The 60,948-nt window shown below is 55.5% G+C and overlaps 6 long non-coding RNA genes across 6 annotated transcripts; all 6 read right to left on the reverse strand.

The window, feature by feature from the left end:
* Positions 1 to 962: 962 nt before the first annotated feature.
* LOC137457553 (uncharacterized) lies at positions 963 to 12,287 on the reverse strand. Its single transcript, XR_010991313.1, has 6 exons — positions 12,062 to 12,287; positions 11,890 to 11,968; positions 3,191 to 3,352; positions 3,019 to 3,097; positions 1,633 to 2,003; positions 963 to 1,032 (listed from the first exon to the last, which is right to left on the reverse strand). It is a non-coding gene; the product is annotated as an uncharacterized lncRNA (long non-coding RNA).
* Positions 12,288 to 15,975: 3,688 nt separating this feature from the next.
* Positions 15,976 to 20,128, reverse strand: LOC137457554 (uncharacterized). Its single transcript, XR_010991314.1, has 3 exons — positions 19,606 to 20,128; positions 18,905 to 19,006; positions 15,976 to 16,675 (listed from the first exon to the last, which is right to left on the reverse strand). It is a non-coding gene; the product is annotated as an uncharacterized lncRNA (long non-coding RNA).
* A 12,488-nt stretch (positions 20,129 to 32,616) lies between these two features.
* On the reverse strand, positions 32,617 to 38,087 carry LOC137457559 (uncharacterized). Its single transcript, XR_010991317.1, has 4 exons — positions 38,006 to 38,087; positions 35,718 to 35,879; positions 35,546 to 35,624; positions 32,617 to 33,316 (listed from the first exon to the last, which is right to left on the reverse strand). It is a non-coding gene; the product is annotated as an uncharacterized lncRNA (long non-coding RNA).
* Positions 38,088 to 39,754: 1,667 nt separating this feature from the next.
* Positions 39,755 to 42,114, reverse strand: LOC137457556 (uncharacterized). Its single transcript, XR_010991316.1, has 3 exons — positions 41,944 to 42,114; positions 41,540 to 41,699; positions 39,755 to 40,077 (listed from the first exon to the last, which is right to left on the reverse strand). It is a non-coding gene; the product is annotated as an uncharacterized lncRNA (long non-coding RNA).
* Positions 42,115 to 42,662: 548 nt separating this feature from the next.
* On the reverse strand, positions 42,663 to 44,499 carry LOC137457555 (uncharacterized). Its single transcript, XR_010991315.1, has 3 exons — positions 44,344 to 44,499; positions 44,172 to 44,250; positions 42,663 to 43,166 (listed from the first exon to the last, which is right to left on the reverse strand). It is a non-coding gene; the product is annotated as an uncharacterized lncRNA (long non-coding RNA).
* Positions 44,500 to 47,157: 2,658 nt separating this feature from the next.
* LOC137457567 (uncharacterized) lies at positions 47,158 to 52,811 on the reverse strand. Its single transcript, XR_010991319.1, has 3 exons — positions 52,782 to 52,811; positions 51,476 to 51,554; positions 47,158 to 47,383 (listed from the first exon to the last, which is right to left on the reverse strand). It is a non-coding gene; the product is annotated as an uncharacterized lncRNA (long non-coding RNA).
* Positions 52,812 to 60,948: the final 8,137 nt, after the last annotated feature.

The following is a 60,948-nucleotide window of genomic DNA, read 5'->3' on the forward strand; positions in this document are numbered from 1 at the left end:
TATTTCTTTAAAACTGTCTTAGAAGTGTCACTGTCCTTCCCTCTCCCTCTCTCTAGATACTGGCCTCCTGAGCCCATGGCAGACTTGCACAGAGCTACTGCGAGCACCACTCTGCACGGCCTCTGGGGGGCTTTCAAGCACAGGCACCCCTGGAGAATCCAAACCTAACCTTGCAGCTGGCCTTAGAGCTCCTCTTTGGAAAACTGTCGCTGCCAGGGCCCACAAACCCAACATCCTCTGTCAGCAACCTGGATGTAAGAGCTGAAAAGTGTCAACAGAAATTGTACTTGGACAGCTCAGGAAGATCCTTCAATGAAAGAGCTGGCTCCTCCTGAAGGGCAAGTATGAATGGAGCTCTCAAAGTACCACACTTCAGAGCCTCCTGCTTGCTAGCACTAAGACAATTGTTCATGTAGAACGACTGGCCACTCACTTCAACAAACCCCACAGAACTGGCTCCTATCAACTCTCCAGAAGACACTGCTGCACTAGCTTGGCTGCCTGACCGGCTCAGTTCAGGTGGCTTAGGATCTCACAGAGGGTACCACAAGAACTGAGGGGACTGCAGTCTTTGCAGCTTCAGCTTTCCTTCTCTGCTACTTCTTTTTTCAGATGGATTTTTTTTCAAAGGGACTGCTGGACAGCAGAACAGGATGGATGGCCAGGCCCCAAGAGCGGTGGGGAACAGAGTTAAACCCAGCCGGTGGCCGGCCGGGCACAAGTGGTGTTCCCCAGGACACCCCTTGTGAGAGAGTGAGTCCAGAGAAGGGCCACAAAGCTGGTGAGGGGTCTGGATAACAAGTCTTATGAGGAGTGGCTGAGGGAACTGGGACTGTTTAATCTGCAGAAGAGGAAGCTGAGGGAATTATGGTGTGGTCTGGCTTCAGCTCTCAACTAGTTCCACGTTGAACAAGGACAGCTTGTACTCACAGAAGGCACTGGCTGCTTGGGTTCAAGGTTCCTGTAGAGCTCAGGTCTCTGAGACTTCTGAACAGCTGTGCTTAGCCCAAAATCAGACAGTTTCACATCACCCTGGGAAAAAAAAAATCCAAGAAAAGAATTCAGAAAGATTGTGCTTGAGCAAAAGAAAAGGTTTAACCGCTGCACAGCCTCCTGAGCCCATGGCAGGCTTGCAGAGCTACTGTGAGCACCACTCTGCGCGGCCTCTGGGGGGTTTCAAGCACAGGCACTCCAGGAGACTGCAGGCACTCCACAGAGACTCCAAAACCTCACTGAGAACCCCCCAACTCCTTCAGGACCCCCACAGATTCCCCAACTTAGATGCCCACAAAACCCCTTTGGAGGCACCCAAACCCCCCATCTGATACGCCCAGCTCCGTTTTAGGTACCCCCAGACGCTTCTAATGTCCCCAGACCCGCTGGTGGACCAGCCCAGAACCCCCTGACACTATCCCAGACCCTTTCAGGGGGCTCCACACCCCTTCTAGATGCCCACAAAACCCCTTCACACGCCAAAAGAAACCTTTACCTGCCTCCAAACCCCATTTGGGGCCCACTCAGACCCCTTAGCAGCGGGTGGCAGCAACCAAGTCTGTTGCTCTCACCAATTAAACCCTTTGGTGCTCTCAGCTCTCTGACCCTGTGTCAGTGCAAGTCCTTGTCAGCCGGTACCTTTGTCCTGATCCAGGCGGAGAGAGAACTGCCAGGAACACAGCTTCGCCGCTCCGCTTGCGGCACGCCTGCTGCCGAGGGCAGCCTCGTCCGCAGCCTGCCCGAGAGGAACACGGCCCCCGGGGCCGGGGGACAAACAAAAGCCTTCCACAAAGGAAACAAGGGAAGTCTCTTGGCCACTCTTCACGTGCCGAGTGCGATTGTCATGTGGAACACACCGCGGCATCTGGAATGAGTTTAAGTCCAGGTCTATGGCAGCACAGAGGTTCCTGGAATATCCCGGTACATCGATCCGCAGGAGGTTGTCTTTCGGTCCCCAGTCTGATGCTTTGCAGCACAGCCATCACATCATTTCTCTCGAGTGCTTTGAACTGACAATTCATACAGGAGAATAAACCCAAACAGGAGTAAGCAGGTTGGAAAAGAACTTTGATCATCACCGGGCCCAGCAAGAGGACACAGTCTCAGGCTGCACCAGGGGAGGTTTAGGCTAGAGGTTAGGAAGAGGTTCTGCACAGAGAGAGTGATGGCCCATTGGAATGGGCTGCCCAGGGAGGTGGTGGAGTCACCATCTTTGGAGGTGTTCAGGAGGAGATTGGATAGGGTGCTTGGTTGCATGGTTTAGTTGATTAGGTGGTGTTGGATGATAGGTTGGACACGATGATCTTGAAGGTCTCTTCCAACTCGGTCTGGTCTATTCTTTTCTATTCCGTTCCATTCCATACCATTCCATTCCAACACCATCTAATCAACTAAACCATGGCACTGAGTGCCTCATCCAGTCTCTTTCTAAACACTTCCAGTGATGGTGACTCCCTGGGCACCACCTCACTGAGCAGCACATTCCAAAGGCCAATCTCTCTTTCAACCTGCTCTATTCTATTCTATGAAGACCTTCTTCCTAACATCCAGCCTAAACCTCCCCTGGCACAGCTTGAGACTGTGTCCTCTTGCTCTGGTGCTGCTTGCCTGGGAGAAGAGACCAACCCCCACCTGGCTACAACCAGAACTGAGGGGACTGCAGTCTTTGCAGCTTCAGCTTTCCTTCTCTGCTACTTCTTTTTTCAGATGGATTTTTTTTCAAAGGGACTGCTGGACAGCAGAACAGGATGGATGGCCAGGCCCCAAGAGCGGTGGGGAACAGAGTTAAACCCAGCCGGTGGCCGGCCGGGCACAAGTGGTGTTCCCCAGGACACCCCTTGTGAGAGAGTGAGTCCAGAGAAGGGCCACAAAGCTGGTGAGGGGTCTGGATAACAAGTCTTATGAGGAGTGGCTGAGGGAACTGGGACTGTTTAATCTGCAGAAGAGGAAGCTGAGGGAATTATGGTGTGGTCTGGCTTCAGCTCTCAACTACTTCCACGTTGAGCAAGGACAGCTTGTACTCACAGAAGGCACTGGCTGCTTGGGTTCAAGGTTCCTGCAGAGCTCAGGCTATCTCTCTTCATTAGTGAGGTCGTCCTGTCACCTAGGCAGAGAGATGAAAATGCAGCTATGAAATTAGACCACTGGAATCGTGAGAGTCGTTCTGTGTGCGACTCCAGGAGAATCCAAACCTAACCTTGGAGCTGCCCTGAAGAGCTCCTCTTTGGAAAGCTCTCGCTGCCAGGCCCCACAAACCCCACACCCTCTGTCAGCAAACCGGATGTACGAGCTGAAGGGTGTCGACAGAAACTGTACATGGACAGCTCAGGAAGATCCTGCCAGTCCCAGCACACCAGACCTGGAATGATCAAAGAAAGTCCGTTAACATCTCTCTGTGTGTCTGCTCATAGCTTGACGAGAACCCCCCAACTCCTTCAGGACCCCCCCAGATTCCCCAACTTAGATGCCCACAAAACCCCTTTGGAGGCACCCAAACCCCCCATCTCATACGCCCAGCTCCATTTTAGGTACCCCCAGACGCTTCTAATGTCCCCAGACCCGCTGGTAGACCAGCCCAGAACCCCCTGACACTATCCCAGACCCTTTCAGGGGGCTCCACACCCCTTCTAGATGCCCACAAAACCCCTTCACACGCCAAAAGAAACCTTTACCTGCCTCCAAACCCCATTTGGGGGCCACTCAGACCCCTTAGCAGCGGGTGGCAGCAACCAAGTCTGTTGCTCTCACCAATGAAACCAGGATGTTAGGAAGAAGGTCTTCATAGAATAGAATAGAGCAGGTTGAAAGAGAGATTGGCCTTTGGAATGTGCTGCCCAGGGAGGTGGTGGAGTCACCATCACTGGGAGTGTTTAGAAAGAGACTGGATGAGGCACTCAGTGCCATGGTTTAGTTGATTGGAATGGGATGGAATGGACCAGGTTGGAAGAGACCTTCAAGATCATCGTGTCCAAGCTATCATCCAACACCACCTAATCAACTAAACCATGCAACCAAGCACCCTATCCAGTCTCCTCCTGAACACCTCCAAAGATGGTGACTCCACCACCTCCCTGGGCAGCCCATTCCAATGGGCAATCACTCTCTCTGTGCAGAACCTCTTCCTAACCTCTAGCCTAAACCTCCCCTGGCACAGCTTGAGACTGTGTCCTCTTGTTCTGGTGCTGCTTGCCTGGAAGAAGAGACCAACCCCCACCTGGCTACAACCTCCCTTCAGGGAGTCGTAGAAAGCAAGAAGGTCTCCCCTGAGCCTCCTCTTCTCCAGGCTAAGCAACCCCAGCTCCCTCAGCCTCTCCTCACAGGCCTGTGCTCCAAACCCCTCCCCAGCTTTGTTGCCCTTCTCCGGACACCTTCCAGCAACTCAACGTCTTGCTTAAACGGAGGGGCCCAGAACTGGACACGGGACTCAAGGTGTGCCCTAACCAGTGCCAAGTGCAGGGGCAGAATGACCTCCCTGCTCCTGCTGGCCACTCTGATCCTGATATTGGCCAGGTTGCCAGTGGCCTTCTTGGCCACCCGTGCACGCTGCTGGTCACGACCAGAAGACAGGGATCGGAAGAGTCTTTGGCCAAGCTGTAAGCCTCTTCCTAACATCCAGCCTAAACCTCCCCTGGCACAGCTTGAGACTGTGTCCTCTTGTTCTGGTGCTGCTTGCCTGGGAGAAGAGACCAACCCCCACCCGGCTACAACCAGAACTGAGGGGACTGCAATCTTTGCAGCTTCAGCTTTCCTTCTCTGCTACTTCTTTTTTCAGATGGATTTTTTTTCCATAGCGACCACCGGGACGCTGCCCCCCTGGCGCGAGCAGAGCCGGGCTAGGGCGCAGGCGCCGGATCCATAGCGACCACCGGGACGCTGCCCCTCTGGCGCCAGCAGAGCCGGGCTAGGGCGCAGGCGCCGGATCCATAGCGACCACCGGGACGCTGCCCCTGTGGCGCCAGCAGAGCCGGGCTAGGGCGCAGGCGCCGGATCCATAGCGACACTCGAGTCAAGCTCTCCGCTCTCCGCTCTTCCCTTAAGAATTTTCGAGCATTCGGCGCAGTTAGGCTGCAGAAATTAGCTCCCACGGGGCGGCACACGCCGCGGCACGGCTGCACTGCGGCCATTACACACAGGGTTGAGCACTGAGCTCCCACGGGGCGCTATACGCCGCGGTACGGCTGCACTGCCGGCCATTACACACCGGGTGGCAGCATTGAGCTCCCCCGGGGCGGCACACGCCGCGGCACGGCTGCACTGCCGGCCATTACACACAGGGTGGCAGCATTGAGCTCCCACGGGGCCTCTGGGTACGGTTGAGGCAGCAGCCGCCACCCCCGCAGAGCCCCACCGGTCAAGCCCGGACACGCCCCCACCTCCCCCCCAAAAGCCCCGCGCTGCCCCGCCGGTGGCCACCCCCCCAAGCCCCGCGCACCTCCAGCGGCTGCTATAGAGAAACCCCACAAAGCAGCAGAGACTGGCACTGACCTGGGACACAGCAGAAGAGCTGCAACCTCTACCAGCCACAACCCTGAAAGCATCTGGCGCCATGTTGTTGAGGGCGGTGCCATGCTGGGGGGTGGGGTTCAGGCTGGGGGGCGGTGACACGCTGGAGGGGGGTGGTGACACGCTGGGCGGGGGCGGTGACACGCTGGGGGGGCGGTGACACGCTGGAGGGGGGCGGTGACACGCTGGAGGGGGGGCGGTGACACGCTGGGAGGGGCGGTGACACGCTGGGGGGGCGGTGCCACGCTGGGGGAGGCGGTGACACGCTGGAGGGGGGCGGTGACACGCTGAGGGGGCGGTGCCACGCTGGGGGGGCGGTGCTACGCCGGGGGGGGCGGTGCCTGCGTTGTCACCTCACTCTCAGCTTTCCATTGGGTTTTATTCCCCTCCAAGACAACACGTTGAGTTCTGAGCAGCTGAGGAGCCCTGGGGAGCACCTGTACAGAAATGTTCCTCCAAGAGCTGTCAGAAAAACGTTCGTTCCGCCAGCAGGCAGCTCTGGCTTCAGAGCAAAAGCCTTCTGTGATCATTCTGTTTAGCTCAGCACCAGCTGCAGCCGTCGGTATTACCAAACTACACAGTAATGGCCTCCTCCCGGTGCCCTCCCGGTCCCAACAGTTTCCCCCCACCAAAGGACTGGCAGAGAACTGGAAGCGACTGGGAAGCAGATCGGAGCTAGGGCGCAGGCGCCGGATCCATAGCGACGCTCGAGTCAAGCTCTCCGCTCTCCCCCTAAGAATTTTCGAGCATTCAGCGCAGTTAGGCTGCAGAAATTAGCTCCCCCGGGGCGGCACACGCCGCGGCACGGCTGCACTGCCGGCCAGTACACACCGGGTGGCAGCATTGAGCTCCCCCGGGGCGACACACGCCACGGCACGGCTGCACTGCCGGCCGTTACACACCGGGTGGCAGCACTGAGCACCTCCCTGGGCGTGGGCAGCAGCCGGGCCCCCACGTGGGTTTTATTTTCCAATGCTAAAAGCCTTTTAGAAGCAGAGAGGGCAGACAGGGGTCGTTTCCAAAGCTTTCTTACGCACCAGTCACTCCAAGCCCTCCCTCTCCAGCTGCAAACCAGAGGTTTGCCTCCGCCTCGCCTCACCCCAGTACTTACACTTTTAAAGATAGTGTGGTGCCCTCGGAGAATTTTCAGCACTTTAGGGGGGGGGCCCCCAGCCCTCGCTCACCTGCTCCTCTGCTGCAGCAGCCCCCTGCCCCACGTGGCAGAACCAGCCCACCCACAATCCCCCCACTCCCTTTGATTCGCCCCCAGAAAGGCACAAAATAAAGCAAACTGCCCAGCCAGCACCTCCTGCCTTTCACAGCAAGGACTGAACATTGCAGCTTTGGCCAAGACTATCAGCCCAAAGGAAGGCCTGGCCCCTGAGGAGCTAAATGCAAGTGAACTGTCTGACACCACCACAGTCCTGTGAATGTTGCAAAGCAGTAGTGCATGCAGTATAATAATTCGAAAGTTAAGGGCTGCTCAAGCTTTACACAAAGTATCCTATTCAGTTTTGGGTTCCACTTAACACAAAGTAAAAGTATAAAAGGTCAGAGGGAAAGCCAACTCTACCTCTGAACTACAGCAAGAAATATTGGAATCAAGGGGCCCTTTCTTCTGCTACTAATAGATGAAGAGAACATGAAAACTGACGGGCTAAACCAACAGGGCAAGATTAGAATAACTAGTAGTGAGAACGGAAGATACAAAGCTTCAACTACATCTGTTTAGCAACGACTCCTACCAGATAACTTCCATGCCATAACTTTACTGAATTCAAACAAGCCAGCTGGCGAAGCGTCTCGCTTACAGGCGGCCGACGAGGACACGCGCAGAAGGAAGAGGCGAGGGAACAAGTCCTGAGCTTTGCTGCAGGCTGTCCTGCGGCTTCCCCTACCGACTCTTTCCCGTACACCACCGCAGAATGAGTTGGGTGAATTTTGTCTCAAACCCATTAAACCCTTTGGTGGTTTCAGCTTCCCGAGGATGTGTCGGCACAAGTCCTTGTCGGGGCACCGCAAACAGGGAGAGACAAAGCTCCGAGATCCAGGAAGAGGACGGCTGAGCAGACACTTCTAAAAGAGAGAAACTTCATCAGCTGAACCTCACACTTCTCCCAGCTTTGCAACAGCAAAGAACTTTGTGAACAACACAGTGGTGCTCCTAAGGAGGTCACCAGCTTGCAAGTTACAGGAGAAATAAAAACCTTTTTATTACAGAAGCACTGGCAAAAATTTACGGACAGGAACAGCAGACGAGGAAATTCTGCAATTGAGCTAACGATAGACATCAGGCCTAGGATCTGGCTACCCTGACAAAGGATGCCAACAGGACAGAGTGAGGCCTCAGCAGCACTCCCAAAAAGCCCCACAGAGAGCCACAGGCTCTGGCCCGTGCCCCACCTACGGGCCGGCCCTCCTGGCAGCAGCGCAACACCACCTCTTCAGGAGCCCAGGGACTGACCTCAGCCCCCTAAGGGCCAGGCAAGGTTGGTTCCTGTTAGCTGCCTAAAGCAGCCTCCCCAGCCCTGCTTACAGGGACCTTGGGCTGCTGCTGGGGACAGAAGGGGGAATGGAGGGCTCCACAACTCGTCACACAGACCCCAAGTACAGGGCTGTTAAGCTGACAGGGTGCCAAGGGAACAGGCTGCCATGAAGGCACAGACCCAGGCCCTGAACTACAGGGTGGGTCACCTTGCCGCAGCAACACGACCCAGCGGCTTCGCTGTGTCCGACGAATAAAAGGAGGAAGTTCCACAGGAACAGAAGGGAAAACCTTTTCACTGTGTGTGCCAGAGCCCTGGAGCAGGCTGCCCAGAGAGTTAGTGGAGTCTCTGGAGACATTCAAAACCTGCCCCAGGTGATCCTGCACTGGCACAGGGGTTGGACCGGATGCTATTTTGGGGTCCCTTCCAACCCCTAACACTCAGTGATTCTGTGATTAGCTATGCTGGTGACAGAGTCTCACTGAGTGCTCTTTAAAATGTTTTTCTTTTCTTTCAGCCTAGGAGTTTCATATTTAAATAGACCTTCTGCTCTGTCTTCCCCCTTCCTTCTTCCATCTTGCGTCTAAAAACTAGGAGAGCTCGATGAGGTGTATCCTGGGCGTCCCAATGTAACACATCTCAATTGCATACATGGATTTTGTAATCTTTTGCCCCATTGCTTGCACAGGGTGGATTAAGTTCATTACTTAGAGCTTGTCAGGACAGCTGTTGAAGTGTCCTGTGCAATGCAGGAGGAGTTGAATCCCATAGGAAACCACATTACTGTGCTTTGTCAGCCTGGTTATGGTCAGAAACCTCCTTCATTTTTTTTTCTCTTAAACAGATATATCACATGAGTCCCCAGAATTAATTTGCCTCTTCTCATAATTATTTCTTTAAAACTGTCTTAGAAGTGTCACTGTCCTTCCCTCTCCCTCTCTCTAGATACTGGCCTCCTGAGCCCATGGCAGACTTGCACAGAGCTACTGCGAGCACCACTCTGCACGGCCTCTGGGGGGCTTTCAAGCACAGGCACCCCTGGAGAATCCAAACCTAACCTTGCAGCTGGCCTTAGAGCTCCTCTTTGGAAAACTGTCGCTGCCAGGGCCCACAAACCCAACATCCTCTGTCAGCAACCTGGATGTAAGAGCTGAAAAGTGTCAACAGAAATTGTACTTGGACAGCTCAGGAAGATCCTTCAATGAAAGAGCTGGCTCCTCCTGAAGGGCAAGTATGAATGGAGCTCTCAAAGTACCACACTTCAGAGCCTCCTGCTTGCTAGCACTAAGACAATTGTTCATGTAGAACGACTGGCCACTCACTTCAACAAACCCCACAGAACTGGCTCCTATCAACTCTCCAGAAGACACTGCTGCACTAGCTTGGCTGCCTGACCGGCTCAGTTCAGGTGGCTTAGGATCTCACAGAGGGTACCACAAGAACTGAGGGGACTGCAGTCTTTGCAGCTTCAGCTTTCCTTCTCTGCTACTTCTTTTTTCAGATGGATTTTTTTTCAAAGGGACTGCTGGACAGCAGAACAGGATGGATGGCCAGGCCCCAAGAGCGGTGGGGAACAGAGTTAAACCCAGCCGGTGGCCGGCCGGGCACAAGTGGTGTTCCCCAGGACACCCCTTGTGAGAGAGTGAGTCCAGAGAAGGGCCACAAAGCTGGTGAGGGGTCTGGATAACAAGTCTTATGAGGAGTGGCTGAGGGAACTGGGACTGTTTAATCTGCAGAAGAGGAAGCTGAGGGAATTATGGTGTGGTCTGGCTTCAGCTCTCAACTAGTTCCACGTTGAACAAGGACAGCTTGTACTCACAGAAGGCACTGGCTGCTTGGGTTCAAGGTTCCTGTAGAGCTCAGGTCTCTGAGACTTCTGAACAGCTGTGCTTAGCCCAAAATCAGACAGTTTCACATCACCCTGGGAAAAAAAAAATCCAAGAAAAGAATTCAGAAAGATTGTGCTTGAGCAAAAGAAAAGGTTTAACCGCTGCACAGCCTCCTGAGCCCATGGCAGGCTTGCAGAGCTACTGTGAGCACCACTCTGCGCGGCCTCTGGGGGGTTTCAAGCACAGGCACTCCAGGAGACTGCAGGCACTCCACAGAGACTCCAAAACCTCACTGAGAACCCCCCAACTCCTTCAGGACCCCCACAGATTCCCCAACTTAGATGCCCACAAAACCCCTTTGGAGGCACCCAAACCCCCCATCTGATACGCCCAGCTCCGTTTTAGGTACCCCCAGACGCTTCTAATGTCCCCAGACCCGCTGGTGGACCAGCCCAGAACCCCCTGACACTATCCCAGACCCTTTCAGGGGGCTCCACACCCCTTCTAGATGCCCACAAAACCCCTTCACACGCCAAAAGAAACCTTTACCTGCCTCCAAACCCCATTTGGGGCCCACTCAGACCCCTTAGCAGCGGGTGGCAGCAACCAAGTCTGTTGCTCTCACCAATTAAACCCTTTGGTGCTCTCAGCTCTCTGACCCTGTGTCAGTGCAAGTCCTTGTCAGCCGGTACCTTTGTCCTGATCCAGGCGGAGAGAGAACTGCCAGGAACACAGCTTCGCCGCTCCGCTTGCGGCACGCCTGCTGCCGAGGGCAGCCTCGTCCGCAGCCTGCCCGAGAGGAACACGGCCCCCGGGGCCGGGGGACAAACAAAAGCCTTCCACAAAGGAAACAAGGGAAGTCTCTTGGCCACTCTTCACGTGCCGAGTGCGATTGTCATGTGGAACACACCGCGGCATCTGGAATGAGTTTAAGTCCAGGTCTATGGCAGCACAGAGGTTCCTGGAATATCCCGGTACATCGATCCACAGGAGGTTGTCTTTCGGTCCCCAGTCTGATGCTTTGCAGCACAGCCATCACATCATTTCTCTCGAGTGCTTTGAACTGACAATTCATACAGGAGAATAAACCCAAACAGGAGTAAGCAGGTTGGAAAAGAACTTTGATCATCACCGGGCCCAGCAAGAGGACACAGTCTCAGGCTGCAGCAGGGGAGGTTTAGGCTAGAGGTTAGGAAGAGGTTCTGCACAGAGAGAGTGATGGCCCATTGGAATGGGCTGCCCAGGGAGGTGGTGGAGTCACCATCTTTGGAGGTGTTCAGGAGGAGATTGGATAGGGTGCTTGGTTGCATGGTTTAGTTGATTAGGTGGTGTTGGATGATAGGTTGGACACGATGATCTTGAAGGTCTCTTCCAACTCGGTCTGGTCTATTCTTTTCTATTCCATTCCATTCCATACCATTCCATTCCAACACCATCTAATCAACTAAACCATGGCACTGAGTGCCTCATCCAGTCTCTTTCTAAACACTTCCAGTGATGGTGACTCCCTGGGCACCACCTCACTGAGCAGCACATTCCAAAGGCCAATCTCTCTTTCAACCTGCTCTATTCTATTCTATGAAGACCTTCTTCCTAACATCCAGCCTAAACCTCCCCTGGCACAGCTTGAGACTGTGTCCTCTTGCTCTGGTGCTGCTTGCCTGGGAGAAGAGACCAACCCCCACCTGGCTACAACCAGAACTGAGGGGACTGCAGTCTTTGCAGCTTCAGCTTTCCTTCTCTGCTACTTCTTTTTTCAGATGGATTTTTTTTCAAAGGGACTGCTGGACAGCAGAACAGGATGGATGGCCAGGCCCCAAGAGCGGTGGGGAACAGAGTTAAACCCAGCCGGTGGCCGGCCGGGCACAAGTGGTGTTCCCCAGGACACCCCTTGTGAGAGAGTGAGTCCAGAGAAGGGCCACAAAGCTGGTGAGGGGTCTGGATAACAAGTCTTATGAGGAGTGGCTGAGGGAACTGGGACTGTTTAATCTGCAGAAGAGGAAGCTGAGGGAATTATGGTGTGGTCTGGCTTCAGCTCTCAACTACTTCCACGTTGAGCAAGGACAGCTTGTACTCACAGAAGGCACTGGCTGCTTGGGTTCAAGGTTCCTGCAGAGCTCAGGCTATCTCTCTTCATTAGTGAGGTTGTCCTGTCACCTAGGCAGAGAGATGAAAATGCAGCTATGAAATGAGACCACTGGAATCGTGAGAGTCGTTCTGTGTGCGACTCCAGGAGAATCCAAACCTAACCTTGGAGCTGCCCTGAAGAGCTCCTCTTTGGAAAGCTCTCGCTGCCGGGCCCCACAAACCCCACACCCTCTGTCAGCAAACCGGATGTACGAGCTGAAGGGTGTCGACAGAAACTGTACATGGACAGCTCAGGAAGATCCTGCCAGTCCCAGCACACCAGACCTGGAATGATCAAAGAAAGTCCGTTAACATCTCTCTGTGTGTCTGCTCATAGCTTGACGAGAACCCCCCAACTCCTTCAGGACCCCCCCAGATTCCCCAACTTAGATGCCCACAAAACCCCTTTGGAGGCACCCAAACCCCCCATCTCATACGCCCAGCTCCATTTTAGGTACCCCCAGACGCTTCTAATGTCCCCAGACCCGCTGGTAGACCAGCCCAGAACCCCCTGACACTATCCCAGACCCTTTCAGGGGGCTCCACACCCCTTCTAGATGCCCACAAAACCCCTTCACACGCCAAAAGAAACCTTTACCTGCCTCCAAACCCCATTTGGGGGCCACTCAGACCCCTTAGCAGCGGGTGGCAGCAACCAAGTCTGTTGCTCTCACCAATGAAACCAGGATGTTAGGAAGAAGGTCTTCATAGAATAGAATAGAGCAGGTTGAAAGAGAGATTGGCCTTTGGAATGTGCTGCCCAGGGAGGTGGTGGAGTCACCATCACTGGGAGTGTTTAGAAAGAGACTGGATGAGGCACTCAGTGCCATGGTTTAGTTGATTGGAATGGGATGGAATGGACCAGGTTGGAAGAGACCTTCAAGATCATCGTGTCCAAGCTATCATCCAACACCACCTAATCAACTAAACCATGCAACCAAGCACCCTATCCAGTCTCCTCCTGAACACCTCCAAAGATGGTGACTCCACCACCTCCCTGGGCAGCCCATTCCAATGGGCAATCACTCTCTCTGTGCAGAACCTCTTCCTAACCTCTAGCCTAAACCTCCCCTGGCACAGCTTGAGACTGTGTCCTCTTGTTCTGGTGCTGCTTGCCTGGAAGAAGAGACCAACCCCCACCTGGCTACAACCTCCCTTCAGGGAGTCGTAGAAAGCAAGAAGGTCTCCCCTGAGCCTCCTCTTCTCCAGGCTAAGCAACCCCAGCTCCCTCAGCCTCTCCTCACAGGCCTGTGCTCCAAACCCCTCCCCAGCTTTGTTGCCCTTCTCCGGACACCTTCCAGCAACTCAACGTCTTGCTTAAACGGAGGGGCCCAGAACTGGACACGGGACTCAAGGTGTGCCCTAACCAGTGCCAAGTGCAGGGGCAGAATGACCTCCCTGCTCCTGCTGGCCACTCTGATCCTGATATTGGCCAGGTTGCCAGTGGCCTTCTTGGCCACCCGTGCACGCTGCTGGTCACGACCAGAAGACAGGGATCGGAAGAGTCTTTGGCCAAGCTGTAAGCCTCTTCCTAACATCCAGCCTAAACCTCCCCTGGCACAGCTTGAGACTGTGTCCTCTTGTTCTGGTGCTGCTTGCCTGGGAGAAGAGACCAACCCCCACCCGGCTACAACCAGAACTGAGGGGACTGCAATCTTTGCAGCTTCAGCTTTCCTTCTCTGCTACTTCTTTTTTCAGATGGATTTTTTTTCCATAGCGACCACCGGGACGCTGCCCCCCTGGCGCGAGCAGAGCCGGGCTAGGGCGCAGGCGCCGGATCCATAGCGACCACCGGGACGCTGCCCCTCTGGCGCCAGCAGAGCCGGGCTAGGGCGCAGGCGCCGGATCCATAGCGACCACCGGGACGCTGCCCCTGTGGCGCCAGCAGAACCGGGCTAGGGCGCAGGCGCCGGATCCATAGCGACACTCGAGTCTAGCTCTCCGCTCTCCGCTCTTCCCTTAAGAATTTTCGAGCATTCGGCGCAGTTAGGCTGCAGAAATTAGCTCCCACGGGGCGGCACACGCCGCGGCACGGCTGCACTGCGGCCATTACACACAGGGTTGAGCACTGAGCTCCCACGGGGCGCTATACGCCGCGGTACGGCTGCACTGCCGGCCATTACACACCGGGTGGCAGCATTGAGCTCCCCCGGGGCGGCACACGCCGCGGCACGGCTGCACTGCCGGCCATTACACACAGGGTGGCAGCATTGAGCTCCCACGGGGCCTCTGGGTACGGTTGAGGCAGCAGCCGCCGCCCCCGCAGAGCCCCACCGGTCAAGCCCGGACACGCCCCCCCCCCCCCCCCCCCTCAAAGCCCCGCGCTGCCCCGCCGGTGGCCACCCCCCCAAGCCCCGCGCACCTCCAGCGGCTGCTATAGAGAAACCCCACAAAGCAGCAGAGACTGGCACTGACCTGGGACACAGCAGAAGAGCTGCAACTTCTACCAGCCACAACCCTGAAAGCATCTGGCGCCATGTTGTTGAGGGCGGTGCCATGCTGGGGGGTGGGGTTCAGGCTGGGGGGCGGTGCCACGCTGGGGGGGCGGTGCCACGCTGGGGGGGCGGTGACACGCTGGAGGGGGACGGTGACACGCTGGAGGGGGGCGGTGACACGCTGGAGGGGGGCGGTGACATGCTGGAGGGGGGCGGTGACACGCTGGAGGGGGACGGTGACACGCTGGAGGGGGGCGGTGACACGCTGGAGGGGGGCGGTGACACGCTGGAGGGGGCGCTGACACGCTGGAGGGGGGCGGTGACACGCTGGAGGGGGGGGCGGTGACACGCTGGGGGGGGGCGGTGACACGCTGGAGGGGGGCGGTGACACGCTGGAGGGGGGCGGTGACACGCTGGAGGGGGGCGGTGACACGCTGGGGGGGCGGTGACACGCTGGGAGGGGCGGTGACACGCTGGGGGGGCGGTGCCACGCTGGGGGAGGCGGTGACACGCTGGAGGGGGGCGGTGACACGCTGGGGGGGCGGTGCCACGCCGGGGGGGGCGGTGCCTGCGTTGTCACCTCACTCTCAGCTTTCCATTGGGTTTTATTCCCCTCCAAGACAACACGTTGAGTTCTGAGCAGCTGAGGAGCCCTGGGGAACACCTGTACAGAAATGTTCCTCCAAGAGCTGTCAGAAAAACGTTCGTTCCGCCAGCAGGCAGCTCTGGCTTCAGAGCAAAAGCCTTCTGTGATCATTCTGTTTAGCTCAGCACCAGCTGCAGCCGTCGGTATTACCAAACTACACAGTAATGGCCTCCTCCCGGTGCCCTCCCGGTCCCAACAGTTTCCCCCCACCAAAGGACTGGCAGAGAACTGGAAGCGACTGGGAAGCAGATCCGGGCTAGGGCGCAGGCGCCGGATCCATAGCGACGCTCGAGTCAAGCTCTCCGCTCTCCCCCTAAGAATTTTCGAGCATTCAGCGCAGTTAGGCTGCAGAAATTAGCTCCCCCGGGGCGGCACACGCCGCGGCACGGCTGCACTGCCGGCCAGTACACACCGGGTGGCAGCATTGAGCTCCCCCGGGGCGACACACGCCACGGCACGGCTGCACTGCCGGCCGCTACACACCGGGTGGCAGCACTGAGCACCTCCCTGGGCGTGGGCAGCAGCCGGGCCCCCACGTGGGTTTTATTTTCCAATGCTAAAAGCCTTTTAGAAGCAGAGAGGGCAGACAGGGGTCGTTTCCAAAGCTTTCTTACGCACCAGTCACTCCAAGCCCTCCCTCTCCAGCTGCAAACCAGAGGTTTGCCTCCGCCTCGCCTCACCCCAGTACTTACACTTTTAAAGATAGTGTGGTGCCCTCGGAGAATTTTCAGCACTTTAGGGGGGGGCCCCCAGCCCTCGCTCACCTGCTCCTCTGCTGCAGCAGCCCCCTGCCCCACGTGGCAGAACCAGCCCACCCACAATCCCCCCACTCCCTTTGATTCGCCCCCAGAAAGGCACAAAATAAAGCAAACTGCCCAGCCAGCACCTCCTGCCTTTCACAGCAAGGACTGAACATTGCAGCTTTGGCCAAGACTATCAGCCCAAAGGAAGGCCTGGCCCCTGAGGAGCTAAATGCAAGTGAACTGTCTGACACCACCACAGTCCTGTGAATGTTGCAAAGCAGTAGTGCATGCAGTATAATAATTCGAAAGTTAAGGGCTGCTCAAGCTTTACACAAAGTATCCTATTCAGTTTTGGGTTCCACTTAACACAAAGTAAAAGTATAAAAGGTCAGAGGGAAAGCCAACTCTACCTCTGAACTACAGCAAGAAATACTGGAATCAAGGGGCCCTTTCTTCTGCTACTAATAGATGAAGAGAACATGAAAACTGACGGGCTAAACCAACAGGGCAAGATTAGAATAACTAGTAGAGAGAACGGAAGATACAAAGCTTCAACTACATCTGTTTAGCAACGACTCCTACCAGATAACTTCCATGCCATAACTTTACTGAATTCAAACAAGCCAGCTGGCGAAGCGTCTCGCTTACAGGCGGCCGACGAGGACACGCGCAGAAGGAAGAGGCGAGGGAACAAGTCCTGAGCTTTGCTGCAGGCTGTCCTGCGGCTTCCCCTACCGACTCTTTCCCGTACACCACCGCAGAATGAGTTGGGTGAATTTTGTCTCAAACCCATTAAACCCTTTGGTGGTTTCAGCTTCCCGAGGATGTGTCGGCACAAGTCCTTGTCGGGGCACCGCAAACAGGGAGAGACAAAGCTCCGAGATCCAGGAAGAGGACGGCTGAGCAGACACTTCTAAAAGAGAGAAACTTCATCAGCTGAACCTCACACTTCTCCCAGCTTTGCAACAGCAAAGAACTTTGTGAACAACACAGTGGTGCTCCTAAGGAGGTCACCAGCTTGCAAGTTACAGGAGAAATAAAAACCTTTTTATTACAGAAGCACTGGCAAAAATTTACGGACAGGAACAGCAGACGAGGAAATTCTGCAATTGAGCTAACGATAGACATCAGGCCTAGGATCTGGCTACCCTGACAAAGGATGCCAACAGGACAGAGTGAGGCCTCAGCAGCACTCCCAAAAAGCCCCACAGAGAGCCACAGGCTCTGGCCCGTGCCCCACCTACGGGCCGGCCCTCCTGGCAGCAGCGCAACACCACCTCTTCAGGAGCCCAGGGACTGACCTCAGCCCCCTAAGGGCCAGGCAAGGTTGGTTCCTGTTAGCTGCCTAAAGCAGCCTCCCCAGCCCTGCTTACAGGGACCTTGGGCTGCTGCTGGGGACAGAAGGGGGAATGGAGGGCTCCACAACTCGTCACACAGACCCCAAGTACAGGGCTGTTAAGCTGACAGGGTGCCAAGGGAACAGGCTGCCATGAAGGCACAGACCCAGGCCCTGAACTACAGGGTGGGTCACCTTGCCGCAGCAACACGACCCAGCGGCTTCGCTGTGTCCGACGAATAAAAGGAGGAAGTTCCACAGGAACAGAAGGGAAAACCTTTTCACTGTGTGTGCCAGAGCCCTGGAGCAGGCTGCCCAGAGAGTTAGTGGAGTCTCTGGAGACATTCAAAACCTGCCCCAGGTGATCCTGCACTGGCACAGGGGTTGGACCGGATGCTATTTTGGGGTCCCTTCCAACCCCTAACACTCAGTGATTCTGTGATTAGCTATGCTGGTGACAGAGTCTCACTGAGTGCTCTTTAAAATGTTTTTCTTTTCTTTCAGCCTAGGAGTTTCATATTTAAATAGACCTTCTGCTCTGTCTTCCCCCTTCCTTCTTCCATCTTGCGTCTAAAAACTAGGAGAGCTCGATGAGGTGTATCCTGGGCGTCCCAATGTAACACATCTCAATTGCATACATGGATTTTGTAATCTTTTGCCCCATTGCTTGCACAGGGTGGATTAAGTTCATTACTTAGAGCTTGTCAGGACAGCTGTTGAAGTGTCCTGTGCAATGCAGGAGGAGTTGAATCCCATAGGAAACCACATTACTGTGCTTTGTCAGCCTGGTTATGGTCAGAAACCTCCTTCATTTTTTTTTCTCTTAAACAGATATATCACATGAGTCCCCAGAATTAATTTGCCTCTTCTCATAATTATTTCTTTAAAACTGTCTTAGAAGTGTCACTGTCCTTCCCTCTCCCTCTCTCTAGATACTGGCCTCCTGAGCCCATGGCAGACTTGCACAGAGCTACTGCGAGCACCACTCTGCACGGCCTCTGGGGGGCTTTCAAGCACAGGCACCCCTGGAGAATCCAAACCTAACCTTGCAGCTGGCCTTAGAGCTCCTCTTTGGAAAACTGTCGCTGCCAGGGCCCACAAACCCAACATCCTCTGTCAGCAACCTGGATGTAAGAGCTGAAAAGTGTCAACAGAAATTGTACTTGGACAGCTCAGGAAGATCCTTCAATGAAAGAGCTGGCTCCTCCTGAAGGGCAAGTATGAATGGAGCTCTCAAAGTACCACACTTCAGAGCCTCCTGCTTGCTAGCACTAAGACAATTGTTCATGTAGAACGACTGGCCACTCACTTCAACAAACCCCACAGAACTGGCTCCTATCAACTCTCCAGAAGACACTGCTGCACTAGCTTGGCTGCCTGACCGGCTCAGTTCAGGTGGCTTAGGATCTCACAGAGGGTACCACAAGAACTGAGGGGACTGCAGTCTTTGCAGCTTCAGCTTTCCTTCTCTGCTACTTCTTTTTTCAGATGGATTTTTTTTCAAAGGGACTGCTGGACAGCAGAACAGGATGGATGGCCAGGCCCCAAGAGCGGTGGGGAACAGAGTTAAACCCAGCCGGTGGCCGGCCGGGCACAAGTGGTGTTCCCCAGGACACCCCTTGTGAGAGAGTGAGTCCAGAGAAGGGCCACAAAGCTGGTGAGGGGTCTGGATAACAAGTCTTATGAGGAGTGGCTGAGGGAACTGGGACTGTTTAATCTGCAGAAGAGGAAGCTGAGGGAATTATGGTGTGGTCTGGCTTCAGCTCTCAACTAGTTCCACGTTGAGCAAGGACAGCTTGTACTCACAGAAGGCACTGGCTGCTTGGGTTCAAGGTTCCTGTAGAGCTCAGGTCTCTGAGACTTCTGAACAGCTGTGCTTAGCCCAAAATCAGACAGTTTCACATCACCCTGGGAAAAAAAAAATCCAAGAAAAGAATTCAGAAAGATTGTGCTTGAGCAAAAGAAAAGTTTTACCGCTGCACAGCCTCCTGAGCCCATGGCAGGCTTGCAGAGCTACTGTGAGCACCACTCTGCGCGGCCTCTGGGGGGTTTCAAGCACAGGCACTCCAGGAGACTGCAGGCACTCCACAGAGACTCCAAAACCTCACTGAGAACCCCCCAACTCCTTCAGGACCCCCACAGATTCCCCAACTTAGATGCCCACAAAACCCCTTTGGAGGCACCCAAACCCCCCATCTGATACGCCCAGCTCCGTTTTAGGTACCCCCAGACGCTTCTAATGTCCCCAGACCCGCTGGTGGACCAGCCCAGAACCCCCTGACACTATCCCAGACCCTTTCAGGGGGCTCCACACCCCTTCTAGATGCCCACAAAACCCCTTCACACGCCAAAAGAAACCTTTACCTGCCTCCAAACCCCATTTGGGGCCCACTCAGACCCCTTAGCAGCGGGTGGCAGCAACCAAGTCTGTTGCTCTCACCAATTAAACCCTTTGGTGCTCTCAGCTCTCTGACCCTGTGTCAGTGCAAGTCCTTGTCAGCCGGTACCTTTGTCCTGATCCAGGCGGAGAGAGAACTGCCAGGAACACAGCTTCGCCGCTCCGCTTGCGGCACGCCTGCTGCCGAGGGCAGCCTCGTCCGCAGCCTGCCCGAGAGGAACACGGCCCCCGGGGCCGGGGGACAAACAAAAGCCTTCCACAAAGGAAACAAGGGAAGTCTCTTGGCCACTCTTCACGTGCCGAGTGCGATTGTCATGTGGAACACACCGCGGCATCTGGAATGAGTTTAAGTCCAGGTCTATGGCAGCACAGAGGTTCCTGGAATATCCCGGTACATCGATCCACAGGAGGTTGTCTTTCGGTCCCCAGTCTGATGCTTTGCAGCACAGCCATCACATCATTTCTCTCGAGTGCTTTGAACTGACAATTCATACAGGAGAATAAACCCAAACAGGAGTAAGCAGGTTGGAAAAGAACTTTGATCATCACCGGGCCCAGCAAGAGGACACAGTCTCAGGCTGCAGCAGGGGAGGTTTAGGCTAGAGGTTAGGAAGAGGTTCTGCACAGAGAGAGTGATGGCCCATTGGAATGGGCTGCCCAGGGAGGTGGTGGAGTCACCATCTTTGGAGGTGTTCAGGAGGAGACTGGATAGGGTGCTTGGTTGCATGGTTTAGTTGATTAGGTGGTGTTGGATGATAGGTTGGACACGATGATCTTGAAGGTCTCTTCCAACTCGGTCTGGTCTATTCTTTTCTATTCCGTTCCATTCCATACCATTCCATTCCAACACCATCTAATCAACTAAACCATGGCACTGAGTGCCTCATCCAGTCTCTTTCTAAACACTTCCAGTGATGGTGACTCCCTGGGCACCACCTCACTGAGCAGCACATTCCAAAGGCCAATCTCTCTTTCAACCTGCTCTATTCTATTCTATGAAGACCTTCTTCCTAACATCCAGCCTAAACCTCCCCTGGCACAGCTTGAGACTGTGTCCTCTTGCTCTGGTGCTGCTTGCCTGGGAGAAGAGACCAACCCCCACCTGGCTACAACCAGAACTGAGGGGACTGCAGTCTTTGCAGCTTCAGCTTTCCTTCTCTGCTACTTCTTTTTTCAGATGGATTTTTTTTCAAAGGGACTGCTGGACAGCAGAACAGGATGGATGGCCAGGCCCCAAGAGCGGTGGGGAACAGAGTTAAACCCAGCCGGTGGCCGGCCGGGCACAAGTGGTGTTCCCCAGGACACCCCTTGTGAGAGAGTGAGTCCAGAGAAGGGCCACAAAGCTGGTGAGGGGTCTGGATAACAAGTCTTATGAGGAGTGGCTGAGGGAACTGGGACTGTTTAATCTGCAGAAGAGGAAGCTGAGGGAATTATGGTGTGGTCTGGCTTCAGCTCTCAACTACTTCCACGTTGAGCAAGGACAGCTTGTACTCACAGAAGGCACTGGCTGCTTGGGTTCAAGGTTCCTGTAGAGCTCAGGCTATCTCTCTTCATTAGTGAGGTCGTCCTGTCACCTAGGCAGAGAGATGAAAATGCAGCTATGAAATTAGACCACTGGAATCGTGAGAGTCGTTCTGTGTGCGACTCCAGGAGAATCCAAACCTAACCTTGGAGCTGCCCTGAAGAGCTCCTCTTTGGAAAGCTCTCGCTGCCGGGCCCCACAAACCCCACACCCTCTGTCAGCAAACCGGATGTACGAGCTGAAGGGTGTCGACAGAAACTGTACATGGACAGCTCAGGAAGATCCTGCCAGTCCCAGCACACCAGACCTGGAATGATCAAAGAAAGTCCGTTAACATCTCTCTGTGTGTCTGCTCATAGCTTGACGAGAACCCCCCAACTCCTTCAGGACCCCCCCAGATTCCCCAACTTAGATGCCCACAAAACCCCTTTGGAGGCACCCAAACCCCCCATCTCATACGCCCAGCTCCATTTTAGGTACCCCCAGACGCTTCTAATGTCCCCAGACCCGCTGGTAGACCAGCCCAGAACCCCCTGACACTATCCCAGACCCTTTCAGGGGGCTCCACACCCCTTCTAGATGCCCACAAAACCCCTTCACACGCCAAAAGAAACCTTTACCTGCCTCCAAACCCCATTTGGGGGCCACTCAGACCCCTTAGCAGCGGGTGGCAGCAACCAAGTCTGTTGCTCTCACCAATGAAACCAGGATGTTAGGAAGAAGGTCTTCATAGAATAGAATAGAGCAGGTTGAAAGAGAGATTGGCCTTTGGAATGTGCTGCCCAGGGAGGTGGTGGAGTCACCATCACTGGGAGTGTTTAGAAAGAGACTGGATGAGGCACTCAGTGCCATGGTTTAGTTGATTGGAATGGGATGGAATGGACCAGGTTGGAAGAGACCTTCAAGATCATCGTGTCCAAGCTATCATCCAACACCACCTAATCAACTAAACCATGCAACCAAGCACCCTATCCAGTCTCCTCCTGAACACCTCCAAAGATGGTGACTCCACCACCTCCCTGGGCAGCCCATTCCAATGGGCAATCACTCTCTCTGTGCAGAACCTCTTCCTAACCTCTAGCCTAAACCTCCCCTGGCACAGCTTGAGACTGTGTCCTCTTGTTCTGGTGCTGCTTGCCTGGAAGAAGAGACCAACCCCCACCTGGCTACAACCTCCCTTCAGGGAGTCGTAGAAAGCAAGAAGGTCTCCCCTGAGCCTCCTCTTCTCCAGGCTAAGCAACCCCAGCTCCCTCAGCCTCTCCTCACAGGCCTGTGCTCCAAACCCCTCCCCAGCTTTGTTGCCCTTCTCCGGACACCTTCCAGCAACTCAACGTCTTGCTTAAACGGAGGGGCCCAGAACTGGACACGGGACTCAAGGTGTGCCCTAACCAGTGCCAAGTGCAGGGGCAGAATGACCTCCCTGCTCCTGCTGGCCACTCTGATCCTGATATTGGCCAGGTTGCCAGTGGCCTTCTTGGCCACCCGTGCACGCTGCTGGTCACGACCAGAAGACAGGGATCGGAAGAGTCTTTGGCCAAGCTGTAAGCCTCTTCCTAACATCCAGCCTAAACCTCCCCTGGCACAGCTTGAGACTGTGTCCTCTTGTTCTGGTGCTGCTTGCCTGGGAGAAGAGACCAACCCCCACCCGGCTACAACCAGAACTGAGGGGACTGCAATCTTTGCAGCTTCAGCTTTCCTTCTCTGCTACTTCTTTTTTCAGATGGATTTTTTTTCCATAGCGACCACCGGGACGCTGCCCCCCTGGCGCGAGCAGAGCCGGGCTAGGGCGCAGGCGCCGGATCCATAGCGACCACCGGGACGCTGCCCCTCTGGCGCCAGCAGAGCCGGGCTAGGGCGCAGGCGCCGGATCCATAGCGACCACCGGGACGCTGCCCCTGTGGCGCCAGCAGAGCCGGGCTAGGGCGCAGGCGCCGGATCCATAGCGACACTCGAGTCAAGCTCTCCGCTCTCCGCTCTTCCCTTAAGAATTTTCGAGCATTCGGCGCAGTTAGGCTGCAGAAATTAGCTCCCACGGGGCGGCACACGCCGCGGCACGGCTGCACTGCGGCCATTACACACAGGGTTGAGCACTGAGCTCCCACGGGGCGCTATACGCCGCGGTACGGCTGCACTGCCGGCCATTACACACCGGGTGGCAGCATTGAGCTCCCCCGGGGCGGCACACGCCGCGGCACGGCTGCACTGCCGGCCATTACACACAGGGTGGCAGCATTGAGCTCCCACGGGGCCTCTGGGTACGGTTGAGGCAGCAGCCGCCACCCCCGCAGAGCCCCACCGGTCAAGCCCGGACACGCCCCCACCTCCCCCCCAAAAGCCCCGCGCTGCCCCGCCGGTGGCCACCCCCCCAAGCCCCGCGCACCTCCAGCGGCTGCTATAGAGAAAACCCACAAAGCAGCAGAGACTGGCACTGACCTGGGACACAGCAGAAGAGCTGCAACCTCTACCAGCCACAACCCTGAAAGCATCTGGCGCCATGTTGTTGAGGGCGGTGCCATGCTGGGGGGTGGGGTTCAGGCTGGGGGGCGGTGACACGCTGGAGGGGGGTGGTGACACGCTGGGCGGGGGCGGTGCCACGCTGGGGGGGCGGTGACACGCTGGGGGGGCGGTGCCACGCGGGAGGGGGCGGTGACACGCTGGAGGGGGGCGGTGACACGCTGGAGGGGGGGCGGTGACACGCTGGGAGGGGCGGTGACACGCTGGGGGGGCGGTGCCACGCTGGGGGAGGCGGTGACACGCTGGGGGGGGCGGTGACACGCTGGGGGGGGCGGTGACACGCTGGGGGGGGGGCGGTGACACGCTGGGGGGGCGGGGACACGCTGGAGGGGGGCGGTGACACGCTGGAGGGGGGCGGTGACACGCTGGAGGGGGGCGGTGACACGCTGGGGGGGCGGTGCCACGCTGGGGGAGGCGGTGACACGCTGGGGGGGGCGGTGACACGCTGGGGGGGGCGGTGACACGCTGGGGGGGGGGCGGTGACACGCTGGGGGGGCGGGGACACGCTCTAGGGGGGGCGGTGACACGCTGGAGGGGGGGCGGTGACACGCCGGAGGGGGGGCGGTGACACGCTGGAGGGGGGCGGTGACACGCTGGAGGGGGGCGGTGACACGCTGGAGGGGGCGGTGACACGCTGGGGGAGGCGGTGCCACGCTGGAGGGGGGCGGTGCCACGCTGAGGGGGCGGTGCCACGCTGGGGGGGCGGTGCCACGCCGGGGGGGCGGTGCCTGCGTTGTCACCTCACTCTCAGCTTTCCATTGGGTTTTATTCCCCTCCAAGACAACACGTTGAGTTCTGAGCAGCTGAGGAGCCCTGGGGAACACCTGTACAGAAATGTTCCTCCAAGAGCTGTCAGAAAAACGTTCGTTCCGCCAGCAGGCAGCTCTGGCTTCAGAGCAAAAGCCTTCTGTGATCATTCTGTTTAGCTCAGCACCAGCTGCAGCCGTCGGTATTACCAAACTACACAGTAATGGCCTCCTCCCGGTGCCCTCCCGGTCCCAACAGTTTCCTCCCACCAAAGGACTGGCAGAGAACTGGAAGCGACTGGGAAGCAGATCCGGGCTAGGGCGCAGGCGCCGGATCCATAGCGATGCTCGAGTCAAGCTCTCCGCTCTCCCCCTAAGAATTTTCGAGCATTCAGCGCAGTTAGGCTGCAGAAATTAGCTCCCCCGGGGCGGCACACGCCGCGGCACGGCTGCACTGCCGGCCAGTACACACCGGGTGGCAGCATTGAGCTCCCCCGGGGCGACACACGCCACGGCACGGCTGCACTGCCGGCCGCTACACACCGGGTGGCAGCACTGAGCACCTCCCTGGGCGTGGGCAGCAGCCGGGCCCCCACGTGGGTTTTATTTTCCAATGCTAAAAGCCTTTTAGAAGCAGAGAGGGCAGACAGGGGTCGTTTCCAAAGCTTTCTTACGCACCAGTCACTCCAAGCCCTCCCTCTCCAGCTGCAAACCAGAGGTTTGCCTCCGCCTCGCCTCACCCCAGTACTTACACTTTTAAAGATAGTGTGGTGCCCTCGGAGAATTTTCAGCACTTTAGGGGGGGGCCCCCAGCCCTCGCTCACCTGCTCCTCTGCTGCAGCAGCCCCCTGCCCCACGTGGCAGAACCAGCCCACCCACAATCCCCCCACTCCCTTTGATTCGCCCCCAGAAAGGCACAAAATAAAGCAAACTGCCCAGCCAGCACCTCCTGCCTTTCACAGCAAGGACTGAACATTGCAGCTTTGGCCAAGACTATCAGCCCAAAGGAAGGCCTGGCCCCTGAGGAGCTAAATGCAAGTGAACTGTCTGACACCACCACAGTCCTGTGAATGTTGCAAAGCAGTAGTGCATGCAGTATAATAATTCGAAAGTTAAGGGCTGCTCAAGCTTTACACAAAGTATCCTATTCAGTTTTGGGTTCCACTTAACACAAAGTAAAAGTATAAAAGGTCAGAGGGAAAGCCAACTCTACCTCTGAACTACAGCAAGAAATACTGGAATCAAGGGGCCCTTTCTTCTGCTACTAATAGATGAAGAGAACATGAAAACTGATGGGCTAAACCAACAGGGCAAGATTAGAATAACTAGTAGTGAGAACGGAAGATACAAAGCTTCAACTACATCTGTTTAGCAACGACTCCTACCAGATAACTTCCATGCCATAACTTTACTGAATTCAAACAAGCCAGCTGGCGAAGCGTCTCGCTTACAGGCGGCCGACGAGGACACGCGCAGAAGGAAGAGGCGAGGGAGCAAGTCCTGAGCTTTGCTGCAGGCTGTCCTGCGGCTTCCCCTACCGACTCTTTCCCGTACACCACCGCAGAATGAGTTGGGTGAATTTTGTCTCAAACCCATTAAACCCTTTGGTGGTTTCAGCTTCCCGAGGATGTGTCGGCACAAGTCCTTGTCGGGGCACCGCAAACAGGGAGAGACAAAGCTCCGAGATCCAGGAAGAGGACGGCTGAGCAGACACTTCTAAAAGAGAGAAACTTCATCAGCTGAACCTCACACTTCTCCCAGCTTTGCAACAGCAAAGAACTTTGTGAACAACACAGTGGTGCTCCTAAGGAGGTCACCAGCTTGCAAGTTACAGGAGAAATAAAAGCCTTTTTATTACAGAAGCACTGGCAAAAATTTACGGACAGGAACAGCAGACGAGGAAATTCTGCAATTGAGCTAACGATAGACATCAGGCCTAGGATCTGGCTACCCTGACAAAGGATGCCAACAGGACAGAGTGAGGCCTCAGCAGCACTCCCAAAAAGCCCCACAGAGAGCCACAGGCTCTGGCCCGTGCCCCACCTACGGGCCGGCCCTCCTGGCAGCAGCGCAACACCACCTCTTCAGGAGCCCAGGGACTGACCTCAGCCCCCTAAGGGCCAGGCAAGGTTGGTTCCTGTTAGCTGCCTAAAGCAGCCTCCCCAGCCCTGCTTACAGGGACCTTGGGCTGCTGCTGGGGACAGAAGGGGGAATGGAGGGCTCCACAACTCGTCACACAGACCCCAAGTACAGGGCTGTTAAGCTGACAGGGTGCCAAGGGAACAGGCTGCCATGAAGGCAGAGACCCAGGCCCTGAACTACAGGGTGGGTCACCTTGCCGCAGCAACACGACCCAGCGGCTTCGCTGTGTCCGACGAATAAAAGGAGGAAGTTCCACAGGAACAGAAGGGAAAACCTTTTCACTGTGTGTGCCAGAGCCCTGGAGCAGGCTGCCCAGAGAGTTAGTGGAGTCTCTGGAGACATTCAAAACCTGCCCCAGGTGATCCTGCACTGGCACAGGGGTTGGACCGGATGCTATTTTGGGGTCCCTTCCAACCCCTAACACTCAGTGATTCTGTGATTAGCTATGCTGGTGACAGAGTCTCACTGAGTGCTCTTTAAAATGTTTTTCTTTTCTTTCAGCCTAGGAGTTTCATATTTAAATAGACCTTCTGCTCTGTCTTCCCCCTTCCTTCTTCCATCTTGCGTCTAAAAACTAGGAGAGCTCGATGAGGTGTATCCTGGGCGTCCCAATGTAACACATCTCAATTGCATACATGGATTTTGTAATCTTTTGCCCCATTGCTTGCACAGGGTGGATTAAGTTCATTACTTAGAGCTTGTCAGGACAGCTGTTGAAGTGTCCTGTGCAATGCAGGAGGAGTTGAATCCCATAGGAAACCACATTACTGTGCTTTGTCAGCCTGGTTATGGTCAGAAACCTCCTTCATTTTTTTTTCTCTTAAACAGATATATCACATGAGTCCCCAGAATTAATTTGCCTCTTCTCATAATTATTTCTTTAAAACTGTCTTAGAAGTGTCACTGTCCTTCCCTCTCCCTCTCTCTAGATACTGGCCTCCTGAGCCCATGGCAGACTTGCACAGAGCTACTGCGAGCACCACTCTGCACGGCCTCTGGGGGGCTTTCAAGCACAGGCACCCCTGGAGAATCCAAACCTAACCTTGCAGCTGGCCTTAGAGCTCCTCTTTGGAAAACTGTCGCTGCCAGGGCCCACAAACCCAACATCCTCTGTCAGCAACCTGGATGTAAGAGCTGAAAAGTGTCAACAGAAATTGTACTTGGACAGCTCAGGAAGATCCTTCAATGAAAGAGCTGGCTCCTCCTGAAGGGCAAGTATGAATGGAGCTCTCAAAGTACCACACTTCAGAGCCTCCTGCTTGCTAGCACTAAGACAATTGTTCATGTAGAACGACTGGCCACTCACTTCAACAAACCCCACAGAACTGGCTCCTATCAACTCTCCAGAAGACACTGCTGCACTAGCTTGGCTGCCTGACCGGCTCAGTTCAGGTGGCTTAGGATCTCACAGAGGGTACCACAAGAACTGAGGGGACTGCAGTCTTTGCAGCTTCAGCTTTCCTTCTCTGCTACTTCTTTTTTCAGATGGATTTTTTTTCAAAGGGACTGCTGGACAGCAGAACAGGATGGATGGCCAGGCCCCAAGAGCGGTGGGGAACAGAGTTAAACCCAGCCGGTGGCCGGCCGGGCACAAGTGGTGTTCCCCAGGACACCCCTTGTGAGAGAGTGAGTCCAGAGAAGGGCCACAAAGCTGGTGAGGGGTCTGGATAACAAGTCTTATGAGGAGTGGCTGAGGGAACTGGGACTGTTTAATCTGCAGAAGAGGAAGCTGAGGGAATTATGGTGTGGTCTGGCTTCAGCTCTCAACTACTTCCACGTTGAGCAAGGACAGCTTGTACTCACAGAAGGCACTGGCTGCTTGGGTTCAAGGTTCCTGCAGAGCTCAGGCTATCTCTCTTCATTAGTGAGGTCGTCCTGTCACCTAGGCAGAGAGATGAAAATGCAGCTATGAAATTAGACCACTGGAATCGTGAGAGTCGTTCTGTGTGCGACTCCAGGAGAATCCAAACCTAACCTTGGAGCTGCCCTGAAGAGCTCCTCTTTGGAAAGCTCTCGCTGCCGGGCCCCACAAACCCCACACCCTCTGTCAGCAAACCGGATGTACGAGCTGAAGGGTGTCGACAGAAACTGTACATGGACAGCTCAGGAAGATCCTGCCAGTCCCAGCACACCAGACCTGGAATGATCAAAGAAAGTCCGTTAACATCTCTCTGTGTGTCTGCTCATAGCTTGACGAGAACCCCCCAACTCCTTCAGGACCCCCCCAGATTCCCCAACTTAGATGCCCACAAAACCCCTTTGGAGGCACCCAAACCCCCCATCTCATACGCCCAGCTCCATTTTAGGTACCCCCAGACGCTTCTAATGTCCCCAGACCCGCTGGTAGACCAGCCCAGAACCCCCTGACACTATCCCAGACCCTTTCAGGGGGCTCCACACCCCTTCTAGATGCCCACAAAACCCCTTCACACGCCAAAAGAAACCTTTACCTGCCTCCAAACCCCATTTGGGGGCCACTCAGACCCCTTAGCAGCGGGTGGCAGCAACCAAGTCTGTTGCTCTCACCAATGAAACCAGGATGTTAGGAAGAAGGTCTTCATAGAATAGAATAGAGCAGGTTGAAAGAGAGATTGGCCTTTGGAATGTGCTGCCCAGGGAGGTGGTGGAGTCACCATCACTGGGAGTGTTTAGAAAGAGACTGGATGAGGCACTCAGTGCCATGGTTTAGTTGATTGGAATGGGATGGAATGGACCAGGTTGGAAGAGACCTTCAAGATCATCGTGTCCAAGCTATCATCCAACACCACCTAATCAACTAAACCATGCAACCAAGCACCCTATCCAGTCTCCTCCTGAACACCTCCAAAGATGGTGACTCCACCACCTCCCTGGGCAGCTCATTCCAATGGGCAATCACTCTCTCTGTGCAGAACCTCTTCCTAACCTCTAGCCTAAACCTCCCCTGGCACAGCTTGAGACTGTGTCCTCTTGTTCTGGTGCTGCTTGCCTGGAAGAAGAGACCAACCCCCACCTGGCTACAACCTCCCTTCAGGGAGTCGTAGAAAGCAAGAAGGTCTCCCCTGAGCCTCCTCTTCTCCAGGCTAAGCAACCCCAGCTCCCTCAGCCTCTCCTCACAGGCCTGTGCTCCAAACCCCTCCCCAGCTTTGTTGCCCTTCTCCGGACTCCTTCCAGCAACTCAACGTCTTGCTTAAACGGAGGGGCCCAGAACTGGACACGGGACTCAAGGTGTGCCCTAACCAGTGCCAAGTGCAGGGGCAGAATGACCTCCCTGCTCCTGCTGGCCACTCTGATCCTGATATTGGCCAGGTTGCCAGTGGCCTTCTTGGCCACCCGTGCACGCTGCTGGTCACGACCAGAAGACAGGGATCGGAAGAGTCTTTGGCCAAGCTGTAAGCCTCTTCCTAACATCCAGCCTAAACCTCCCCTGGCACAGCTTGAGACTGTGTCCTCTTGTTCTGGTGCTGCTTGCCTGGGAGAAGAGACCAACCCCCACCCGGCTACAACCAGAACTGAGGGGACTGCAATCTTTGCAGCTTCAGCTTTCCTTCTCTGCTACTTCTTTTTTCAGATGGATTTTTTTTCCATAGCGACCACCGGGACGCTGCCCCCCTGGCGCGAGCAGAGCCGGGCTAGGGCGCAGGCGCCGGATCCATAGCGACCACCGGGACGCTGCCCCTCTGGAGCCAGCAGAGCCGGGCTAGGGCGCAGGCGCCGGATCCATAGCGACCACCGGGACGCTGCCCCTGTGGCGCCAGCAGAGCCGGGCTAGGGCGCAGGCGCCGGATCCATAGCGACACTCGAGTCAAGCTCTCCGCTCTCCGCTCTTCCCTTAAGAATTTTCGAGCATTCGGCGCAGTTAGGCTGCAGAAATTAGCTCCCACGGGGCGGCACACGCCGCGGCACGGCTGCACTGCGGCCATTACACGCAGGGTTGAGCACTGAGCTCCCACGGGGCGCTATACGCCGCGGTACGGCTGCACTGCCGGCCATTACACACCGGGTGGCAGCATTGAGCTCCCCCGGGGCGGCACACGCCGCGGCACGGCTGCACTGCCGGCCATTACACACAGGGTGGCAGCATTGAGCTCCCACGGGGCCTCTGGGTACGGTTGAGGCAGCAGCCGCCACCCCCGCAGAGCCCCACCGGTCAAGCCCGGACACGCCCCCACCTCCCCCCCAAAAGCCCCGCGCTGCCCCGCCGGTGGCCACCCCCCCAAGCCCCGCGCACCTCCAGCGGCTGCTATAGAGAAACCCCACAAAGCAGCAGAGACTGGCACTGACCTGGGACACAGCAGAAGAGCTGCAACCTCTACCAGCCACAACCCTGAAAGCATCTGGCGCCATGTTGTTGAGGGCGGTGCCATGCTGGGGGGTGGGGTTCAGGCTGGGGGGCGGTGACACGCTGGAGGGGGGGTGGTGACACGCTGGGCGGGGGCGGTGCCACGCTGGGGGGGCGGTGACACGCTGGGGGGGCGGTGCCACGCGGGAGGGGGCGGTGACACGCTGGAGGGGGGCGGTGACACGCTGGAGGGGGGGGCGGTGACACGCTGGGAGGGGCGGTGACACGCTGGGGGGGCGGTGCCACGCTGGGGGAGGCGGTGACACGCTGGGGGGGGGCGGTGCCACGCTGGGGGGGGGCGGTGACACGCTGGGGGGGGGCGGTGACACGCTGGGGGGGGCGGTGACACGCTGGAGGGGGGCGGTGACACGCTGGAGGGGGGCGGTGACACGCTGGAGGGGGGCGGTGACACGCTGGAGGGGGGCGGTGACACGCTGGAGGGGGGGCGGTGACACGCTGGAGGGGGGCGGTGACACGCTGGAGGGGGGGTGGTGACACGCTGGGCGGGGGGCGGTGCCACGCTGGGGGGGCGGTGACACGCTGGGGGGGGCGGTGCCACGCGGGAGGGGGCGGTGACACGCTGGAGGGGGGCGGTGACACGCTGGAGGGGGGGCGGTGACACGCTGGGAGGGGCGGTGACACGCTGGGGGGGGCGGTGACACGCTGGAGGGGGGCGGTGACACGCTGGAGGGGGGCGGTGACACGCTGGAGGGGGGCGGTGACACGCTGGAGGGGGGCGGTGACACGCTGGGGGAGGCGGTGCCACGCTGGAGGGGGGCGGTGCCACGCTGAGGGGGCGGTGCCACGCTGGGGGGGCGGTGCCACGCCGGGGGGGCGGTGCCTGCGTTGTCACCTCACTCTCAGCTTTCCATTGGGTTTTATTCCCCTCCAAGACAACACGTTGAGTTCTGAGCAGCTGAGGAGCCCTGGGGAACACCTGTACAGAAATGTTCCTCCAAGAGCTGTCAGAAAAACGTTCGTTCCGCCAGCAGGCAGCTCTGGCTTCAGAGCAAAAGCCTTCTGTGATCATTCTGTTTAGCTCAGCACCAGCTGCAGCCGTCGGTATTACCAAACTACACAGTAATGGCCTCCTCCCGGTGCCCTCCCGGTCCCAACAGTTTCCTCCCACCAAAGGACTGGCAGAGAACTGGAAGCGACTGGGAAGCAGATCCGGGCTAGGGCGCAGGCGCCGGATCCATAGCGATGCTCGAGTCAAGCTCTCCGCTCTCCCCCTAAGAATTTTCGAGCATTCAGCGCAGTTAGGCTGCAGAAATTAGCTCCCCCGGGGCGGCACACGCCGCGGCACGGCTGCACTGCCGGCCAGTACACACCGGGTGGCAGCATTGAGCTCCCCCGGGGCGACACACGCCACGGCACGGCTGCACTGCCGGCCGTTACACACCGGGTGGCAGCACTGAGCACCTCCCTGGGCGTGGGCAGCAGCCGGGCCCCCACGTGGGTTTTATTTTCCAATGCTAAAAGCCTTTTAGAAGCAGAGAGGGCAGACAGGGGTCGTTTCCAAAGCTTTCTTACGCACCAGTCACTCCAAGCCCTCCCTCTCCAGCTGCAAACCAGAGGTTTGCCTCCGCCTCGCCTCACCCCAGTACTTACACTTTTAAAGATAGTGTGGTGCCCTCGGAGAATTTTCAGCACTTTAGGGGGGGGCCCCCAGCCCTCGCTCACCTGCTCCTCTGCTGCAGCAGCCCCCTGCCCCACGTGGCAGAACCAGCCCACCCACAATCCCCCCACTCCCTTTGATTCGCCCCCAGAAAGGCACAAAATAAAGCAAACTGCCCAGCCAGCACCTCCTGCCTTTCACAGCAAGGACTGAACATTGCAGCTTTGGCCAAGACTATCAGCCCAAAGGAAGGCCTGGCCCCTGAGGAGCTAAATGCAAGTGAACTGTCTGACACCACCACAGTCCTGTGAATGTTGCAAAGCAGTAGTGCATGCAGTATAATAATTCGAAAGTTAAGGGCTGCTCAAGCTTTACACAAAGTATCCTATTCAGTTTTGGGTTCCACTTAACACAAAGTAAAAGTATAAAAGGTCAGAGGGAAAGCCAACTCTACCTCTGAACTACAGCAAGAAATACTGGAATCAAGGGGCCCTTTCTTCTGCTACTAATAGATGAAGAGAACATGAAAACTGACGGGCTAAACCAACAGGGCAAGATTAGAATAACTAGTAGAGAGAACGGAAGATACAAAGCTTCAACTACATCTGTTTAGCAACGACTCCTACCAGATAACTTCCATGCCATAACTTTACTGAATTCAAACAAGCCAGCTGGCGAAGCGTCTCGCTTACAGGCGGCCGACGAGGACACGCGCAGAAGGAAGAGGCGAGGGAACAAGTCCTGAGCTTTGCTGCAGGCTGTCCTGCGGCTTCCCCTACCGACTCTTTCCCGTACACCACCGCAGAATGAGTTGGGTGAATTTTGTCTCAAACCCATTAAACCCTTTGGTGGTTTCAGCTTCCCGAGGATGTGTCGGCACAAGTCCTTGTCGGGGCACCGCAAACAGGGAGAGACAAAGCTCCGAGATCCAGGAAGAGGACGGCTGAGCAGACACTTCTAAAAGAGAGAAACTTCATCAGCTGAACCTCACACTTCTCCCAGCTTTGCAACAGCAAAGAACTTTGTGAACAACACAGTGGTGCTCCTAAGGAGGTCACCAGCTTGCAAGTTACAGGAGAAATAAAAACCTTTTTATTACAGAAGCACTGGCAAAAATTTACGGACAGGAACAGCAGACGAGGAAATTCTGCAATTGAGCTAACGATAGACATCAGGCCTAGGATCTGGCTACCCTGACAAAGGATGCCAACAGGACAGAGTGAGGCCTCAGCAGCACTCCCAAAAAGCCCCACAGAGAGCCACAGGCTCTGGCCCGTGCCCCACCTACGGGCCGGCCCTCCTGGCAGCAGCGCAACACCACCTCTTCAGGAGCCCAGGGACTGACCTCAGCCCCCTAAGGGCCAGGCAAGGTTGGTTCCTGTTAGCTGCCTAAAGCAGCCTCCCCAGCCCTGCTTACAGGGACCTTGGGCTGCTGCTGGGGACAGAAGGGGGAATGGAGGGCTCCACAACTCGTCACACAGACCCCAAGTACAGGGCTGTTAAGCTGACAGGGTGCCAAGGGAACAGGCTGCCATGAAGGCAGAGACCCAGGCCCTGAACTACAGGGTGGGTCACCTTGCCGCAGCAACACGACCCAGCGGCTTCGCTGTGTCCGACGAATAAAAGGAGGAAGTTCCACAGGAACAGAAGGGAAAACCTTTTCACTGTGTGTGCCAGAGCCCCGGAGCAGGCTGCCCAGAGAGTTAGTGGAGTCTCTGGAGACATTCAAAACCTGCCCCAGGTGATCCTGCACTGGCACAGGGGTTGGACCGGATGCTATTTTGGGGTCCCTTCCAACCCCTAACACTCAGTGATTCTGTGATTAGCTATGCTGGTGACAGAGTCTCACTGAGTGCTCTTTAAAATGTTTTTCTTTTCTTTCAGCCTAGGAGTTTCATATTTAAATAGACCTTCTGCTCTGTCTTCCCCCTTCCTTCTTCCATCTTGCGTCTAAAAACTAGGAGAGCTTGATGAGGTGTATCCTGGGCGTCCCAATGTAACACATCTCAATTGCATACATGGATTTTGTAATCTTTTGCCCCATTGCTTGCACAGGGTGGATTAAGTTCATTACTTAGAGCTTGTCAGGACAGCTGTTGAAGTGTCCTGTGCAATGCAGGAGGAGTTGAATCCCATAGGAAACCACATTACTGTGCTTTGTCAGCCTGGTTATGGTCAGAAACCTCCTTCATTTTTTTTTCTCTTAAACAGATATATCACATGAGTCCCCAGAATTAATTTGCCTCTTCTCATAATTATTTCTTTAAAACTGTCTTAGAAGTGTCACTGTCCTTCCCTCTCCCTCTCTCTAGATACTGGCCTCCTGAGCCCATGGCAGACTTGCACAGAGCTACTGCGAGCACCACTCTGCACGGCCTCTGGGGGGCTTTCAAGCACAGGCACCCCTGGAGAATCCAAACCTAACCTTGCAGCTGGCCTTAGAGCTCCTCTTTGGAAAACTGTCGCTGCCAGGGCCCACAAACCCAACATCCTCTGTCAGCAACCTGGATGTAAGAGCTGAAAAGTGTCAACAGAAATTGTACTTGGACAGCTCAGGAAGATCCTTCAATGAAAGAGCTGGCTCCTCCTGAAGGGCAAGTATGAATGGAGCTCTCAAAGTACCACACTTCAGAGCCTCCTGCTTGCTAGCACTAAGACAATTGTTCATGTAGAACGACTGGCCACTCACTTCAACAAACCCCACAGAACTGGCTCCTATCAACTCTCCAGAAGACACTGCTGCACTAGCTTGGCTGCCTGACCGGCTCAGTTCAGGTGGCTTAGGATCTCACAGAGGGTACCACAAGAACTGAGGGGACTGCAGTCTTTGCAGCTTCAGCTTTCCTTCTCTGCTACTTCTTTTTTCAGATGGATTTTTTTTCAAAGGGACTGCTGGACAGCAGAACAGGATGGATGGCCAGGCCCCAAGAGCGGTGGGGAACAGAGTTAAACCCAGCCGGTGGCCGGCCGGGCACAAGTGGTGTTCCCCAGGACACCCCTTGTGAGAGAGTGAGTCCAGAGAAGGGCCACAAAGCTGGTGAGGGGTCTGGATAACAAGTCTTATGAGGAGTGGCTGAGGGAACTGGGACTGTTTAATCTGCAGAAGAGGAAGCTGAGGGAATTATGGTGTGGTCTGGCTTCAGCTCTCAACTACTTCCACGTTGAGCAAGGACAGCTTGTACTCACAGAAGGCACTGGCTGCTTGGGTTCAAGGTTCCTGCAGAGCTCAGGCTATCTCTCTTCATTAGTGAGGTCGTCCTGTCACCTAGGCAGAGAGATGAAAATGCAGCTATGAAATTAGACCACTGGAATCGTGAGAGTCGTTCTGTGTGCGACTCCAGGAGAATCCAAACCTAACCTTGGAGCTGCCCTGAAGAGCTCCTCTTTGGAAAGCTCTCGCTGCCGGGCCCCACAAACCCCACACCCTCTGTCAGCAAACCGGATGTACGAGCTGAAGGGTGTCGACAGAAACTGTACATGGACAGCTCAGGAAGATCCTGCCAGTCCCAGCACACCAGTCCTGGAATGATCAAAGAAAGTCCGTTAACATCTCTCTGTGTGTCTGCTCATAGCTTGACGAGAACCCCCCAACTCCTTCAGGACCCCCCCAGATTCCCCAACTTAGATGCCCACAAAACCCCTTTGGAGGCACCCAAACCCCCCATCTCATACGCCCAGCTCCATTTTAGGTACCCCCAGACGCTTCTAATGTCCCCAGACCCGCTGGTAGACCAGCCCAGAACCCCCTGACACTATCCCAGACCCTTTCAGGGGGCTCCACACCCCTTCTAGATGCCCACAAAACCCCTTCACACGCCAAAAGAAACCTTTACCTGCCTCCAAACCCCATTTGGGGGCCACTCAGACCCCTTAGCAGCGGGTGGCAGCAACCAAGTCTGTTGCTCTCACCAATGAAACCAGGATGTTAGGAAGAAGGTCTTCATAGAATAGAATAGAGCAGGTTGAAAGAGAGATTGGCCTTTGGAATGTGCTGCCCAGGGAGGTGGTGGAGTCACCATCACTGGGAGTGTTTAGAAAGAGACTGGATGAGGCACTCAGTGCCATGGTTTAGTTGATTGGAATGGGATGGAATGGACCAGGTTGGAAGAGACCTTCAAGATCATCGTGTCCAACCTATCATCCAACACCACCTAATCAACTAAACCATGCAACCAAGCACCCTATCCAGTCTCCTCCTGAACACCTCCAAAGATGGTGACTCCACCACCTCCCTGGGCAGCCCATTCCAATGGGCAATCACTCTCTCTGTGCAGAACCTCTTCCTAACCTCTAGCCTAAACCTCCCCTGGCACAGCTTGAGACTGTGTCCTCTTGTTCTGGTGCTGCTTGCCTGGAAGAAGAGACCAACCCCCACCTGGCTACAACCTCCCTTCAGGGAGTCGTAGAAAGCAAGAAGGTCTCCCCTGAGCCTCCTCTTCTCCAGGCTAAGCAACCCCAGCTCCCTCAGCCTCTCCTCACAGGCCTGTGCTCCAAACCCCTCCCCAGCTTTGTTGCCCTTCTCCGGACACCTTCCAGCAACTCAACGTCTTGCTTAAACGGAGGGGCCCAGAACTGGACACGGGACTCAAGGTGTGCCCTAACCAGTGCCAAGTGCAGGGGCAGAATGACCTCCCTGCTCCTGCTGGCCACTCTGATCCTGACATTGGCCAGGTTGCCAGTGGCCTTCTTGGCCACCCGTGCACGCTGCTGGTCACGACCAGAAGACAGGGATCGGAAGAGTCTTTGGCCAAGCTGTAAGCCTCTTCCTAACATCCAGCCTAAACCTCCCCTGGCACAGCTTGAGACTGTGTCCTCTTGTTCTGGTGCTGCTTGCCTGGGAGAAGAGACCAACCCCCACCCGGCTACAACCAGAACTGAGGGGACTGCAATCTTTGCAGCTTCAGCTTTCCTTCTCTGCTACTTCTTTTTTCAGATGGATTTTTTTTCCATAGCGACCACCGGGACGCTGCCCCCCTGGCGCGAGCAGAGCCGGGCTAGGGCGCAGGCGCCGGATCCATAGCGACCACCGGGACGCTGCCCCTCTGGCGCCAGCAGAGCCGGGCTAGGGCGCAGGCGCCGGATCCATAGCGACCACCGGGACGCTGCCCCTGTGGCGCCAGCAGAACCGGGCTAGGGCGCAGGCGCCGGATCCATAGCGACACTCGAGTCAAGCTCTCCGCTCTCCGCTCTTCCCTTAAGAATTTTCGAGCATTCGGCGCAGTTAGGCTGCAGAAATTAGCTCCCACGGGGCGGCACACGCCGCGGCACGGCTGCACTGCGGCCATTACACACAGGGTTGAGCACTGAGCTCCCACGGGGCGCTATACGCCGCGGTACGGCTGCACTGCCGGCCATTACACACCGGGTGGCAGCATTGAGCTCCCCCGGGGCGGCACACGCCGCGGCACGGCTGCACTGCCGGCCATTACACACAGGGTGGCAGCATTGAGCTCCCACGGGGCCTCTGGGTACGGTTGAGGCAGCAGCCGCCACCCCCGCAGAGCCCCACCGGTCAAGCCCGGACACGCCCCCACCTCCCCCCCAAAAGCCCCGCGCTGCCCCGCCGGTGGCCACCCCCCCAAGCCCCGCGCACCTCCAGCGGCTGCTATAGAGAAACCCCACAAAGCAGCAGAGACTGGCACTGACCTGGGACACAGCAGAAGAGCTGCAACCTCTACCAGCCACAACCCTGACAGCATCTGGCGCCATGTTGTTGAGGGCGGTGCCATGCTGGGGGGTGGGGTTCAGGCTGGGGGGCGGTGACACGCTGGAGGGGGGTGGTGACACGCTGGGCGGGGGCGGTGCCACGCTGGGGGGGCGGTGACACGCTGGAGGGGGGGCGGTGACACGCTGGGAGGGGCGGTGACACGCTGGGAGGGCGGTGCCACGCTGGGGGAGGCGGTGACACGCTGGAGGGGGGCGGTGACACGCTGAGGGGGCGGTGCCACGCTGGGGGGGCGGTGCTACGCCGGGGGGGCGGTGCCTGCGTTGTCACCTCACTCTCAGCTTTCCATTGGGTTTTATTCCCCTCCAAGACAACACGTTGAGTTCTGAGCAGCTGAGGAGCCCTGGGGAGCACCTGTACAGAAATGTTCCTCCAAGAGCTGTCAGAAAAACGTTCGTTCCGCCAGCAGGCAGCTCTGGCTTCAGAGCAAAAGCCTTCTGTGATCATTCTGTTTAGCTCAGCACCAGCTGCAGCCGTCGGTATTACCAAACTACACAGTAATGGCCTCCTCCCGGTGCCCTCCCGGTCCCAACAGTTTCCCCCCACCAAAGGACTGGCAGAGAACTGGAAGCGACTGGGAAGCAGATCCGAGCTAGGGCGCAGGCGCCGGATCCATAGCGACGCTCGAGTCAAGCTCTCCGCTCTCCCCCTAAGAATTTTCGAGCATTCAGCGCAGTTAGGCTGCAGAAATTAGCTCCCCCGGGGCGGCACACGCCGCGGCACGGCTGCACTGCCGGCCAGTACACACCGGGTGGCAGCATTGAGCTCCCCCGGGGCGACACACGCCACGGCACGGCTGCACTGCCGGCCGTTACACACCGGGTGGCAGCACTGAGCACCTCCCTGGGCGTGGGCAGCAGCCGGGCCCCCACGTGGGTTTTATTTTCCAATGCTAAAAGCCTTTTAGAAGCAGAGAGGGCAGACAGGGGTCGTTTCCAAAGCTTTCTTACGCACCAGTCACTCCAAGCCCTCCCTCTCCAGCTGCAAACCAGAGGTTTGCCTCCGCCTCGCCTCACCCCAGTACTTACACTTTTAAAGATAGTGTGGTGCCCTCGGAGAATTTTCAGCACTTTAGGGGGGGGGCCCCCAGCCCTCGCTCACCTGCTCCTCTGCTGCAGCAGCCCCCTGCCCCACGTGGCAGAACCAGCCCACCCACAATCCCCCCACTCCCTTTGATTCGCCCCCAGAAAGGCACAAAATAAAGCAAACTGCCCAGCCAGCACCTCCTGCCTTTCACAGCAAGGACTGAACATTGCAGCTTTGGCCAAGACTATCAGCCCAAAGGAAGGCCTGGCCCCTGAGGAGCTAAATGCAAGTGAACTGTCTGACACCACCACAGTCCTGTGAATGTTGCAAAGCAGTAGTGCATGCAGTATAATAATTCGAAAGTTAAGGGCTGCTCAAGCTTTACACAAAGTATCCTATTCAGTTTTGGGTTCCACTTAACACAAAGTAAAAGTATAAAAGGTCAGAGGGAAAGCCAACTCTACCTCTGAACTACAGCAAGAAATACTGGAATCAAGGGGCCCTTTCTTCTGCTACTAATAGATGAAGAGAACATGAAAACTGACGGGCTAAACCAACAGGGCAAGATTAGAATAACTAGTAGAGAGAACGGAAGATACAAAGCTTCAACTACATCTGTTTAACAACGACTCCTACCAGATAACTTCCATGCCATAACTTTACTGAATTCAAACAAGCCAGCTGGCGAAGCGTCTCGCTTACAGGTGGCCGACGAGGACACGCGCAGAAGGAAGAGGCGAGGGAACAAGTCCTGAGCTTTGCTGCAGGCTGTCCTGCGGCTTCCCCTACCGACTCTTTCCCATACACCACCGCAGAATGAGTTGGGTGAATTTTGTCTCAAACCCATTAAACCCTTTGGTGGTTTCAGCTTCCCGAGGATGTGTCGGCACAAGTCCTTGTCGGGGCACCGCAAACAGGGAGAGACAAAGCTCCGAGATCCAGGAAGAGGACGGCTGAGCAGACACTTCTAAAAGAGAGAAACTTCATCAGCTGAACCTCACACTTCTCCCAGCTTTGCAACAGCAAAGAACTTTGTGAACAACACAGTGGTGCTCCTAAGGAGGTCACCAGCTTGCAAGTTACAGGAGAAATAAAAACCTTTTTATTACAGAAGCACTGGCAAAAATTTACGGACAGGAACAGCAGACGAGGAAATTCTGCGATTGAGCTAACGATAGACATCAGGCCTAGGATCTGGCTACCCTGACAAAGGATGCCAACAGGACAGAGTGAGGCCTCAGCAGCACTCCCAAAAAGCCCCACAGAGAGCCACAGGCTCTGGCCCGTGCCCCACCTACGGGCCGGCCCTCCTGGCAGCAGCGCAACACCACCTCTTCAGGAGCCCAGGGACTGACCTCAGCCCCCTAAGGGCCAGGCAAGGTTGGTTCCTGTTAGCTGCCTAAAGCAGCCTCCCCAGCCCTGCTTACAGGGACCTTGGGCTGCTGCTGGGGACAGAAGGGGGAATGGAGGGCTCCACAACTCGTCACACAGACCCCGAGTACAGGGCTGTTAAGCTGACAGGGTGCCAAGGGAACAGGCTGCCATGAAGGCACAGACCCAGGCCCTGAACTACAGGGTGGGTCACCTTGCCGCAGCAACACGACCCAGCGGCTTCGCTGTGTCCGACGAATAAAAGGAGGAAGTTCCACAGGAACAGAAGGGAAAACCTTTTCACTGTGTGTGCCAGAGCCCTGGAGCAGGCTGCCCAGAGAGTTAGTGGAGTCTCTGGAGACATTCAAAACCTGCCCCAGGTGATCCTGCACTGGCACAGGGGTTGGACCGGATGCTATTTTGGGGTCCCTTCCAACCCCTAACACTCAGTGATTCTGTGATTAGCTATGCTGGTGACAGAGTCTCACTGAGTGCTCTTTAAAATGTTTTTCTTTTCTTTCAGCCTAGGAGTTTCATATTTAAATAGACCTTCTGCTCTGTCTTCCCCCTTCCTTCTTCCATCTTGCGTCTAAACACTAGGAGAGCTTGATGAGCTGTATCCTGGGCGTCCCAACGTAACACATCTCAACTGCATACATGGATTTTGTAATCTTTTGCCCCATTGCTCGCACAGGGTGGATTAAGTTCATTACTTAGAGCTTGTCGGGACAGCTGTTGAAGTGTCCTGTGCAATGCAGGAGGAGTTGAATCCCACAGGAAACCACATTACTGTGCTTTGTCAGCCTGGTTATGGTCAGAAACCTCCTTCATTTTTTTTTCTCTTGAACAGATATATCACATGAGTCCCCAGAATTAATTTGCCTCTTCTCATAATTATTTCTTTAAAACTGTCTTAGAAGTGTCTCTGTCCTTCCCTCTCTCTAGATACTGGCCTCCTGAGCCCATGGCAGACTTGCACAGAGCTACTGCGAGCACCACTCTGCACGGCCTCTGGGGGGCTTTCAAGCACAGGCACCCCAGGAGAATCCAAACCTAACCTTGCAGCTGGCCTTAGAGCTCCTCTTTGGAAAACTGTCGCTGCCAGGGCCCACAAACCAACGTCCTCGGTCGGCAAACCGGATGTAAGGGCTGAAAAGTGTCAACGGAAACCGTAATCGGATGGCCCAGGAAGATCCTGCCGGTCTGAACACACCAGACCTGGAATGCACAAAGAAACTCTGTTAACAACTGCCTGTGTGTCTGCTCATAGCTTGAGGAGTAACAGAGCAGAACCAATTCCCAAAAGGTTTTCACTGCGTTCCCAGGGCAAGTAGAGGCTTGCTCTGGCTGTAGTTAATACCTAGAAATTCCTATCAAAATCTTTGCAGCACAACAAGAAAAAAACCAAACCAACCAAACCACAAACTGCTTTATATTATTAAGTAGGAACTCGAAAGCTTACAGGAACTGTGGGGATTTTTTTATGACAAATTATTCCTTTTCTTTTTTTCAGTGAGCAATTGGGTTTCCAACAGCTCCACATTCTGACACCAAAGCACCCCGCTCCGTGTCAGGGCTTGTGGCTGAGGCCGAATACAAATCTGCAACTGGTCCTCAGGCAAAGCAGTTAAGCTCCCTGAAAAAAAAGGAAAGAAAGCAAGAGTGAGTCAACCATAAAAACAAGACCTAACCAAACCCCCAAAGCCATTTTGTCAGGAAGTCGCCTCCACTATCACCCGCCACATGCTGAAATTCCCTTCCCCTGGGGCTCCTGCTTGGCCCACAGCTGGGGAACATAAAGCAAGGCACAGCCCTGTGGGTACCTGCTGCCCTGGAGCCACCAAAACCGGAGCACCCAGTCACTACCAATCCCACAGCAGACCCAAGATACAACAGGGACTCCATAGAGACTCCAAAACCTCACTGAGAACCCCCCAACTCCTTCAGGACCCCCACAGATTCTCCAACTTAGATGCCCACAAAACCCCTTTGGTTGCACCCAAACCCCCCATCTGAAACACCCAGCTCCACTTTAGGTACCCCCAGATGCTTCCAATGTCCCCAGACCCGCTGGTGGACCAGCCCAGAACCCCCTGACACTATCCCAGACCCTTTCAGGGGGCTCCACACCCCTTCTAGATGCCCACAAAACCCCTTCACACGCCAAAAGAAACCTTTACCTGCCTCCAAACCCCATGTGGGGGCCACTTAGCAGCGGGTGGCAGCAACCAAGTCTGTTGCTCTCACCAATTAAACCCTTTGGTGCTCTCAGCTCTCTGACCCTGTGTCAGTGCAAGTCCTTGTCGGCCGGCACCTTCATCCTGATCCAGGCGGAGAGAGAACTGCCAGGAACACAGCTTCGCCGCTCCGCTTGCGGCACGCCTGCTGCCGAGGGCAGCCTCGTCCGCAGCCTGCCCGAGAGGAACACGGCCCCCGGGGCCGGGGGACACACAAAAGCCTTCCACAAAGGAAACAAGGGAAGTCTCTTGGCCACTCTTCACGTGCCGAGTGCGATTGTCATGTGGAACACACCGCGGCATCTGGAACGAGTTTAAGTCCAGGTCTGTGGCAGCACAGAGGTTCCTGGAATATCCCGGTACATCGATCCACAGGAGGTTGTCTTTCGGTCCCCAGTCTGATGCTTGGCAGCACAGCCATCACACCATTTCTCTTGAGTGCTTTGAACTGACAATTCATGCAGGAGAATAAAACCAAACAGGAGTAAGCAGCTTGGAAAAGAACTTTGATCATCACCAGGCCCAGCAAGAGGACACAGTCTCAGGCTGCACCAGGGGAGGTTTAGGCTAGAGGTTAGGAAGAGGTTCTGCACGGCGAGAGTGATGGCCCATTGGAATGGGCTGCCCAGGGTGGTGGTGGAGTCACCATCTTTGGAGGTGTTCAGGAGGAGACTGGATAGGGTGCCTGGTTGCTTGGTTTAGTTGATTAGGTGGTGTTGGATGATAGGTTGGACACGATGATCTTGAAGGTCTCTTCCAACTCGGTCTGGTCTATTCTATTCTATTCCATTCCATTCCATTCCAACACCATCTAATCAACTAAACCACGGCACTGAGTGCCTCATCCAGTCTCTTTCTAAACACTTCCAGTGATGGTGACTCCCTGGGCACCACCTCCCTGAGCAGCACATTCCAAAGGCCAATCTCTCTTTCAACCTGCTCTATTCTATTCTATGAAGACCTTCTTCCTAACATCCAGCCTAAACCTCCCCTGGCACAGCTTGAGACTGTGTCCTCTTGTTCTGGTGCTGCTTGCCTGGGAGAAGAGACCAACCCCCACCTGGCTACAACCAGAACTGAGGGGACTGCAATCCTTGCAGCTTCAGCTTTCCTTCTCTGCTACTTCTTTTTTCAGATGGATTGTTTTTCAAAGGGACTGCTGGACAGCAGAACAGGATGGATGGCTGGGCCCCAAGAGCGGTGGGGAACAGAGTTAAACCCAGCCGGTGGCCGGCCGGGCACGAGTGGTGTTCCCCAGGACACCCCTTGTGAGAGAGTGAGTCCAGAGAAGGGCCACAAAGCTGGTGAGGGGTCTGGATAACAAGTCTTATGAGGAGTGGCTGAAGGAACTGGGACTGTTTAATCTGCAGAAGAGGAAGCTGAGGGAATTAAGGTATGGTCTGGCTTCAGCTCTCAACTACTTCCACGTTGAGCAAGGACAGCTTGTACTCACAGAAGGCACTGGCTGCTTGGGTTCAAGGTTCCTGCAGAGCTCAGGCTATCTCTCTTCATTAGTGAGGTCGTCCTGTCACCTAGGCAGAGAGAAGAAAATGCAGCTATGAAATGAGACCACTGGAATCGTGAGACTCGTTCTGTGTGCGACTCCAGGAGAATCCAAACCTAACCTTGGAGCTGCCCTGAAGAGCTCCTCTTTGGAAAAGTCTCGCTGCCGGGCCCCACAAACCCCACACCCTCTGTCAGCAAACCGGATGTACGAGCTGAAGAGTGTCGACAGAAACTGTACGTGGACAGCTCAGGAAGATCCTGCCAGTCCCAGCACACCAGTCCTGGAATGATCAAAGAAAGTCCGTTAACAACTGTCTGTGTGTCTGCTCATAGCTTGAGGAGAACCCCCCAGCTCCTTCAGGACCCCCCCAGACTCCCCAACTTAGATGCCCACAAAACCCCTTTGGATGCACCCAAACCCCCCATCTGATACGCCCAGATCTGTTTTAGGTACCCCCAGACGCTTCTAATGTCCCCAGACCCGCTGGTAGACCAGCCCAGAACCCCCTGACACTATCCCAGACCCTTTCAGGGGGCTCCACACCTCTTCTAGATGCCCACAAAACCCCTTCACATGCCAAAAGAAACCTTTGCCTGCCTCCAAACCCCATTTGGGGGCCACTCAGACCCCTTAGCAGCGGGTGGCAGCAACCAAGTCTGTTGCTCTCACCAATTAAACCTGGATGTTAGGAAGAAGGTCTTCATAGAATAGAATAGAGCAGGTTGAAAGAGAGATTGGCCTTTGGAATGTGCTGCCCAGGGAGGTGGTGGAGTCACCATCACTGGAAGTGTTTACAAAGAGACTGGATGAGGCACTCAGTGCCATGGTTTAGTTGATTGGAATGGGATGGAATGGAATGGACCGGACCAGGTTGGAAGAGACCTTCAAGATCATCGTGTCCAACCTATCATCCAACACCACCTAATCAACTAAACCATGCAACCAAGCACCCTATCCAGTCTCCTCCTGAACACCTCCAAAGATGGTGACTCCACCACCTCCCTGGGCAGCCCACTCCAACGGGCAATCACTCTCTCTGTGCAGAACCTCTTCCTAACCTCTAGCCTAAACCTCCCCTGCCACAGCTTGAGACTGTGTCCTCTTGTTCTGGTGCTGCTTGCCTGGAAGAAGAGACCAACCCCCACCTGGCTACAACCTCCCTTCAGGGAGTTGCAGAGAGCAAGAAGGTCTCCCCTGAGCCTCCTCTTCTCCAGGCTAAGCAACCCCAGCTCCCTCAGCGTCTCCTCACAGGCCTGTGCTCCAAACCCCTCCCCAGCTTTGTTGCCCTTCTCCGGACTCCTTCCAGCAACTCAACGTCTTGCTTAAACGGAGGGGCCCAGAACTGGACACGGGACTCAAGGTGTGCCCTAACCAGTGCCAAGTGCAGGGGCAGAATGACCTCCCTGCTCCTGCTGGCCACACTGTTCCTGATATTGGCCAGGTTGCCAGTGGCCTTCTTGGCCACCCGTGCACGCTGCTGGTCACGACCAGAAGACAGGGATCAGAAGAGTCTTTGGCCAAGCTGTAAACCACTTCCTAACATTCAGCCTAAACCTCCCCTGGCACAGCTTGAGACTGTGTCCTCTTGTTCTGGTGCTGCTTGCCTGGGAGAAGAGACCAACCCCCACCCGGCTACAACCAGAACTGAGGGGACTGCAATCCTTGCAGCTTCAACTTTCCTTCTCTGCTACTTCTTTTTTCAGATGGATTGTTTTTCAAAGGGACTGCTGGACAGCAGAACAGGATGGATGGCTGGGCCCCAAGAGCGGTGGGGAACAGAGTTAAACCCATCCGGTGGCCGGCCGGGCACAAGTGGTGTTCCCCAGGACACCCCTTGTGAGAGAGTGAGTCCAGAGAAGGGCCACAAAGCTGGTGAGGGGTCTGGATAACAAGCCTTATGAGGAGTGGCTGAAGGAACTGGGACTGTTTAATCTGCAGAAGAGGAAGCTAAGGGAATTATGGCGTGGTCTGGCTTCAGCTCTCAACTAGTTCCACGTTGAACAAGGACAGCTTGTACTCACAGAAGGCACTGGCTGCTTGGGTTCAAGGTTCCTGCAGAGCTCAGGCTATCTCTCTTCATTAGTGAGGTCGTCCTGTCACCTAGGCAGAGAGAAGAAAATGCAGCTATGAAATGAGACCACTGGAATCGTGAGACTCGTTCTGTGTGCGACTCCAGGAGAATCCAAACCTAACCTTGGAGCTGCCCTGAAGAGCTCCTCTTTGGAAAAGTCTCGCTGCCGGGCCCCACAAACCCCACACCCTCTGTCAGCAAACCGGATGTACGAGCTGAAGAGTGTCGACAGAAACTGTACGTGGACAGCTCAGGAAGATCCTGCCAGTCCCAGCACACCAGTCCTGGAATGATCAAAGAAAGTCCGTTAACAACTGTCTGTGTGTCTGCTCATAGCTTGAGGAGAACCCCCCAGCTCCTTCAGGACCCCCCCAGACTCCCCAACTTAGATGCCCACAAAACCCCTTTGGATGCACCCAAACCCCCCATCTGATACGCCCAGATCTGTTTTAGGTACCCCCAGACGCTTCTAATGTCCCCAGACCCGCTGGTAGACCAGCCCAGAACCCCCTGACACTATCCCAGACCCTTTCAGGGGGCTCCACACCTCTTCTAGATGCCCACAAAACCCCTTCACATGCCAAAAGAAACCTTTACCTGCCTCCAAACCCCATTTGGGGGCCACTCAGACCCCTTAGCAGCGGGTGGCAGCAACCAAGTCTGTTGCTCTCACCAATTAAACCTGGATGTTAGGAAGAAGATCTTCATAGACTAGAATAGAGCAGCAAAAACCCCACAGAACTGGCTCCTATCAACTCTCCAGAAGACACTGCTGCACTAGCTTGGCTGCCTGACCGGCTCAGTTCAGGTGGCTTAGGATCTCACAGAGGGTACCACCAGAACTGAGGGGACTGCAGTCTTTGCAGCTTCAGCTTTCCTTCTCTGCTACTTCTTTTTTCAGAAGAGGAAGCTGAGGGAATTATGGCGTGGTCTGGCTTCAGCTCTCAACTACCTCCATGCTGGACAAGGACAGCTTGTACTCACAGAAAGCACTTGGGGGTTTGTGTGCGAAGTTCCTGTAGAGCTCAGGTCTCTGAGACTTCTGAACAGCTGTGCTTAGCCCAAAATCAGACAGTTTCACATCACCCTGGGAAAAAAAAAAATCCAAGAATTCAGAAAGATTGTGCTTGAGCAAAAGAAAAGGTTTAACCGCTCCACAGCCTCCTGAGCCCATGGCAGACTTGCAGAGCTACTGTGAGCACCACTCTGCACGGCCTCTGGGGGGGGTTTCAAGCACAGGCACTCCAGGAGACTGCAGGCACTCCATAGAGACTCCAAAACCTCACTGAGAACCCCCCAACTCCTTCAGGACCCCCACAGATTCCCCAACTTAGATGCCCACAAAACCCCTTTGGAGGCACCCAAACCCCCCATCTGATACGCCCAGCTCCGTTTTAGGTACCCCCAGACGCTTCTAATGTCCCCAGACCCGCTGGTGGACCAGCCCAGAACCCCCTGACACTATCCCAGACCCTTTCAGGGGGCTCCACACCCCTTCTAGATGCCCACAAAACCCCTTCACATGCCAAAAGAAACCTTTACCTGCCTCCAAACCCCATTTGGGGGCCACTCAGACCCCTTAGCAGCGGGTGGCAGCAACCAAGTCTGTTGCTCTCACCAATTAAACCTGGATGTTAGGAAGAAGATCTTCATAGACTAGAATAGAGCAGGATGAAAGAGAGATTGGCCTTTGGAATGTGCTGCCCAGGGAGGTGGTGGAGTCACCATCACTGGAAGTGTTTACAAAGAGACTGGATGAGGCACTCAGTGCCGTGGTTTAGTTGATTGGAATGGACCAGGTTGGAAGAGACCTTCAAGATCATCGTGTCCAACCTATCATCCAACACCACCTAATCAACTAAACCATGCAACCAAGCACCCTATCCAGTCTCCTCCTGAACACCTCCAAAGATGGTGACTCCACCACCTCCCTGGGCAGCCCACTCCAATGGGCAATCACTCTCTCTGTGCAGAACCTCTTCCTAACCTCTAGCCTAAACCTCCCCTGCCACAGCTTGAGACTGTGTCCTCTTGTTCTGGTGCTGCTTGCCTGGAAGAAGAGACCAACCCCCACCTGGCTACAACCTCCCTTCAGGGAGTTGCAGAGAGCAAGAAGGTCTCCCCTGAGCCTCCTCTTCTCCAGGCTAAGCAACCCCAGCTCCCTCAGCGTCTCCTCACAGGCCTGTGCTCCAAACCCCTCCCCAGCTTTGTTGCCCTTCTCCAGACTCCTTCCAGCAACTCAACGTCTTGCTTAAACGGAGGGGCCCAGAACTGGACACGGGACTCAAGGTGTGCCCTAACCAGTGCCAAGTGCAGGGGCAGAATGACCTCCCTGCTCCTGCTGGCCACACTGTTCCTGATATTGGCCAGGTTGCCAGTGGCCTTCTTGGCCACCCGTGCACGCTGCTGGTCACGACCAGAAGACAGGGATCAGAAGAGTCTTTGGCCAAGCTGTAAACCACTTCCTAACATTCAGCCTAAACCTCCCCTGGCACAGCTTGAGACTGTGTCCTCTTGCTCTGGTGCTGCTTGCCTGGGAGAAGAGACCAACCCCCACCTGGCTACAAGCAGTTGAATTTAACATCCTCAGGGCAGTCAGGAGGAAGTGTTCCAAGCTCACGACCCTAGACTTTAGGCGTGCAGATTTTGATGGCTTCAGGGATCTGCTAGCCAAAGTGTCGTGGGACAAAGCCCTGGAGGGAAGAGGGACCCAGGACAGCTGGTCAGTATTCAAGGACCACCTCCTCTGTGTCCAGGAGCTCTGTGTACCAACAAAGAGAAAAGCAGGTAAGAATGCTAGGAGGCCTGCCTGGATGGGCAAGGAGCTACTGGACACACTATTGCTTAAAAGGAAACTCTACAGGAAGTGGAGGGAAGGACAGGTAGAACAGGGGGAATATAAGGAAGCTGCCCGAGCAGCAAGAGTCCTGGTTAGGAAAGCCAAAGCAGAGTTTGAGTTGAATCTAGCCAGGGAGATTAAAGGGAATACTAAGAACTTTTACAGGTATATTAATGGGAAGAAGAAGACTAGGGAAGGTGTGGGCCCCCTCAGAAAGGAAACTGGTGACATGGTCACATGTGATGAGGAAAAGGCTGAGGTACTTAATAACTTCTTTACCTCAGTCTTCACTGCAAGGGCCTCTAGCCACACTCCTGATGTTATGGAAGTCAAAGCCAGGGACAGGGAGGAAGAACTGCCCATTGTAAGTGCAGATCAGGTTCGTGATCATCTGAAGAACCTGAAAGTGTTCAAGTCCATGGGACCCGACGGGATACACCCACGGGTGCTGAGAGAACTGGCAGAGGAGGTTGCTAAACCCCTCTCTATTATATTTCAAAAGTCATGGCAAGCTGGGGCAGTCCCCACAGACTGGAAAAGGGGAAACATTGCCCCCATCTTCAAAAAGGGCAAGAAGGAGGAACCAGGGAACTCCAGGCCAGTCAGTCTCACCTCTGTGCCTGGAAAGATCATGGAACAGATCCTCCTGGAGTCACTACTCGCTCAAAAGAATAGTGAAGAGGTGATTGGGAACAGTCAGCATGGCTTTGCCAAGGGCAAATCCTGCCTGACCAACCTGGTGGCCTTCTATGAGCAGGTGACAAAATTAATAGATGAGGGGCGAGCAACTGATGTCGTTTACCTGGACCTGAGCAAAGCCTTCGACACTGTCCCGCACCACATCCTGGTCTCCAGGCTGGTGACACATGGGTGTGAGGGGTGACCACTAGATGGATAAGGAACTGGCTTGATGGCCGCAGCCAAAGAGTGGCTGTCAATGGCTCCATGTCCCAGTGGAGGCCAGGGACAAGTGGAGTCCCTCAGGGATCAGTCCTGGGACCTGTCTTGTTCAACATCTTTGTGGGTGACATGGACAGTGGCATTGAGTGCACCCTCAGCAAGTTTGCTGATGACACCAAGCTGTGTGGTGCAGCAGACACGCTGGAGGGAAGGGAGGCCATCCAGAGGGACCTTGACAGGCTGGAGAGGTGGGCACAAGCCAACCTCATGAAGTTCAATAAGAGCAAGTGCAGGGTCCTGCATCTGGGTCGAGGCAATCCCAGGCACAAATCCAGGCTGGGCAGTGACTGGCTGGAAAGTAGCCCTGAGGAGAGAGACTTGGGGGTGCTGGTGGACAAAAAGCTCAACATGAGCTCTCAGTGTGCACTTGCAGCCCGCAAGGCCAATCAGATCCTGGGCTGCATCAGGAGAAGTGTGGCTAGCAGGTCGAGGGAGGTGATCCTCCCCCTCTGCTCAGCCCTGGTGAGACCCCACCTGGAGTACTGTGTCCAGTTCTGGAGCCCCTATGACAAGAGGGATGTGGAGGTGCTGGAACGTGTCCAGAGAAGGGCCACAAGGATGATCAGAGGGCTGGAGTACCTCTCCTATGAGGACAGACTGAAGGAGTTGGGGCTGTTCAGTCTGCAGAAGAGAAGGCTCCGAGGTGACCTCATTGTCGCCTTCCAGTATCTGAAAGGGGCCTATAGGAAGGCTGGGGAAGGACTTCTCAGGATATCAGGTAGTGATAGGACTAGGGGGAATGGAATGAAGATGGAGGTGGGGAGATTCAGGCTAGATGTGAGGAGGAGGTTCTTCACCATGAGAGTGGTGAAACCCTGGAATGTGTTGTCTAGGGAGGTGGTCGAGGCCCCATCCCTGGGGGTGTTTAAGAGCAGGCTGGATGAGGCTCTGTCCAGCCTGATCTAGTGTGGGGTGTCCCTGCCCATGGCAGGGGGGTTGGAACTAGATGATCCTTGTGGTCCCTTCCAACCCTGAATGAAACTATGAAACTATGAAACCAGAACTGAGGGGACTGCAGTCTTTGCAGCTTCAGCTTTCCTTCTCTGCTACTTCTTTTTTCAGATGGATTGTTTTTCAAAGGGACTGCTGGACAGCAGAACAGGATGGATGGCTGGGCCCCAAGAGCGGTGGGGAACAGAGTTAAACCCAGCCGGTGGACGGCCGGGCACAAGTGGTGTTCCCCAGGACACCCCTTGTGAGAGAGTGAGTCCAGAGAAGGGCCACAAAGCTGGTGAGGGGTCTGGATAACAAGCCTTAGGAGGAGTGGCTGAAGGAACTGGGACTGTTTAATCTGCAGAAGAGGAAGCTGAGGGAATTAAGGTATGGTCTGGCTTCAGCTCTCAACTACTTCCACGTTGAGCAAGGACAGCTTGTACTCACAGAAGGCACTGGCTGCTTGGGTTCAAGGTTCCTGCAGAGCTCAGGCTATCTCTCTTCATTAGTGAGGTCGTCCTGTCACCTAGGCAGAGAGAAGAAAATGCAGCTATGAAATTAGACCACTGGAATCGTGAGACTCGTTCTGTGTGCGACTCCAGGAGAATCCAAACCTAACCTTGGAGCTGCCCTGAAGAGCTCCTCATAGCTTGAGGAGTACCAGAGCAGGAACAATTCCCAAAAGGTTTTCACTGCATTCCTAGGGCACTTGAAGGATTGCCCTGGCTGTAGTTAATACCTAGAAATTCCTCTCAAAATCTTTGCAGCACAGCAAGGAAATTGAGGGATGGGAAGGCAATATGTACTTACACGTTAGGCAAGAATTGGCTTTGCAAACTAATCTCTCTAACTGTTGGATATGCACTGAACTTCCTCGAGGCCAAATGAGGACCCCTTTATTTGGGGAAGCCTCAATGAATTGGACTTGGGGGGCATCAGACTGGGTGACTACATCTGAGAGTAACTTCCACAAGTGTCAGCATGGGAAAGATAGCTCAGAAAGCCTGGGTCCAAAGTTTGCCTTAAGAAAATATAGTACAGGAATATACTGTTGGCTGTGAGAAAGGGGGGAATTGATGAACAGAAAAGTCTCATTAACAGAACCACAGAGTTGATAAGAATTTTCCGCTTGTTAGCTGAAATGCTGGGACGCAGGGAGGGGGAGAGGGGCTGGCAGACAGCCTTTGGATAGAGAAGGAATAACAGGATTTGTCAGTGATTCACTTCTGTCAGTCTTGGACAAGATGCTCTTTTGTATAAGATAAAGGACACCTGCATGATATGTGTACTTCTGCTCTTTTAGATAGATAAGCTTTGTATAGATAGGCAGCATCTGGACCTCTGTCATTATAGACAGATAACTTTTTGTATAAAAGTTTGCCCAAACCTCTCTGAAGACACACAGCTCTTTTGAAATGATCCTACCTGTGTCAGGCGCCAGAATAGAAGCACGATACAAGAGACTTACTGAGTCTCTTGTGTGTCTTTCTCTAAGTCATTATCAACGCTGTTTGCAGCACAAACCCAAACCCACCCCGAGACACCCCCAGCTCCCACGGCAGCCTGCAGAGACCTCCCAAAGGGTCCGTCGGAGGTGCCCAGCTGCCTCTCCACGACCCTTGACCCTTTCAGATGGCCCCACCAGAACTTTACATATCCCCAGACCCTTATAGGTGTCCCCAGACCTCCTCCGTCACCCCCAAAAGCCCTGCCGATGGCCCCAGACCACCTTCAGACGCCGGAAGGAACACACCTGGGAGTCCCGGGCCGGCAGCGACACCGGGACCGGACCCGCTGCAGCGCAGGCGCCGTGTCCATAGCGACCACCGGGACGCTGCCCCCCTGGCGCCAGCAGAGCCGGGCTAGGGCGCAGGCGCCGTATCCATAGCGACGACCGGGACGCTGCCCCCCCTGGCGCGAGCAGAGCCGGGCTAGGGCGCAGGCGCCGTATCCATAGCGACGACCGGGACGCTGCCACCCTGGCGCGAGCAGAGCCGGGCTAGGGCGCAGGCGCCGGATCCATAGCGACGCTCGAGTCAAGCTCTCCGCTCTCCCCCTAAGAATTTTCGAGCATTCAGCGCAGTTAGGCTGCAGAAATTAGCTCCCCCGGTGCGGCACACGCCGCGGCATGGCTGCACTGCCGGCCATTACACACAGGGTGGCAGCATTGAGCTCCCCCGGGGCGGCACACGCCGCGGCACGGCTGCACTGCCGGCCATTACACACCGGGTGGCAGCATTGAGCTCCCACGGGGCCTCTGGGTACGGTTGAGGCAGCAGCCACCACTCCCGCAGAGCCCCACCTGCCAAGCCCGGACACGCCCCCCCCCCCCCCCCCCCCCCCAAAAGCCCCGCGCTGCCCCGCCGGTGGCCACTCCCCCAAGCCCCCGCGCAGCTCCAGCGGCTGCTATAGAGAAACCCCCCAAAGCAGCAGAGACTGGCACTGACCTCGGACACAGCAGAAGAGCTCCAACCTCTACCAGCCACAACCCTGCACTGAGGCATTTTAAAGCATCTGGCGCCATGTTGTTGAGGGCGGTGCCATGCTGGGGGGTGGGGTCCAGGCTGGGGGGCGGTGACACGCTGGTGGGGGCGGTGCCACGCTGGAGGGGGGTGGTGCCACGCTGGAGGGGGGCGGTGCCACGATTGGGGGGCGGTGCCACGCTAGAGGGGGCGGTGATACGCCGGGGGGAGGTGCCACGCCGGGGGGCGGTGCCACGCCGGGGGGCGGTGCCTCGCCGGGGGGCGGTGCCACGCTGGGGGGGGCGGTGCCACGCTGGGGGGGCGGTGCCACGCTGGGGGGCGGTGCCACGCTGGAGGGAGGCGGTGCCACGCTGGAGGGGGGCGGTGCCACGCTGGGGGGGCGGTGCCACGCTGGGGGGGCGGTGCCTGCGTTGTCACCTCACTCTCAGCTTTCCATGGGTTTTATTCCCCTCCGAGGCAACACGTTGAGTTCTGAGCAGCTGAGGAGCCCTGGGGAACACCTGTACAGAAATGTTCCTCCAAGAGCTGTCAGAAAAACGTTCGTTCCGCCAGCAGGCAGCTCTGGCTTCAGAGCAAAAGCCTTCTGTGATCATTCTGTTTAGCTCAGCACCAGCTGCAGCCGTCAGTATTACCAAACTACACAGTAATGGCCTCCTCCCGGTGCCCTCCCGGTCCCAACAGTTTCCTCCCACCAAGGACTGGGAGAGAACTGGAAGAGACTGGGAAGAAACTGGGAGTGACTGGGAGGGCACGAGGTGGAATCTGGGAGGGAAGGAGGAGGAAACTGTCAGAGACTGAAAGAAAACTGGGAGGAAACTGGTAGAGACTAAGAGGTAGTGGAGGCTCAAGTGGGAGGCACTGGGGAGAACTGTGAGAGAGCTCCGAAGGAACTGGAAGGGACTGAGAACAACTGGGAAAAAAGTCCCACAGAGGATCCTAAATGGGCCCAAATGGCCCCAAAGTAAACAGAGCCCAAACTGGGGTGATCTGGACCAGTGGAGCCAGTGGAAGCACTTCCCACCTAAACTGCACTGACCAAAGAGAGCGCGGCTCTGCTTTCCCACTCCGGGAAATCTGCCACGCTGCAAGATGAGAAGGAGACTGGGAGGGATTGAGCTTCTCCGGCACGGAGGCGAGTGTCCTTCTGTCTCGCACTTCAGGCTGTTTACTGCAGTCAGCTCTTCTTTATCATCAGACCGTTCTTCCGTCGTCAGCAGCCTGTTGTTCTTTCCTGTCCTGAAACCTTCCATAGATACTTTCTGCTTTCCTCCAGGCAGAGTCCAAGGGCATGATATTGAACACATCCAAGTGCCAGGTTCTACACATTACCACAACAACCCCAGGCATTGCTACAGGCTGGGGTCAGACTAGCTGGAGAGGAACCAGGCAGAAAGGGACCTGAGGGTGCTGGTTGACACCAGCTGAACATGATCCAGCAGTGTGCCCAGGTGGCCAAGAAGGCTAAATACATCCTGGCCTGCATCAGGAACAGTGCGGCCAGCAGGAGCAGGGAGGTCATTCTGCCCTGTGCTCAGCACTGGTCAGGCCACACCTTGAGTTCTGGGTCCAGTTCCTGGGCCCCTCAGTTTAGGAAAGATGTTGAGATGCTGGAAGGTGTCCAGAGAAGGGCAACAAAGCTGGGGAGGGGTCTGGAGCACAGCCCTGTGAGGCAAGGCTGAGGGAGTTGGGGTTGCTTAGCCTGGAGAAGAGGAGGCTCAGGGGAGACCTTCTTGCTCTCTACAACTACCTGAGGGCAGGTTGTAGGCAGGTGGGGGTTGGTCTGTTCACCCAGGCACCCAGTACCAGAACAAGAGGACACAGTCTCAAGCTGTGCCAGGGGAGGTTTAGGCTGGAGGTGAGGACAAAGTTCATCCCAGAAAGAGGAATTGGCCATTGGAATGTGCTGCCCAGGGAGGTGGTGGAGTCCCCATTCCTGGAGGTGTTCCAAAAAAGAACTGGATGTGGCACCTGGAGCCATGGTTTAATTGTGAGGAGGGGATAGGGATGCAGACATAGGAGGGAATTGATGAGATCTGAGGTCTCTTCAAACCTGGTTGATTATGTGAGACTGGGAGGTACTAGGAGGAACTGGGGGTTACTGGGAAGTACTAGAAGGTACTGGGAGGCTGTGGAAGGACTCTGGGGGGGGAGGGTTACTGGGGGGGAGTGAGGGGCACTGGAGAACTATAAGGGATAACTGGGAGGTACTGGGAAGGGCTCTGAATGGCACTGGGAAGAACTCAGAGACTGTGGAGAGACTTTGGGGCAGTCTGGAGGGGCTCAGGGGGGCACTGGGAGCTATGGGGACATACTCTCAGTGCTCCCAGTGCTCCCAGTTGGGTTCCTGCTGCTTCCAGTTGTCTCCCAGGGCTCCAGAACTGACTCCAGCTGCTGCAGGTATGGCTCCCAGTCCCTCCCAGTGCCTCTCAGTCCCTGCCAGCCTCCTCCCAGACTGGGAAAGGACTGGGAGGAGCTCAGGACAGTACTGGGAGGTACTGGGAGGCTGTGAAAGGATCTGGGGGGGGAAGGTTACTGGGGGGGAGTGAGGGGCACTGGGGAATTCTAAGGTACTGGGAAGGGCTCTACATGGCACTGGGAAGAACTCAGAGACTGTGGAAAGACTTTGGGGCGGTCTGGAGGGGCTCAGGGGGGCACTGGGTGGTCATGGGGAGATACTCCTGTGCTCCCCCAGTTGTCTCCCAGTTCCTCCCAGGGACCCCTAGTGCTCCCAGTTGGGTTCCTGCTGCTTCCAGTTGTGTTCCAGGGCTCCAGCAATGCCTCCAGCTGGTCCAGGTATGTCTCCCAGTGCCTCCTGGTCCTGGTCCCTACTGGGATAGGAGTAGAAGGGATTGGGAGGTACTGGGAGGGACAGGAATAAACAGGGAGGGACTGGGAGGTGACTGGGAGGGGAGTGGGACAGTATGGGAGGGGACTTGGAGGAACAGGGAGGGGACATAGTGGGAATGGACTGGGAGGGCACTTTCACAGCTGGCTCCCAGTTTTGTCCCAGTTGGGTTCCTGCTGCTTCCAGTTGTCCCTCAGGGCTCCAGGTCTGACTCCAGCTGCTGCAGGTATGGCTCCCAGACTCTCCCAGAAACTTCCAGCCCCTACCAGTCTCCTCCCAGACTGGGAAAGCTGTAGGAGAAAATGGAATGGACTGGGAGGCTGTAAAGGGCTGTGGGAGGGAAATGGGGGGCTGAAGGGGGTACTGGCAATTCCTGGGTCATGCTCCCAGTGCTCCCGCGGCACGGCTGCACTGCCGGCCATTACACACCGGGTGGCAGCATTGAGCTCCCACGGGGCGGCACACGCCGCGGCACGGCTGCACTGCCGGCCGTTACACACCGGGTGGCAGCACTGAGCACCTCCCTGGGCGTGGGCAGCAGCCGGGCCCCCACGTGGGTTTTATTTTCCAATGCTAAAAGCCTTTTAGAAGCAGAGAGGGCAGACAGGGGTCGTTTCCAAAGCTTTCTTACGCACCAGTCACTCCAAGCCCTCCCTCTCCAGCTGCAAACCAGAGGTTTGCCTCCGCCTCGCCTCACCCCAGTACTTACACTTTTAAAGATATTGTGCTCCCCTCGGGGAATTTTCAGCACTTTAGGGGGGGGCCATCAGCCCTCGCTCACCTGCTCCTCTGCTGCAGCAGCCCGCTGCCCCACGTGGCAGAACCAGCCCACCCACAATCCCCCCACTCCCTTTGATTCACCCCCAAAAAGGCACAAAATAAAGCAAACTTCCCCAGCCTTCCTGTAGGCCCCATTCAGATACTGGAAGGCCACAATTAGGTCACCTCGGAGCCTTCTCTTCTGCAGACTGAACAGCCCCAACTCCTTCAGTCTGCCCTCATAGGAGAGGTGCTCCAGCCCTCTGATCATCCTCGTGGCCCTTCTCTGGACACGTTCCAGCACCTCCACATCCCTCTTGTAATAGGGGCTCCAGAACTGGACACAGTACTCCAGGTGGGGTCTCACCAGGGCTGAGCAGAGGGGGAGGATCACCTCCCTCGACCTGCTAGCCACACTTCTCCTGATGCAGCCCAGGATCTGATTGGCCTTGCGGGCTGCAAGTGCACACTGAGAGCTCATGTTGAGCTTTTTGTCCACCAGCACCCCCAAGTCTCTCTCTTCAGGGCTGCTTTCCAGCCAGTCCCTGCCCAGCCTGGATTTGTGCCTGGGATTGCCTCGACCCAGATGCAGGACCATGCACTTGCTCTTATTGAACTTCATGAGGTTGGCTTGTGCCCACCTCTCCAGCCTGTCCAGGTCCCTCTGGATGGCCTCCCTTCCCTCCAGCGTGTCTGCTGCACCACACAGCTTGGTGTCATCAGCAAACTTGCTGAGGGTGCACTCAATGCCACTGTCCATGTCACCCACAAAGATGTTGAACAAGACAGGTCCCAGGACTGATCCCTGAGGGACTCCGCTTGTCCCTGGCCTCCACTGGGACATGGAGCCATTGACAGCCACTCTTTGGGTGCGGCCATCAAGCCAGTTCCTTATCCATCTAGTGGTCCACCCATCACACCCATGTGTCACCAGCCTGGAGACCAGGATGTGGTGCAGGACAGTGTGGAAGGCTTTGCTCAGGCCCAGGTAAATGACATCAGTTGCTCGCCCCTCATCTATTAATTTTGTCACCTGCTCATAGAAGGCCACCAGGTTGGTCAGGCAGGATTTGCCCTTGGCAAAGCCATGCTGACTGTTCCCAATCACCTCTTCACTATTCTTTTGAGCGAGTAGTGACTCCAGGAGGATCTGCTCCATGATCTTTCCAGGCACAGAGGTGAGACTGACTGGCCTGGAGTTCCCTGGTTCCTCCTTCTTGCCCTTTTTGAAGATGGGGGCAATGTTTCCCCTTTTCCAGTCTGTGGGGACTTCACCAGACTGCCAGGACTTTTGAAATATAATAGAGAGGGGTTTAGCAACCTCCTCTGCCAGTTCTCTCAGCACCCGTGGGTGTAACCCGTCGGGTCCCATGGACTTGAACACTTTCAGGTTCTTCAGATGATCACGAACCTGATCTGCACTTACAATGGGCAGTTCTTCCTCCCTGTCCCTGGCTTTGACTTCCACAACATCAGGAGTGTGGCTAGAGGCCCTTGCACTGAAGACTGAGGTAAAGAAGTTATTAAGCACCTCAGCCTTTTCCTCATCACTTGTGACCATGTCACCAGTTTCCTTTCTGAGGGGAACCTCCTCAGAAAGGAAACCTCCTGATGAACCTCCTGCCTTTCACAGCAAGGACTGAACATTGCAGCTTTGGCCAAGACTATCAGCCCAAAGGAAGGCCTGGCCCCTGAGGAGCTAAATGCAAGTGAACCGTCTGACACCACCACAGTCCTGTGAATGTTGCAAAGCAGTAGTGCATGCAGTATAATAATTCGAAAGTTAAGGGCTGCTCAAGCTTTACACAAAGTATCCTATTCAGTTTTGGGTTCCACTTAACACAAAGTAAAAGTATAAAAGGTCAGAGGGAAAGCCAACTCCAACTCTACCTCTGAACTACAGCAAGAAATACTGGAATCAAGGGGCCCTTTCTTATGCTACTAATAGATGAAGAGAACATGAAAACTGATGGGCTAAACCAACAGGGCAAGATTAGAATAACTAGTAGAGAGAACGGAAGATACAAAGCTTCAACTACATCTGTTTAGCAACGACTCCTACCAGATAACTTCCATGCCATAACTTTACTGAATTCAAACAAGCCAGCTGGCGAAGCGTCTCGCTTACAGGCGGCCGACGAGGAGACGTGCAGAAGGCAGAGGCGAGGGAGCAAGTCCTGAGCTTTGCTGCAGGCTGTCCTGCGGCTTCCCCTACCGACTCTTTCCCGTACACCACCGCAGAAGGAGTTGGGTGAATTTTGTCTCAAACCCATTAAACCCTTTGGTGGTTTCAGCTTCCCGAGGATGTGTCGGCACAAGTCCTTGTCGGGGCACCGCAAACAGGGAGAGACAAAGCTCCGAGATCCAGGAAGAGGACGGCTGAGCAGACACCCCTAAAGAGAGAAACTTCATCAGCTGAACCTCACACTTCTCCCAGCTTTGCAACAGCAAAGAACTTTGTGAACAACACAGTGGTGCTCCTAAGGAGGTCACCAGCTTGCAAGTTACAGGAGAAATAAAAACCTTTTTATTACAGAAGCACTGGCAAAAATTTACGGACAGGAACAGCAGACGAGGAAATTCTGCAATTGAGCTAACGATAGACATCAGGCCTAGGATCTGGCTACCCTGACAAAGGATGCCAACAGGACAGAGTGAGGCCTCAGCAGCACTCCCAAAAAGCCCCACAGAGAGCCACAGGCTCTGGCCCGTGCCCCACCTACGGGCCGGCCCTCCTGGCAGCAGCGCAACACCACCTCTTCAGGAGCCCAGGGACTGACCTCAGCCCCCTAAGGGCCAGGCAAGGTTGGTTCCTGTTAGCTGCCTAAAGCAGCCTCCCCAGCCCTGCTTACAGGGACCTTGGGCTGCTGCTGGGGACAGAAGGGGGATGGAGGGCTCCACAACTCGTCACACAGGCCCCGAGTACAGGGCTGTTAAGCTGACAGGGTGCCAAGGGAACAGGCTGCCATGAAGGCACAGACCCAGGCCCTGAACTACAGGGTGGGTCACCTTGCCGCAGCAACACGACCCAGCGGCTCCGCTGTGTCCGACGAATAAAAGGAGGAAGTTCCACAGGAACAGAAGGGAAAACCTTTTCACTGTGTGTGCTAGAGCCCGGGAGCAGGCTGCCCAGAGAGTTAGTGGAGTCTCTGGAGATATTCAAAACCTGCCCCAGGTGATCCTGCACTGGCACAGGGGTTGGACCGGATGCTATTTTGGGGTCCCTTCCAGCCCCTAACACTCAAGTGATTCTGTGATTAGCTATGCTGGTGACAGAGTCTCACTGAGTGCTCTTTAAAATGTTTTTCTTTTCTTTCAGCCTAGGAGTTTCATATTTAAATAGACCTTCTGCTCTGTCTTCCCCCTTCCTTCTTCCATCTTGCGTCTAAACACTAGGAGAGCTTGATGAGCTGTATCCTGGGCATCCCAACGTAACACATCTCAATTGCATACATGGATTTTGTAACCTTTTGCCCCATTGCTCGCACAGGGTGGATTAAGTTCATTACTTAGAGCTTGTCAGGACAGCTGTTGAAGTGTCCTGTGCAATGCAGGAGGAGTTGAATCCCATAGGAAACCACATTACTGTGCTTTGTCAGCCTGGTTATGGTCAGAAACCTCCTTCATTTTTTTTTCTCTTGAACAGATATATCACATGAGTCCCCAGAATTAATTTGCCTCTTCTCATAATTATTTCTTTAAAACTGTCTTAGAAGTGTCACTGTCCTTCCCTCTCCCTCTCTCTAGATACTGGCCTCCTGAGCCCATGGCAGACTTGCACAGAGCTACTGCGAGCACCACTCTGCACGGCCTCTGGGGGGCTTTCAAGCACA

Source organism: Melanerpes formicivorus, unplaced genomic scaffold (assembly GCF_026170545.1).
Source record: "Melanerpes formicivorus ecotype bairdi unplaced genomic scaffold, bMelFor1.0.p_v2 SCAF_183, whole genome shotgun sequence".
In the NCBI taxonomy this organism is placed as follows: Eukaryota; Metazoa; Chordata; class Aves; order Piciformes; family Picidae; genus Melanerpes; species Melanerpes formicivorus.